The sequence below is a fragment of the Lactuca serriola genome, chromosome 8 (assembly GCF_051521515.1).
Source record: "Lactuca serriola cultivar US96UC23 chromosome 8, Lser_US96UC23_V15, whole genome shotgun sequence".
In the NCBI taxonomy this organism is placed as follows: domain Eukaryota; kingdom Viridiplantae; phylum Streptophyta; class Magnoliopsida; order Asterales; family Asteraceae; genus Lactuca; species Lactuca serriola.
Window position 1 is genome coordinate 76,416,262 of NC_136415.1, and position 72,089 is coordinate 76,488,350.

At 37.3% G+C, this 72,089-nt stretch overlaps 5 protein-coding genes across 10 annotated transcripts; 4 read left to right on the forward strand and 1 right to left on the reverse strand.

Moving 5' to 3' along the window:
* Window positions 1-13,153: 13,153 nt before the first annotated feature.
* On the forward strand, window positions 13,154-29,929 carry LOC145065624 (receptor-like protein EIX2). Of its 5 annotated transcripts, XR_013688496.1 has the most exons (13): window positions 13,154-13,237; window positions 14,311-14,469; window positions 23,917-24,888; window positions 25,233-25,549; window positions 25,633-26,158; window positions 26,277-26,340; window positions 26,454-26,513; window positions 26,913-26,964; window positions 27,542-27,589; window positions 27,897-27,969; window positions 28,737-28,804; window positions 29,094-29,377; window positions 29,499-29,929. XR_013688496.1 is itself a non-coding variant. In XM_079012654.1 (3 exons), the coding sequence occupies exon 3, from the start codon at window positions 17,099-17,101 to the stop codon at window positions 19,217-19,219; it is 2,121 nt and encodes a 706-aa protein (XP_078868780.1). In that variant the 5' UTR covers window positions 13,154-13,237; window positions 14,311-14,469; window positions 16,959-17,098; the 3' UTR covers window positions 19,220-19,422. The 5 variants fall into 5 exon arrangements, 1 of the variants encoding a protein (XP_078868780.1); XR_013688494.1 differs by lacking the exon at window positions 23,917-24,888; XR_013688495.1 differs by lacking the exon at window positions 23,917-24,888 and having other exon boundaries at window positions 25,295-25,549.
* Window positions 29,930-31,672: 1,743 nt separating this feature from the next.
* On the forward strand, window positions 31,673-32,791 carry LOC145067062 (uncharacterized). The gene has a single exon (XM_079014280.1). The coding sequence runs from the start codon at window positions 31,673-31,675 to the stop codon at window positions 32,789-32,791; it is 1,119 nt and encodes a 372-aa protein (XP_078870406.1).
* Window positions 32,792-33,678: 887 nt separating this feature from the next.
* On the forward strand, window positions 33,679-34,551 carry LOC145067063 (uncharacterized). Its single transcript, XM_079014281.1, has one exon. It carries the CDS (start codon window positions 33,679-33,681, stop codon window positions 34,549-34,551), a length of 873 nt encoding a protein of 290 aa, XP_078870407.1.
* An 8,426-nt stretch (window positions 34,552-42,977) lies between these two features.
* Window positions 42,978-45,631, forward strand: LOC145069875 (receptor-like protein EIX2). The gene is made up of 3 exons (XM_079016822.1): window positions 42,978-43,688; window positions 43,770-43,827; window positions 43,985-45,631. The coding sequence occupies exon 3, from the start codon at window positions 44,221-44,223 to the stop codon at window positions 45,628-45,630; it is 1,410 nt and encodes a 469-aa protein (XP_078872948.1). The 5' UTR covers window positions 42,978-43,688; window positions 43,770-43,827; window positions 43,985-44,220; the 3' UTR covers window position 45,631.
* Window positions 45,632-49,142: 3,511 nt separating this feature from the next.
* Window positions 49,143-58,279, reverse strand: LOC145065867 (TMV resistance protein N-like). Of its 2 annotated transcripts, XM_079012969.1 has the most exons (8): window positions 58,119-58,279; window positions 56,093-56,647; window positions 54,586-55,693; window positions 54,236-54,442; window positions 51,109-51,963; window positions 50,453-51,025; window positions 49,528-49,603; window positions 49,143-49,434 (listed from the first exon to the last, which is right to left on the reverse strand). In XM_079012969.1, exons 2-8 carry the CDS (start codon window positions 56,581-56,583, stop codon window positions 49,295-49,297), a joined length of 3,450 nt encoding a protein of 1,149 aa, XP_078869095.1. In that variant the 5' UTR covers window positions 56,584-56,647; window positions 58,119-58,279; the 3' UTR covers window positions 49,143-49,294. The 2 variants fall into 2 exon arrangements, with proteins under 2 accessions (XP_078869095.1, XP_078869096.1); XM_079012970.1 differs by lacking the exon at window positions 58,119-58,279 and having other exon boundaries at window positions 54,586-55,647; window positions 56,093-56,249.
* Between the last annotated feature and the right edge of the window lie 13,810 nt (window positions 58,280-72,089).

A 72,089-nucleotide genomic window follows, 5' to 3' on the forward strand; every position in this document is an offset into this window, starting at 1 on the left:
GCCTAAACTCCTTGATCGTCCTGATGAGTCTGCTATCAGCGGGCACATCGGCATACATCGACTCCGGGATAGAGCCAATGAATGAGAATTTCGAGGCATCGGATACGATGATCTTCTTGGTATGAAACGTACCAATAGAAGACATCGATGCACCATCGGCTGTTGGAACATTGAACTTGTCCATGGCCCATCTTGTGATCAAGATCCAAAACCGGGCCAACGACACCTCAGAGTGTCGGGAAGAGGAAGAGAGGCTCTGAATCAGCTATTGCCAAAGGACAAACCCATAGTCCAGGTTTATCCCATTGTACACCCCATACATTATCGAAAGGAAAAGACGACTTGCACCGTCAGATCCTGAGCTCCTCTCTGACAGTCCCTTGAAGAGAACTGTAAATAACCCATTCCACTGGGGCGGTAGGCAGGACTTCTTAAACTTGGCGACGGAGGTGAGAACCTCAGTGTAGCCCATGTTGTAAAACATGTTGTACAACATCCCAATCGGAATCGTCTCCGGGTGAACTCGCGATGGGTCAGCAACAAACCCTAACATAGTGCAGAAACGAGGGCGAGAAATCAAGGTCTTGTGTTCTGCCACTTCAAAGAATACCCTGTCGACGGTCTTGTCGTAGTAAGCCGTCGCATAGACCTGAGATAAGGCCACCATTGGCACCGTTTCAATCCGAGACAGTGCAGGAGCAAGCTGGGAGTGCTTGAGGCATTCTATGACCGGCGACATGTATGAATCATACGCCAGTGGGTTCAGATCAATGACTAGGAATTGTTGGGGTCGGATGGGAAGAATCTGAGAGGTTGCATGAACAGAAGAAGAGTCAGCCATTGTTGCAGGTTTGGAGAAGAAGATGACCGGGAGAGAGTTTGGAAGTATTTTTGCTTTGGAAATTATGGAGGCAGTAAAGAGGTAAAAGGTGGTGTAGACGGCCTTTTATAGTGGGTGATAGGAGAGAGAAAAATCGTTTCAAATCTCTTATGGAAATACGAAACGGGTTTTTGAGTGACTGATTGGTGACAGTTGGGGCATGTGATGATCACGTAGGAGAGAGAGTGTCAGATTCCTAGGATAACGCCGCCCAATAAGCGCCGGTTCAGAGAGAGGAACCGTTTCCATTTCCACACGCGCCTTTAATGCCAGATTGATGACGCTACAATATCGCACACGCGTCCATAAGTGTCAGAAAAAGCGCGGCCGTTTCAAATTCACGCGCCCTCCTTTTTACCGTCGTTTGAATTTCTATCCATTTAACTCCCGCCGAATCAGCAACTTTTTGTCTTTTCCCCTTTTAAACGGTTGTTTTCAATTAATGACCCACGTGGCTAATTTTTGACCACAACTTCATGAGTAACCATCCAGTAATAATCCAGCCTGTAAAATAATTAGTAACGGAGTTTTTGAAAATCTAGGATTTTCGTGCAAAGAGTGTAAAAGAAAAGGAAATAAAGTAACTCTTTTTAGGATATTCTGTGATGTCAATAATGACACGAAACTGATGATCCCGGGCACGAATCTCTTCCTTCAAGGTCAAGAGAGACCTCAAAGTGTTAGTGTGGAATCCCGTTGAATTACGATCAAACATTTATTAATAAATGTTGAAAGGCTTCTTTTAATAAGGCTAATTAAGGGTGGTTTCGCTTTGATTCAACAATTCAATTCTTGATATAAGAACGAAGGTGAACAAAGTACTTGTGAGACCGGTGTAGTCTGTTGAACAAGTAGGTTGGAGTTGATTTTGTTCTGGCTTGGATTAATATGAAATCTCATATGAAAATTTAAAATTGGATCCCTTGGGAAGAAATGTTATGGTGTGTAACAATTTCATGGGAATCACTCAAAAGGAAAAATGAGATTTCAGGAGGGTACATTCGTCAATTCATTGGTGAAATCTTGATCAAATTAATTGGTCACCGTCAATTCGTTGGTGTTGAATTTTGGGTTTCACTTAGCTCGTAGTGGCACGAAACTAAGATCATAAACACAGATGTTGTGTAACCATAAACCTCAGTGGTAGTTCCTGAGAGTCTCAAGGGTTACATTGATGAAACGAATGTAATGGAGAAGGATAATGGGGATGGTGTAAGAAAACATAGTACCTCTGCTGCGAACATAAGGACCAAGCAGGAAACTCTTAACTCATGTGAGAAAAGAGTGAGGTAGCTCACGATTAGAATAAATATGTTAGCCTTATTGGGAAGACAAGGTTTGTGTTTACCAGGTCATGAAGGCTATTATTCAAAATCTTATGAGGCTTGGGACACATACAGCAGCATGCTTCTAGGGACACTTAAGCAAGTCATCAAATATATCCCCATAAATAAATGAGCACAAACAAAAAAAAATATTTTTGGAGTTTTGATATTTTAATAAAAATAAGATTAAAAAAAATAAGACTTAAAAAAAATAAGACTTAAAAAAAATATAAAGAGTGAAAAGATAAAAATACGATTTAAAAAAAACTTGGAAAAAATGAAAAACCGAACCCGAACGTTCGGTTGGTTTCGGTTGGGAAAAAGTTGAAAAACCGAACCCGAGCGTTCGGTTGGTTTCGGTTCAGGAAAATTTTGAAAAACCGAACCCGAACCTTCGGTTGGTTTCGGTTCAGGAAAATTTTGGAAAACCGAACCCGAACCTTCTGGAGGTTTCGGTTTTGGAAAATTTTAAGAAACCAAGGAGTTTAGATAAGCAATTTGGAAAAACTTTTTACACAAAGAAAAACAAATTTTGTACAAAGAAAATATACAACTCAGAAAAACTACCTTTGAAGTAATGAGCGAGTCAGATGATTGAACCGAACCCGAACGTTCGGTTGGTTTCGCTTCTTACGTTTGAGTTGGAGAGGTAGTGTGAGGTACTGACTCTGATTCCATCATACCTAGCCCTTGCAATATTTTATTGAATGATGCTTCAGGAAGAGCTTTGGTAAAGACGTCAGCCAGTTGATCAGTGGTTCTTACGAAGTGAACTTCGACATTTCCATCTTCCACATGATCTTTGATGAAGTGATACCTCAGTGCTATGTGTTTGGTTTTAGAATGTTGCACTGGGTTATGACAGATCCTAATTGCACTTTCAGAGTCGCAATATAGTGGGATCTTCTTCATATTGAGTCCACAGTCTCGAAGTTGACTCTGGATCCAAATCACTTGGGATGTGCAGGATGCAGCGACAATGTATTCCGCTTCGGCAGTAGACAGCGACACACACATTTGTTTCTTGGATTGCCAGCTGACCAACTTCCCATCAAGAAATTGACAGCCACCAGTTGTGCTTTTACGGTCGAGTCCACATCCTCCAAGGTCAGCATCAGAATAGGCTTGAACGAAGAAGCCTGAATTGGATGGATACCATAGACCTAAGGAGGTGGTTCGCTTGAGATAGCGTAGGATGTTCTTTACTGCCAACATGTGAGGTTCGCGTGGGTTAGCCTGAAATCGAGCACAATAACACACAGAAAACATGATATCAGGCCTGCTAGCAGTTAAATACATCAGTGAGCCTATCATTTGACGATAGAGCGTGATATTGATATTTTATTGAATGATGTGAGGTACTGACTCTGATTCCATCATACCTAGCCCTTGCAATATTTTATTGAATGATGCTTCAGGAAGAGCTTTGGTAAAGACGTCAGCCAGTTGATCAGTGGTTCTTACGAAGTGAACTTCGACATTTCCATCTTCCACATGATCTTTGATGAAGTGATACCTTAGTGCTATGTGTTTGGTTTTAGAATGTTGCACTGGGTTATGACAGATCCTAATTGCACTTTCAGAGTCGCAATATAGTGGGATCTTCTTCATATTGAGTCCATAGTCTCGAAGTTGACTCTGGATCCAAATCACTTGGGATGTGCAGGATGCAGCGGCAATGTATTCCGCTTCGGCAGTAGACAGCGACACACACGTTTGTTTCTTGGATTGCTAGCTGACCAACTTCCCATCAAGAAATTGACAGCCACCAGTTGTGCTTTTACGGTCGAGTCCACATCCTCCAAGGTCAGCATCAGAATAGGCTTGAACAAAGAAGCCTGAATTGGATGGATACCATAGACCTAAGGAGGTGGTTCGCTTGAGATAGCGTAGGATGTTCTTCACTGCCAGCATGTGAGGTTCGCGTGGGTTAGCTTGAAATCGAGCACAATAACACACAGAAAACATGATATCAGGCCTGCTAGCAGTTAAATACATCAGCGAGCCTATCATTTGACGATAGAGCATGATATCGACAGCCGGTTTATCTAGTGAAGGGGTAAGCTTGGTGCCGAATGCCATTGGGACTTTTACTTTTGAGTCTCCCATCATTCCAAACTTCGCTAGGAGAGTCTTCGTGTAAGCTTCCTGATTGATAAAGATGCCTTCGGGTCCCTGTCTTATATTTAAACCAAGGAAAAAAATTAATAGGACCCATTGAGCCCATTTCAAACTTAGTCTCCATCAACTTTCTGAATTCAGTTGTTAAGCTGGGATTCGTAGAGCCAAAGATGATGTCATCGACATAAATTTGAACTATCATCAGGTGGTTACCTTCCTTTTTGCGAAAAAAGGTTGGGTCAACCGAACCTTGTTTGAATTTAGACATCTTTAAAAATTTTGTAAGCGTTTCATACCAGGCTCTCGGAGCTTGTTTGAGGCCGTACACAGCTTTATCCAGAATATAGCAATGATTTGGATACTTTTCGTTCACGAACCCAGGAGGTTGCTCCACATACACAGTTTCTTCGAGTTCTCCATTGAGAAATGCACACTTGACGTCCATTTGGAAAACCTCAAAGTTTTTGTGAGCAGCATAGGCCAGAAATATTCGAACAGATTCTAGCCTAGCTACTGGAGCGAACGTCTCTTCATAATCTATCCCTTCCTCCTGACAGTATCCTTTGACCACCAGACGAGCCTTGTTCCTTATGACATTACCTTCCTTATCCATTTTGTTCCTAAAAACCCATTTGATACCAACAACCGAAGCATCTGGAGGAGTTGGAATGAGGCGCCAGACTTTGTTCCTTTGAAACTCGTTCAGTTCGTCTTGCATTGCTTGAACCCAATCAGAGTGATCGAGGGCAGTGTTCACTGTCTTCGGTTCAACTTTTGATACGAATGAGTTAAACATACAAAACTCAACCTTTGAAAATAAGGATGTCTGTTTTGCCTTCAGTTGAGATCGGGTCAGAACCTTTTCAGACACATCACCAACTATTTGAGAGATGGGATGATCTCTGGTCCATTTGGTAAGAGGAGGGTAATTCGGATCAAAGGTTGGGTCTAATTCAGCGTCGATCATTTCTTCTGGCTCAGATTGGCTATCGTAATCAAGCGTCATATCATCATGCTCCCCCTCAATTGATGAGTCTTGAGAAACATGAGGTTTAGGGGTTTCTTGTGGTGCTGGACTTTCAGGCGTTGAAGCACCTTCGTTTGGAGGGGCATCTTCGGTTGGAGAGGCACCTTCGGTTGGTGAAGGACCTTCGGTTGAAGTCGTAGAGTTTGGCTCCCCCTGGACTGGTGAGCTTGGCTCCCCCTCGACTGAAGCATTGTTGGATGGAGATTCATCAGTGGGCGATTCTCCTTCATGCATTCTTCTTGCAGCATCTTCGACAATCTGCTTCATATGATCAACTTTGTTGTCAGCTGCATTTGCTTCTGAGAGAGAAGCTTTTTCCGGTTCGTCAAAGAGTTCCATAAATTTCTCGTATAAATTGGCGATCGAGACTGTGACTTGGCCAGTTTGAGGAAAGATTTCCCCGGCAGTGTCTTCTATGGCATGTAGCTTCTTGACATAGCTATCGTCAAAGGTCACATAGTATGTCTCTTCAATCCTTCTTGAACGTTTGTTTAGGACCCTGTACGCCTTGGATGTGAGTGAGTAACCCAGAAAGATTCCCTCGTCGGCTTTGACGTCAAACTTGTTGCGGTGTTCTTTAGAGTTAAAGATGAAACACCTTGAGCCAAACACATGGAAAAATTTCACATTGGGTTTTCTGTTATTTATTATCTCATATGGTGTGAGCGTGAATCGCTTATTGAGATAAGACCTGTTCTGTGTATAACAAGCAGCAGAAATAGCGTCAGCCCAAAAATAAAGAGGTAAGGAAGCGAAACTTAGCATAGTTCGGGCAGCTTCACACAGGGATCGGTTTCGTCTTTCGACTATTCCGTTCTGTTGTGGTGTGTAGGGAGCTGAGAAATTGTGACTAATTCCCTTTTCTGCAAGAAACTTTTCAAACTCCCTGTTCTTGAATTCGAGACCATTGTCGCTCCTGATGTTGCGAACGACCTTCTTGAGCTGGACTTCAATTTGCTTGATAAACACTTTCAGCTTTTGAGTCGCTTCAGATTTGAGCTTTAGAAAGAACACCCATGTAAATCGTGAAAAGTCATCAACGATAACAAGAATATACTTGCTACCACCGATGCTTTCGATAGATGAAGGACCACACAAATCGATATGAAGCAATTCGAGTGGTTCAACAACTTTTGTGTTGATTACAGATGGGTGACTTTGACGACTCTGCTTTCCCATTTCGCATGCAGCACACAAATGCTCTCTGTCGAACTTGAGCAATGGAAGACCCCTAACATGACCTCCAGTGACAAGTCGGTTGATATCTTTGAAATTGAGATGTGAGAGCCTTCGGTGCCACAACCAGCTTTCGTCGGATTGAGCTTTTGATAACATACATATGGCTGGGTTTCCTTTGATGGGTTTCATGTTCAGAGGAAACATTTCACCCTTTCGCTCTGACTTTAGAATCACTTTCTTTGTCTTTTTCTCTATGATTTCAGAACCTTCATCATCGAATGAGACTTTGAGACCTGTACCTCCAACAAGCTGAGATACACTGATGAGGTTGTGTTGGAGTCCTTCCACATAAGTCACCTTCCTTATTGTAAAGTCACCATTCGTTATCATCCCGTATCCCTTTATGGTGCCGAAAGAGTTATTTCCAAACTTAACGTTGCCACCATTTGCAAGAGATCTGTATTCCCTGAGCTCCTCTTTCCTCCCTGTCATGTGACGCGAGCAGCCACTATCGATGTACCATTCTTCGTCAAACTGCTCGTCACTTATAACCTGAAAAAATTAAGTAGATTTAGGAACCCAAAGTTTCTTGGGTCCATGTGAGCTTTTCATGGGAACGGGAATAGTAAGAGAGATGTCAACTAGATATGTTCGTTTTATTAGAGTTGTTTCATCTTTCTTTTTAATGGTAAAGACTTTAATTTTGTTAGGATTGGATGTGTTCGTTTTGGACTCTGGTTTGGATTCATCGACCTTCTGCTTTCCCTTCTGTTCAGCTGTTGAATGAGGTTTTTGAGGAGAAGCGGGATTAGCTTTAGAGCAGGATGGAGATGAATTGGTGGAAGTAGAAGAATTAGAAGAACGAGAAGAGTTAGAATGAGAGGTTTTGGATGGAGAGGACTTCTTGGTTGGTGACTCTAGGTGACTCTTTTGCTTTTGATCATTGGAGGGACTGACCTTAGAGTCTTGTTCTCCTTTGACTTCAGAACTGAACCTCTGCGTTTGGTTGGAGTTGTTCTTGGAACCGAACATTTGGTTTCGGTTGAAGTCCTTTTCAGAACCGAACCTTTGCCTTCGGTTGGTATCTTCTTGTGAACCGAACCTTGGCTTTCGGTTGGTATTTTCTTGTGAACCGAACCTTGGCTTTCGGTTGGTATTTTCTTGTGAACCGAACCTTGGCTTTCGGTTGGTATTTTCTTGTGAACCGAACCTTGGTTTTCGGTTGGTATTTTCTTGTGAACCGAACCTTGGCTTTCGGTTGTTGGAACTTTCAGGCTTTCTTACAGGATTGTCTTCATACTTCAGATTCTTGTCTTTGTGTGAATAGTATGCATTCTGGAAGTGCCAGAATTGTTTCCTTTCAGAAAGATTTTTCCTGTATCTTTGGTTCCTTTTTATCTTCTTATCCCTCATTTGCTTAGGTTGATGATGGACGTTCGCTTTCGTTTTTGTTGTCACCTTGGCTGGTTCCTTTTGAACTTTAGGAGTTTTACTTTGAGCCGAGGGAGCAGAGGGAATATCCGAAGAAGATTCAGTTTGCACTGAGGAAGTGGAAGGAATATCTGATGAAGTTTCATTTTGAGCTGTTGGAGTAGAGGGAATGTCTTCTTTTGCCGAACGATCATCCTCTTGAGGAATATCTTTCGTACCACTGGTGCTTGGTTCACTGAAATTATCAGGCTTATTCAAGGGTTCAGGTATGTATCTCCCTTTTCTCATCCAGGAGGTTCTTTCAGATAGGCCAACGGTTTCGTTTCCATTATCTATTGGAGCTTCCCAGAAGTACTCATCACAGCCATCATCATTGTCTTCGTTTACAATATCTGTGAGCTCAGCTGTTTGATGTTCGGTTACTCCAGTCACTTTGTATACTTGATTTGGAGTGGTCCTGACCTTTTGATACACAACTGCTTTTTCTACTAATTTCGGGGACTTTTGTTGGGACAATCTAGCGAATTCCACAGAATTTTCAGAAATAAGATTTTTGTGGTTTTCAGATTCGCTTTTAACAAATTCTGAGCAGTCAACCGTATCCTCTACAGAAATTTCACTCATGTTTTCATCCTCGTTAAGCTCAGATGCATTTTCAACATCGATTTTATTTTCTGAGCTTACGTTGGCGTTTAGAGAGTCAAAATTTTGCATGGTTTCGGTTCTTAGTTTAAGTCTGTCATTTTCGTCCAAAAGATTTTTGAGCATGTCCTTGTAGTCTTTGGATTTGATGAAGGACTCAATTTTGTCCAGTCCATACATATAGGTTGGGTTGACATCATCAGACGATATCACACTCTCATAATTGTAGGCTTCGGCATCGATTTCATCCTCCTTAAACTCTAGGAAGGGCAAAATCATGCGATGGATCTTTTGACCTATCTCACAGTTTAAGTGAAGTTGAGTAATATTGGAATATAAGCGTTTAGCAATTAAACAAAAAACATTTCGTTGTTTTAACAATTTTAAATTGTCTCTCTGCAAATAAATGTTTTCGTCTTTAACTTTAACTAATTCCGACTCTTTTAACTCAATCCACATTCGCAGCTCCTCACTCTTCGACGCCACCCTGCTTAATTGATCAGTCAGGTTAGAATTGGTGACTCGAGTTTGAGTTAAGCTACTATCTAAATGAGAAATTCTTGTATTAACGTTTTTTAGTTCTTTCTCATATGAGGATGGTGGTACTTTAGATGAAATAAAAACAGATTGTACCTTCTTTATCAGTTCATCGAGCTCATTGAACTGCTGGCTGAGTGGTTTGGCCGTAAAGCACATATCCTCCTGTACCTTCGGTCCGTCGCTTCCTCCATCGGTGTTGTATCCCCTCATTTGTGATATGTCAGTCACCATGAAGCATTTTCCTCCACTGCTTTCTTCCTTAGCCACATACGCCTTTCCATGGGTAGGCTTCCTCACTTCTTCATCTTCTGAGTCAGTAGACCAAACTTCTGTGCTACCGAACTCATCGTCATTAACCGAACCCTGCACAATAAGAGCATTAATAGAAGGGTTAGTTGTAGACTTCTTCTTTCTCAACTCATCCAATCTCTTCTGCAGCACGGCTTCCTCATCATTTCCATCGTCCTTTTCAGCCATCTTCTTAAGAACACAGTCCTTAGCATAGTGGTTCTTGCCACCACAGTAGAAACAGCTTACTCCGGAATCGCCATCTGCCTTCGGTTCCTTCTTGGGCTCCTCAGCCTTCGGTTCATTGTTCACTTTTTCAGAGCTGTAACTCCCCTGCCAGTTTCGGTTTTTGTTGCTGGGGAATCTCTTCTTTATGAACCTCTTAGGATTGGACACCATCATGGCATAATCCTCAGACGTGAGATCATATTCCTCCAAGTTAAGCTCTTCATCCTCCATCACAGCTTTACTTTTAGATAGAAGGGCCAACGAACCAAGACTAGAAACAACGTTCTTCTCTTGTACCACAATCTTCTCTTGAGACTTTAGAATGCCCACCAGTTTCGCCAAAGAGTATGATTTAAACTGCTCATGGGCTTTGACTGTGGAAACCACTGTTCTCCACTCAGACCTTAGTCCGTTCAAGAAAGTAACCTTCTGTTCGATAAGCTTTCTTTCAATGCCGTGTTTGATCATCTTGCTGAGAAGATGATTGAAGCGATCAAACGTCTGGGTCACCGTTTCTTCGGCCCCTTGCCTGAATTCTCCAAACTCAGATAGAAGCAAGGTTTGGATAGAATGTTCAAGATCTTCGTCTGTGGAATACAGTTCGCGAAGTCTATCCCATACTTCCTTCGCCGTAGTACATGAGCTGACCAGTCTGAATGTGTCTGACTGAAGGGCGAATCTGATCAACCTTAATGCCTTAATATTACACTGGAATTTGTCTTTCTCGTCTTGTGCAATATCCTTCACGTCCTTAAGCAGATCGTTGTACTCTTTTTGTGTCTTGATGATTCTGGATGTAGCAGAATGAGAAAACGGTCCATTGATGATGGCTTCCCATATGAGATAACCATTGTCCTCCGATCCAATCACATAATCTTCAAAATGATGCGCCCATACTTCATAGTCATGGGTGTATAAGATTGGAATCTTTGTCGTCGAACCGATGCTGTTGGAAATATTAATAGGGTTTGATTGCGTTGCGTCCATAATGATCGTGAAAACCTGTTCAAAGATCAGACTTGTAATAAAGCAGATTAGGGCAAAACAATAAATATTAAGATACGTCAATTAAGATGACGGCTCAATAAATATCGATGATTGCGGAAAACCCTAATGGAAATCTTTTTCACAGAAAAGATGTGTATCGATTACACAGCCTCCTGCTCTGATACCAATTGATGGGATTAAAACAACTTTTAATCTATGAAGATCGATTAGATCTTGAACAAGTATATAAATATGAAACAGTAAAAACGCAATGATAAGAACAAAACAGCTTGAATCAAACGTGTCGAATGATTAAATAAAATCCTCAGAAGAGCTCGATTAAGAACATCAACTGTAGAGGATTAAAAGATTACAAGAACGATTAAAGAAAATATTGTACTCTGTATGAATCGCTATGACGATAATCTCTAAAAACGTTAACCTAATATGCATGCAAGCATTAACTTAAATACTATACATAAAAGGCTCTCGGTTGGACAGGCCCAAACCGGAGAATACAAGGCTAAACTAACGAGCCCAAAAGACGCAACATCAAATAAAACTTCAGCCCTACACAAACGAAAAAACATGCAACATAACACGATCTTTGGTGTTGGGAACTTGATGGCCATGTAAGATCATAAAGTTGGAAACTTTATGGTCAACGACATCATTTTGGACTTAGATTTTGAAATTGGACTTAAGGGCTTAAGGATTAAGCTCTTAATGAGTGGATTGCAGTCAGTTGCGTACGTTGGGCGTACAAGGCGTACGACATGCGTACACAATCAACAAGCACGTGCCTGGTCAACCATCGAGTACGCTGGACATACATATAAGTACGTTGGGCATACTCAGTTGGGTTGACTTAGTTGACTTTTTGGATTTTTGAGTTTTACCTGAATTTGAACAAGTTTGATCTAAGGGTATTTTGGGTATTTTGGATTGTGTTTAAGAATTGGTCATTCAGATGGATAGGTGACCTATAGAGGGGTGTACTCAACTAACCTTGGGCTTTGACTTTTATTGACTCCGTTGACCACCGACTTTTGACCAAGTTTGACTTTAGGTCAAACTTGATGGTTTTAACTGGTGAATAAGATTTTATATGGTTCTGATGTTAATGAATCTGCGGGAGCAAGCAGTGTATCAGGGAGCGTATCACAATGTTCTCGGGTTCCTTCAATTTAGGTGAGTTTCACCTCATTGTACCGTAGGTCGAAGGCACCAATGTCAGCCCACTAATTCTGGTTATATGTTAATAGAAGGATGCCTTACGGACTATATATAGTCATGTAGGATAGACTGAGGACTCTTGGTCTAGGCTCTCTTACATGTTCCTTGTTTCGTTGTGGTTCTAAAGTAGGACCACATGTTTGGGTGGCTATCTTACCTCTGAGTATATATGGTTATCCATTCTTGGTGCGGTAATATTTAGTATGTTGCTATGTTGTAGTGAACTGCTAGATCTGTATCCTTGTATCGAGTATGTTACTATATTGTAGTGATCTGTTAGATCTATATCTTGGTGTGTAGGATGTTATTATGTTGTAGTGATATGTTAGATCTATATCCTAGTATGTAGGATGTTCCTATGCTGAAGTGATCTGTTAAATTGGTATCCAGGTATGTAAGATGCTGCTATGCTATAGTGATCTGTTATATTTGTATCCTGATATATATGATGTCGTTATGTTGAAGTGATCTGCTCGTTTGTTATGCTAAAAGACTATTATTTAAATAGGAAAAAATGGTGAGGTAGGTAAGGTAAGGTGAGGGGGTAGGGTTGGGGGTGTATTTATTTAAGTAAACAAAAAAATCAAGGGCAAAATAGTCTTTTTAGGTAAGACATGGACCAAAAACGTAAAAAAACAAACAGTAGGGACCTTTCGAGCTAAAAAACAAGTTAGGGACCAAACACGCAAATTACCCTAAACCATAGGGACCATTGGTGTAATTTACTCTAAAAATAATTTTCGGTGATTTTCGATTCGATCTTCAACGATAGATGATTTTAGTAGCTTGAGACATTCTGAAAGTAATTATGAATATGATATCTTTAATATACATTATAAACATAAGATTACATACAATTGGTCCTTAATACATAGCGATTCGTGGTGGTTTGACCATCGAACACTAACTAATTTTTACCAATTGTTACAACAGCTGCCACACACTGGCAACCCTTGCCCACGCTGTGGCGGTCCAATAAAATATATGTGCTTTTATTCAATGCCACGCTGTGGGCATCCTTGCACCATGCCGTGCCACAGGTTTTCCCCCAAAACTCCATCTTTACCTCATAAAAATATAAAGCTAAACTAGTCTTGAACACGGGTGTTACAAAGGTCATGATTTCTGATCAATATACTTACACAACACTCATAGATGGGCTATCCAAAGCAAAGAGATTGGAAGATTCAAATATGGTTTTAGAAGATATGTATATTACTTTTTTTGTGGCAGATTTTTGTGATGATTAGGAAATTTGTGGGGCAGTGTTGGTTGTGATCGTGGCAAAAAGAGCAATACGGTGGTGGTGTATGGCTACATGATGGGGATTTGGAGACCCTAAAAGCGTTTCAGGTAGCTTCTATTTAAATAATCAATGAACTAGATAACTGTCTTATTTGAAATAATATTATTTTATGTTCAAATCATGGTTTCTACATGTCTCATACTCAACTATAAATAGAACCTTATACATTGGAATTTTCAAGTACTCTATTTTTAGATACTAGATCCAAAAATTGATCCTCTCTCGCCTCTCTCCTAATCTTTCTACGGTTCTTGTGTTGTGGGTGTGAACCATTAGAGGCTCGCACACAAATAGAGTTTGTTTTCAAAGATAATTCTAGATTGCTTTGTTGGAATCAAAGATTTGTTTACAATAACAAATAAAAGGTATGCAATTTTGTGAATTTTGTTTAGGGTTTAGAAGATTTGATGTTCAATAATATGTTGCTTACATAGTGTTATGCCATAGATCAAAGTAGGCTGCACGTACCCTTAAGAATATAATGATTTTTCATTACATGTAAAACCTATCAATATCTTATATAAGTTAACAATAACAAAAATATGATTAAATTCACCAGATACATTACTCGTTTGATATGGTCCTAAAACATAAGATTTCATGAATATATCATATAATATCCTAAAAGGAAACCTATTATAACTTTTAAGATGGTAAAAGTAATATGATTATTTGTTACATGTTTTTTATTCATTTGGTGATGATATTACTAGCTTATAAAAAAAATCTATTATCACAATGTTTTTTCAATCTTATTCATACAACAAGGAACAATGCCCAAATTATTCATAAATAAATTTCATTAAAGTATATTTCTGGTATACCCGAAAATACCTGACCCGAATCATCAACCCGGATACCCGAACTATAAGACCCGAATTGTAAATAGTTCAGGTTTCGGTTCATATTATTTTATGAAAAAACTCGAACTACCCGAAGCTCGAAAATTTTACCCAATCAACAGACCTAATTAGTAACAGTGATTAGTAGTAGATAATAAGCAATAAAGAAAAGATAAAAGCGCTATTTTGGCAAAACCATAGGGACCAAAAATGTGTTTTACTCTAAAATGAATTAAATATATATTAAATAACGGAAATATGACCAGATCTCGTATCAGATGAAAACGAGGAAGTTCGAGTAAAGCGAAAGACGAAGGAAGGAGAATTCATGAAGTAAATCAGTGAATTGAAAATCATAGTACAGTCGATTTAAGCATATGACTTGTAATATTGAGGAGAAATCATTCTGGGTTGAACTGGGTGCCGATTTAGTCGAGGTATGTTGATTACATTTGTAAAGTTTGCTTAAGTTGTGTTAAATTAATGGTTGTAAGATGTTTAGTTGTTGGGATGTATGCTAAATCAAGACATAGAACTAACTTAGAAGAAAGTTGAGTTGAGATTGTGTTTCCTGACCTAATTTTGTCATTTTCTCGATTAAAATGGGTAATGGTGATTTGAGTGAATTAGGAAATGTTAAGTAATGAAATTGAGAATATTATATATATGCTAAAACTATGGGATGATGTCAACTTAAGTAAAAAAGAATCAACTAAATGATGAGGTGACGTATTGTGTTGCAGGTTTTCCATATCTCGGTTACTTGCAACAATATAATTTCTTCCTTTAATTTGATAACATCAAAAAGATTGGGGTCCCACATTGACACAAGCTCACCAGATCTTTCAATTGCCTCAGCTACTGCATAATTGCATGTTCTTTTTCCCCAGCAAAAGTAACCTGATTTTTAAGCACCATGTTTCTAACCCAAGCTCTCTTAAAATCCTTCTCCACTCCATTTATATTGATAGATAAGCACTCTAACATTGTTTCTTTTTCATTTATATTGGATTCAGAGAGTTTTGATCCCCAGACACTTCAAATACTCTTTCTTTTACTTTCCCTGAAAACATCTCCTGCTTACACTTTTTTCCTTTGAGGTTGTGAATGTTCTTCATTTTGCTTTCCTTATTTTATAAATGTAGTAATGCTTTGTTGACAATCACTTTCTTCGAACCAAACTCCACCACACTATGTGCTCTAGACCAATGGGATAAATGCAAGAAGTAGCAACCTAGTTTCATTTGTTTGTTTATACTTTATAGCATCCCATCTGCTGCTAACTGAAAGTGCTTAATTATGCTTTTTCTAGAGCCAATTAGACAGGTTATTGTAATTACTTTTAAAAACAAGTAAGAAAGCATTGAGTCAATATAAGTAACATAATCAACCATTCAATGTTACATTCCTATAACACTATTAGTTACCAAAATATAAGCATATCTAGTAAGTAAGACAAGAGAATAAAAGAATGGCATCAATTAGTAGAAATGCTATATATAATTATAATGTTTTGCTGGAGATGAGATTGAATTCAATACCTAGACAATGCCTCTGTAGTACATACATGAAGTTTCAATTTGGTTTTAAGAAAGGGAGGGCTTGAATTGAGATACACTTTCAGATGGATTAGTCTTTAGTGGAATGTCTTTGAGCATTCTTTTTGTTATAATTAAGTAGGTTATATTATGGATGGAGCAGCAATTACTGTAGTTTATGCACACATTTTAGCTATCCAAAACATTCTAATTTTGTAGGGTTTTTTTTATCATTATATTTATGTTGGTCCAACCTACAGAATTGAGATACACTTTCAATTTATATTGGATTCAGAGTCTGAATTCCAGTTTTGATCCCCAGACACTTCAAATACTCTTTCTTTTACTTTCCCTGAAAACATCTCCTGCTTACACTTTTTTCCTTTGAGGTTGTGAATGTTCTTCATTTTGCTTTCCTTATTTTATAAATGTAGTAATGCTTTGTTGACAATCACTTTCTTCAAACCAAACTCCACCACACTATGTGCTCTGGACCATTGGGATCACCCTCAAAATTTACAAACTTTTCTGTTTGGACCAACTTTATCTTTTTTGCTCATAATTACCATTTTAACCTCTCTTAAGTATTGGAAACCGAGATAATATAACAGCTTCGTAGCAGAACAAGTGTTGATATAGAACCATAAAGTGCCACTATATATGTTGTTATGCTCAAAAGCGAAAGGGATAAATGCAAGAAGTAGCAACCTACTTTCATTTATTTGTTTATACTTTATAGCATCCTACTTTCATTTCTTTCAAAGAAACATACCAATGTTTGGACCACCCCCATCTGCTGCTAACTGAAAGTGCTTAATTATGCTTTTTCTAGAGCCAATTAGACAGGTTATTGTAATTACTTTTAAAAACAAGTAAGAAAGCATCTGCTGCTAAGGTACATATGTAATTGTAGTGCTACAAGTTGAGAAGCATGACTTTCAAAGTCTTCAAACCAAATGTGTACCGTACAACTCTGGTGTTTGACTTGCGTTGTACTGTGAGTCTACCAAAAACAAAAATTATAGTTGTCATATCCAAAAATGTAAAACAAACAAGAAATTACTAAATATTTAGTGTTTGGGTTATTGAAATTCAATTTTATCCCAACAAAAAAAAGATGGAACAACGTGGGAAATAGGTGGGGAAAACATGTATAGGCATTGCTTGTTAGGTTGGATAACATACATAGTTTTAGTTAATTCTCTCTCTCTCTCTCTCTCTCTCTATATATATATATATATATATATATATATATATATATATATATATATAAAATCAGAAAATGTTAAAAACTTTAGGAACCAATTTTAATTATTTTATTAATGGATTTAATCTTAGTTTGGCATGGAACTTTCCAAAGCTACTAAGCATGATCCCTTCTTTGTCAGAGCTTCATTTGTCAGGTTGTGGGCTGGATAAGACGCATCTATCTTCTCCACATCTTAATTACAGTACACTTTCTAACATCCAGCACCTCGATCTTAGCAATAATCCACTTGGAGGTATATTTCCATCTGTATTGACAAACATGAGCTCCCTAGAAGTCCTTGACCTTTCAGATACCATGCTGAATTCATCGCTTCCTATTATGCCTAAACTTCTAGAGCTTCATCTTTCTGGTAACAAGTTTAAGCAGATTGAGGATGTTGGAATCTGGAGACAGTGCCACCTGAAACAATTGAGTGTGACAAATAATGTGTTCCGTATGGAAATGACTGACCCACCAAAAAACGCATCAGAATGCTCCCAATATTCTTTGGAGTTGCTGGAATTAAGTCGGAGTTTAAAAGGTAGAATTCCAGAAACACTTGGAGGACTGGCAAACTTAAGAGACCTTGATCTATCATACAACAAACTGACTGGTTCAATCCCTGAATCTCTAGGAAGATTAAGATTTTTACAAGTACTTGATCTATCTGAAAACCAATTGAATGGTTCAATTCCAGAATCCCTTGGAAAATTAGCATCTTTAACAAATTTGGATCTAGGATCTAATTTATTAGACGGGACTATTCCAGTTTCGATTGGGCAACTTGCCAAACTCCGTATTCTCTCTATCTATAACAATTCTTTAGAAGGAGCGGTTACCGAAGCCCATTTTGCTAATCTTTCAGTGTTGAAGGTCTTGGATGCTTCTTCTAACACTAAGCTGACATTCAATGTTTCACGTGGGTGGATACCTCCATTCCAGTTGATATCTCTTAGTCTCAGCTCTTGCAATATCGGGAATGGATTTCCGCAGTGGCTTCGACATCAGAGGAAACTTGAAGAGTTAGAGTTGTCCAATGCTACACTTTCAGGGCCGCTGCCCACATGGCTGCGGAAGATGCCCATCATTCCTGTCTTAGATCTCTCTCACAACAAACTCAGCGGATCTTTGAAAAACCTTCCTAATGCAGGAAATGGTGATGCATATTGGCCTTCACCTGTATTACTTCTGGAATATAACCTTTTCAGTGGGTCAATTCCACGGTCATTATGCAGAAGAACAGATTTGGAAGGGCTTGATCTTTCAAGAAACATGTTAAGTGGGAAAATTCCCAACTGTATGGGGAATCTGCAGGGTTTGACTATCATGAGTATAAGCTCAAATCAGCTCTCTGGTGCCATTCCTAGCTCAATTGCTCTTATTTCATCATTATTTTGGTTAAATTTGAACAAAAATAACTTTACTGGTGAAGTTCCTCCAGAATTAGGGAATCTACAAGGTTTGGGAGTCTTAGATTTGGGTGACAATAAATTATATGGAAATATACCCAATTGGATAGGGAAAAAACTTACATCTTTGGTAGTTTTGAGTTTACACAAAAACCACTTCACTGGTAGAATTCCTCAATCTCTTTGCAAAAGTTCAAATCTTCAAATTTTGGATCTTGCATACAACAACTTAACCGGAACCATCCCTCCGTGTGTAGGAAACTTAAATGGCATGGTTGTGGGTCACTTGATGAATATGAATTTTTCAGATATCGATGATGATAAGAATGTGATTCAGGTCATGAAAGGTGTTGATCTTGAATATACAACAACTTGGGATATAGTGTTTAACATGGACCTTTCAAGCAATAAACTTGTGGGAGAAATACCGGTCGAGCTCACTGCACTTAACAAGTTGGTGGGTCTGAATCTGTCTAATAATCATCTGAGTGGGGGTATTCCAGAGAGCATTGGAAACATGATAAAGTTGGAAACTCTTGATTTCTCAAAAAACGAGTTGAGCGGAAGGATCCCTTCAAGCATGGCAGCTCTGAACTTTTTGAGCCATTTGAATTTGTCACACAACAACTTGTCGGGTCAAATTCCAACAGGAAATCAACTGCAGACGCTTATTGATGATCCATCAATTTATGCTGGGAACAAAGGTCTATGTGGACCTCCACTGCCAAACAGTTGCTCAAATCATCAAGATCCCACAACAACAACAAGCAAGAAGAAACACAAAGCAGCTGAGCAGACCAGAGTATGGTTGTTTTACGTGGACATAATGAGTGGTTTTGCAACAGGGTTTTGGGGTGTTATTGGAGTTCTGTTGTTCAAGAAGCATTGGAGACAGAAGCTTTTCATGTTTGCTGAGGAAATGGTAGACAAGATATATGTTGGAGTCATGGTAAGAGTTGCCAAAATCAAGAGAGGAAGAGAAGCTGCATAGATCCTCTGGAATGCAAGTAGTTCTTGAATGTATGTTATTAATAATAGTTTTGCTTTTGAGATATGCTATTGTGCTTAGTCCAATATAATACTATTTTGATTTTGTATTTGTATGGCCTTTGTAATATGAGTGTTGTTTAGAGGTGATAATTTACAAAATTTCTATTGTATTTGGTATTTATACATGATCAAGTTGTAGATTTAGATTACTGTGTATTTGAGTTGTAGGATTTTTTTTTTCTTGTTAATTCTGCTCTCTTGCTCTCGACTTTGACTCATTTGTTTCTTCATTTGTAAATTTTGTAGTTTTTTCTTTTATGTAAAGGGGGGTGTTTTGGTAAAAGGTGGAAATTTTTTGTTGGATTTGATATTTAGATAAAGATTATTGTCTTCTCTCATGAATCTGCAATGGTAGTGGTCTTGGTTGATTATTTGGTTCTGCTCATGAGTCTGCAAGTTATGAGAGACTAGATTAGGGTTAATCAGTATTGACCTGCTTGTGCAGTGAAAAGTGAAAACATACTGGAACATATTTTTTGAGATTATTTGGTCACCTATGTATTGATTTGACAAGTATAGTTGTATTATTACTATTTCCTTGAGTGCTGGAGCCCTTGATGTGTCTTTGAGCAATTTCTTGATGTTCCTTTTTATTTCTTTCAGCTCAAATATGAGTTGATGCATATTCTTCTTTCTTGTATCTGTTTTTCCAATTATTTTTACTTCTAGTCTGAGTTTGTTCAGATCATCGACGCCAATAGCTAACAGTAATTATATGTTTCTTGTACGTCTTCCAAGGTTGATACTTTACATGCTTCTCCAATATTACTTTTTTCTCCTTTAGGCTCTGTTTCTTATGCAGTACATCAACAAAAAAGGTTGTACTATGTTTGGCATCCATTAGATTATATAAAGAATGTAATTCCTTTTTCATGCCAAAAGGTGGGGCTCTCTTCACTTCTTGCCTATGCAATGACAAGAGTTCCAATCTCTTGCAGTTTGGTTTGAATTATGTCCACTCTAACAAGCATAAGAAGTGCAGCCTTAGTACTTTCATGTTTGTGTAGTGTGTACCATTCGATCAAGTTTTGGATTCAAATGGCAAGGGTTAAAGAAAGCACCAGATTGCTCTTTCATATTAACTGAGCCATGAGTCCATGATGAGTATTTGATTGAGAAACTTTTTTAGAGATTATACACATTTAGTTTGTCTATGTCGACAGCCTTCATATCCTTTGTTTTAATTTCTTATAGATTTTAGCAATGAGCCATTGAAGAACGGTCTTTTGCTTGATTTAGTAGCGATATAGTTCATCTCTGAGATCGTGTTTCCTTGTTTCTTTTGAAGCATCTCATCATTTTGCTCAATTTCCTATGTGTAGGTCCCAAAAAGAAGCAAATTAACTTTGTGTTTACAGCGTTTTATCCATATAGATGTCATTACTCATTGAACGACTTTATACATACATGACTTAATAGGAAAAACCAAGCCCTTAAAGTTAGTTAAAAGCACATTAATTAAAGCTATAGTTTCTCTTACAAATTACAAGCATACTTCAGACTTAGGATAGGTTAACTCTTTGAAGCAGGGCTTATGGTAACCAGAACTTGAATCAACAAAAATAACTAATATGAAGGAAATTATATGCATTTGATAGCATGATGGGAAAAAACTTAACTAATTACCAAATTACCTTGTGTTTGGTTATTGGAATGCCACAAGCATAATACACAACAATGACCATTTCTGTATTTTGATTAACATGAATGAAATCCCATTTTTGATATACCTTTAAAAAAGACAAAAAAAAAAAAAACGCAGCACTTATTTTTAGATTATACTAATTTTATTTCCAAGATCAGTATATGTTCTCATCCATTTTTTCTCACGATTTTTTTTTTTTTTCATTTTACAGTTTCGTTTAATAATTGCATAAGATTTCCTTTTAATTGACCGGTATTAAAATCAAATTACTCATGATCTACAAAAGATTACTTGACGTAGTACGAAGATCTATTAAAATAAACTTAAATCTATGATTTCCTCTTCAAGCCACCATTTTCTTCAACTTCAAACGAGATTCCAAAAATCAAAAATCAAAATGAATGGTATTCTTCTTGATGATGAACGAGAGGAGAAGGTAGGACCAGATTTCGTTTCGATATTGTTCCTAAATCTACAAGAGAGAAGAAATTGCCATGATTATTGTTTATTGACATAAACTAAAGAAAGATTTTCAACTTTATTTCCATACATTAAGCCCTCTATTGGCTCCCAGTTGCCTTCACCCTTTCACAGGATCCAATCAACCAAAATAAAAAAACACTCAGATGACCAAAATTGCTATGCACCCTCTTCAGTCACGTTATTTTATATAGGGTTAATTTGGCAAAATTAGCAAAAAAAGAAGATCTTAGTAGTGGAGGGTAATTTAGGTACTTTATCTTATTTTGTTTGTTGCAGCCGAGTATATAAGAGGGTAGTGGGTGTAGGAATTAAATCACTTAATTCTTCGTGAATGAACTTCATACAATAATCAATTCACTTGATTCTAATAGAATATCTCAAGGAAAGAAGGAAATCTGAACACCGATTGACAGGAACATAAAACTTGAGAATCAATTCACTTGATTCTGGAAGAATGAAGCAAAATTTAACAGCGCATGAAAAGAAACATATGAACAGGGTAGAAACGAAACAGGGGAAAACAAAACTTGCTTGGAGGCTAAACAATTACCAACTAAAACGTGTTTTCTGAATAAATTAACAAAGCAACAATTACATCTATATATATACTAAATAAAATAGTATCCTAGTCAAACTCTAAAACTGGAAGAAAATCTATTTAAATAAAAACTTCCGAAAATACCCCTGGGACCAAAACTGTCCCCGTTTCTGAATTAACCCAACATTTTTTTCCTTAATTCAGAAATAGTCACCATTTTCACCTTTTCTGAACATCTCTAGGCCACCGTTCACTTTGTGATTTTTTTTTATCTTTTTCCTCCTCGGCTTCTTCTCTTCAGAGCCTTTTGTTTCAAAACCATCAAACAATCATCATCATCATCTTTGTTCCTATCAGTGAGCTTTCTTTCTTCATCATCATTGTTTTTATCAGGAACATATTCTTGCCAATGAGATCCAGTTCAACTAGGCGGAGACACACTCCAGTTTTCCCCTCCCAGGGTTCCTGGGGGAATGGTATCGGGTTCTATCCGTGTCCAAAGCAGTGAAGCCCCTTAATGGGAAACTGGGTTGCTAAGGATGATGTTGTTATCTCTTCGGGAGGGATGGAACCTAGGTCCGTTGGGTGTTATGGCAAACTGCCCTATCGGAGGTCACTGCCTGTTGCACCAAACCAATGTTCAAACAAAAATTAGGAACATATTCTTCATTTTGGGTATGCCAATTTGCATTGTTTTGAACATCCTCTTGAGATGCTAACTCATACATTTCGTGCCTAGCTTTTCTCCTTAACAACCTCCTATGAGTACTTCAACCAACAACAAGCCTCCTATGAGTACTTCGACTACACTACTAGAAAAACAGCCTTTTACGATGCGCAATCAATGACACGCGCTGATAGAAGACACGCATTTGAGCGTGCCCTGAAAATTGATGTCAGTTTTCCAAAATATGAATAATAGAGGGCACGCATTTTTGAGTGCCCTAAAATTAGTGTCTAATAAAAAATAAAAATAAAAACACGGAGGGCACCTTATATAAAATGTGCGTCGTCTAACCATGTCGCTTTATAAATTTTAATGAAACGCGCGTTTCATCCGAGGGGGAAATGAAATCTAAAAATTAAAAAGCCCGCTTTATTTCCACCGGCTGAAAACCCTAGCTCATCCCCACCGAAAACCCCCTTTCTTTCTTTCTTCTCTCTCGGTTCTCAAACCTCCATTCACCTTCCGTTATCTGCTGCTTCTTCGACCCTTCTGAGTGTCTCCCACCGCCGTCGACTTCCAATGAAAGACGATTGTTCTTCCCCATCACCATCTATCTTCCAAATTACTAGACTAACCTCACCGTCTTTTTTCTTTACAGTTCAGAGCCAAAACCCTCTCACCACCACCGCCCTATAAGAAGCCTCTAGAAACGCAACCCCGACTCCATTATCGTCTACTTCTTCCCAACGCCCATTCATTGGTTAAGTCCTAAATACATTCCACCGCTTACTACTTCGTCTTCTACCTCAATCAAATTGAGAGCCGCCGGTGTTGTAGAAAGAGAATCCTCCACCGCCGGTGTCATCAAACTCAGAGCCGCCGATGTTATAGAAAGAAAATTCACCACCACCAGGTCGCCACTCTAAAAGCTTCTGGTTCGTCTCCATCACCAATTCGGAATCGTGTTCTTAGGTCACTCGAAAAGCACTCATGGTCGATGAAATCATCAATCACGTTCTATCACTACAAGGTCAACTAGAGGTAATTCAATAATTTCAAATTCTTGTAAATAAATCCACCGATTACAGTGGTTTTGATTTATGATACGAGCAGCATGAGTATGTTTACTGTCAATTTCTTTGCGCACAACAACTTTAAAAAATATGAACTGCGATTTTGAAGTTGCTGAACTCATACGACATTATATTTTCTTGCATAGAAACAGTTGTAACAGAAGTTGGATGTGAAGATTACTTTTTTTTTTCTTTCTCTCATGCTTATTTTCTTACTTGCTGTGGATTACAGAAAAGCCATTAATGGACGGATTTCATATAGTTGTGGGTGTTGGGAATGGAGCTGGTGGTTTTTTTGTTGTAAGTTATCTTTTAGCATGTGTAGAATTATAGACGATTTCAGGATGACTCTAAGGTGGCGGAAGTGCTGGTTGTTGGTAAATTAGTTGGTCGGATGAGTGGTTGGAGAGATTTCCTAATCTGTCCATGATCGAGACAAGTTATGCTGATCTGAATGGTATTGGTCGAAGGTTTTCTACAAAGCAAGTTTGAAATGATCTTTAATATGGGCCTGAGATAAAAGTTAATTGGTATAAGATAGTGTGGTTTAAAGAGAATATTCCCAGAAATGCTTTTATTTTATGGATGGCTATTTTGGGTCATTGAAAACATAAGATCGGGTCAAGAGCTGGGAAATAAGGGGAACTCATGAGTGTTCTTTCTGTAGTAAGGATATGGATTCACATAATCATCTTTTCTTTATGTGTGAAGTTCTTTTATTTCTTTGGCACAAAATAAAAAAGAAGGCAGAGATGGGTGATTGCCCTGATAACTGGACTGGAATCATTTAGTGGTTCAGTCATAAGGTATGTAAGGAGTAGGGTGTGGTGAAATTGAAAAACTAGATTGATAATGGGAGTAAGAACCAGGATTTTAATGATGGCTTTGATCATTAGTTTTGGGTATGAGTGTGTTGCTAAGTTTATTGGTAGGGGGACTATTTGGAAAGGAGCCAATAGGAGTATTGAGGGCAGTTGGATGTGGTTGCTTTTGTTGACTATTAGCAGAAGGAAGGGTATAAAAGGAATTGACGGATTGATCCTTATTAATGGGATTTGTTTCTAAATACCCCTTTTGTCCTCTTTGTCCTGAAATTATATGGTAGCTCCATTTCAAATCCTTCCGTAGAACCCAAGGAAAACCAACAAATGCCTTTCTCGTATTAAAGTAACCATAATGGAAAGTTGCCTAGCCTGATTGCCGAGTAAGTGTATCACTGTCCACATTACTTGAGTGTTCCTGCATGATACTTTGTTCTTTTGTTGGTAATAGAAGTATAATCTTTTGCAAAATGCCAAAATTACAATAATCCCCCTTCCCCTCGACCGATATCTGTTTGCCACTCATAAGCACATTGGACTTGTTGATTTTTTAAGAATGAGATTCACGAAGTAGGGTAATTTCTGTGTTACATGTGAGAAGGAATCTAACTTAATTGGAAATTTGGAAAGTAATAGACATGAAGTTGATATCTCCAGTGTTTTCAAGATTGATCATATACTGGATTTGATATGAATGCATAGTTATTGATGTTCTTTCATTAATCAGAATTTTGTAATCAAACTGTTTGGAGATATGGGCTCGCCTCATGAGAATGATCAACAATGCAGATGCGAGACAAGAATCCAACATACCATCCGCACACACATTACATACAAGAGCAAGAACAGGAAGTCATACATGATTTAAGTAATGGGAACATGATTGAGCATGAGGATCCGGATGATATTGGGTCTGATCCAGGAAACCTATCATCAGATAACCATAATGCAATGATGGCACGTGGAAGCATTGAGGATACAAACCAGCTTACACTCTCTTTCTAGGGTCAGGTTTATGTGTTTGATTCAGTCTCTCCTGAAAAGGTATGAACTTTTATGAATCTGTTTGACTTATGAGTTATGAGTGGTTATGTAATAAAAAGAAATGAAGTCGTGTTGTTGATCAGGTTCAAGCTGTTCTTTTACTACTGGGTGGGCGTGAAACATCCTCAAGCATGCCTTACATGTCATTAACCCATTATCAGCAGAGTAACATGGTATATAACTAATATGTATGAGTCAATGATACAGTTTTAGCTTTTATTTTATTGGGCAGAGTGGATGAGACATTTCAGCATGTGCCAGGTTGGCACAGTTACAGGTGTCATTTTTAAAATTTGATATCTTTTTTAATTTCTTGTAACTTTGTGTGACCAAGATGAGAGTAGGTCACTAGTTTCAAGGAACGAAAGTTCATTCCCCAGTCAGCCTCTAAAATTCCTAAAATACCCCTATTAGTTTATAATAACAAATTTTTCTCCAAACAATACATATACATGGTGCTTTGCTGGACTTGGTTTTCTCTCATGGTACACAGCTGGATAATCCAGCTTTTAGATACTGCAATTATAATGGAATTTATGCCCCCCTCCTGGTTGATAACATCAAGGAGTTTCTCAGAGTTTTTTCATGTACCGACTTTGTTGGTTTCAGGTACTTGATTTAATCACAAAACTAGTTTTCAAAGTTGATCAGTTAAAAATATAACACTGTTATTGATTAGGTCTTTCTAATGCATTCATTCATGTATTCTCTTTGATGGAACGAATAGTATTGGACTGCCACATAAGGAATCAGTAGTAGCATGATGTGATGAAGTTGACTCCCTTGCTAAGGTAATAAACTAAGAACCAAGCATAATATAAGCTAAGTGAAATTAAGGCATTTATTTGCAATCAAAATATGAAAAGGTTAAAGCTGATTCAACATATTCTTTTCTGATTATCAGTCAATGGTTACAACACTGATTGTGATGCTTGCATTACCGCAATAGAAGATGCACTGCGAGGTTGGTAGCATTATAACTTATATGCAATGATCATATATTTTATTATTTTTGAATCAGTAATTCATGTTTATTGATGAACAGAGATCGGGTTTCAAATGGGGATGTAGCAAATGTGTCCCCAACTAAACTCATAAATACGGAAAAAAAAAAAAAAAAGAATTCATGTCCTTCCAATTTATACTCTAAATAAATGTATATCAAACATTCAGATCAAAAAAACTTAAATGCCATATAACTTAGGTAGTTGAGAAATTTGTTAAAAGTAATAAATTGGTTTGTTTATCTGATGTGATGGAAGCAGTGTTATGGTGCATGGTATGGATCAGTCCCTGGTTTAATTCAATATATTTTATATGTAATAATTCACTCCATTACAGAGTGTGATTTGATTTGTTGCAGGAATCGTGTGATGCAATTTTAGTATTTGAGTATTATTATTTACACAGTTCAGGTATTGCCTTATCATTTACATGCATGTTTTCTATTTAAAAGCAATGTCTAATTAATTAATTCATTCCATTAAGTGTCGTATTTAGATCTTGGACCATGTCATAATTTATTAATTTATTGTCACATAATATATTAAAAACACAAAAGTATCATATTTTAATTTTCTTTACACTCTGTTGCTTAGAGACTCTACATTCCAACCCATTATTAGATGTCATTTACCAATTTAATGTAACCCATTTATGACCCACTTTAGTCATTCACCAACAATTTTCATTACTTGTCATGTCTTAATAGCTATTAACATAACTTGTCATGTCTTAACAGCTATTAGGCATGAACATTCAATGCATTAATCGTGAACGCCTTGCACGTTTTCAGGCTAGGTTTTTCTACTAATTTTCAGTTCACTGCTTTTTTTTTAACTTATTTATCATATTGGGTAAGTAGAAGAGAATCTGTAAATATATTTTTGAATTTATGCATATTAGAGTATTAGTACAGCAGTCTTTTTGTTGATTTGGGAAGTCCGCCATACTATATCTATTATTCATATCAGTTATTAATCTTTTATGCAGATTTTGAGAGACTTGAAGCATGCTTTTTGTAACAGCCCGGATTTCCAGGTATCTTTTATGCTTATGTTTTTAATGTTTTGTGAGGGGACTCGGCGAGTTGGAGCTCAGACTCGCCGAGTAGGATCGCGGTTCAGGACGCGGGTTCGCGCCCGGACTCGACGAGTCCAAGGGATGGACTCGGCGAGTCCTCGCTGTTTAATGAAACCCTAATTTCCCGGTCTTAAGCCCTATTTAAAGGACCTTATGGCCCTTCATTGTGGCTACCTGGATCTTGAGAGCACCAAAACAGCTGGGGGATTCGTGTGAGTGAGAAAGAGGCCATTGTTCACCAAATTTGTGTGTTTTTGCAAGAAAGGAAGAGGAAGGGCAAGCTAGAAGAGTTGGGGAGCTTGGATCTTCTTTCATTTCATCAGAGGAGGCTTCTTGAGGTATCCTTCAGAGCTTATTTTCGTATTTTGTTGATATGGTCAAATCTAGGGTTTCTTCATGCCTTATTTGCTTTGTATTGGAAGTGTGAGAGGTCCCATGGGGATATGGTGCCTAGATCTGGACCTTAGCAGGTCCAGAGAGTCCCTAATGTCATGCTTTATGTCCTCCCTTTTGGGTTGGAGGCTAGGGTTGCCATTCTAGAAGTCATTCCTCCAAAAAGAGCCTTGTGAGTGTTGTATGGTAACCAAGATATGAACTTTGCGTGATGAATAAGTTTAGGAGGGCCAGATCTGTGAGTGGATGGTGCGGATCTGACCTCAGAAGCTAGTTTGGGTTGATGCATGGCATGGACTTGCTGAGTCTGAAGAACAGACTCGGCGAGTAGCATGAAGATTGTCCTTAACCACTCAGCGAGTGGTCTTGCCGAGTTAAGGGTCGACTCAGTGAGCCAGGGAGAGTTAGAGAGGGTGGACAGTTAGACTGAGTCGAGCTGGGACTCGCCGAGTTGTTCTTGAGACTCGGCGAGTTGAGTCGTGGTGGCCCCGCGATTCATGCCAGGTGGAACCCGTCGAGTCAGGGGAGTACTCGACGTGTCAAAAGAGAATCCTAGAGAGTTGGTGAATACGTATAGACTCGCCGAGTTGCCCTAGTGCACTCGCCGAGTCCGGTCAAAGTTGATCGTTGACCAAAGTTGACCAGAGTTGACTTGATAGGGGTAGTCAACCTTAGTGGTAAAAGTGTTAATCAGAGATGTATGATGTTATAGGAGGATTATAGCTCGGAGGATCGAGCACGAGTGTTTTCCCGGATTCGCGAGTTATCGAGATATACGAGGTGAGTCTTCTCACTATACTTTACCTTGAGTAGGTAATCAGAGTTATGTGTCAGAGTATGTATATTATGTGTATGCTATGTGTTGTACTGCATGATATCTATGTGATTTATGTTGTGCATGTTTATAGAGTTGGAACCGGAAGGTTCCTAGAGTTAGAACCTGAGGGTTCACAGAGCTTGGGTGCACGGACCCATAGAGTTATAGCATCGAGTGGCTAATATATGTTTATGTGGTATTTTGGGGAACTCACTAAGCTTTGTGCTTATAGTGTTAGTGTTGTTGTTTCAGGTACTAGCGATGACCGTGGGAAGGCGCCGGCTTGATCTGTACACACGCATGGGATTTTGATATACATATGATCTTGGGATTTTGTATAATGTGAATTGGGATTTAAACTTAACGTTTTTTATGAAAAGTTAATGAGAAATGTTTTTATAATTTTTGAAAAATTATTTTGAAATTCTCGGTGTTACACTTTTTTGGCCTTTTCAAGTTGACCAAAGTAAAAGCCCATTTCGAAGATTAGCAGAAGCTGCTAACTGCTCTGATAGATCTGCATATATTGAAAAAAGGTCCCTTTTAACTCCTATTACTCTTTCTCTTAGATAATAGATGGACAAAAATTTTCATCATGAATCCTGAACTGTGTTTTTATATTTATTTATTTATTTTGGGTGTATATATAATTTACAGTGGATCGGAGGTGTCTAAAAGCTGAAAACTCTTACATGCTTCTTGTTTTAATATTTTATACAAGTATGGGCTATATTGAAGCCTGGATGAAAGTGGAAATCCCTCAAGATACAGAGCTTGTGGAGCCGCTAGATGAAGCTTGTATATGGCGCCAAACAAGAGGCGCCGCCATTGAAACTTTAGGAGCCGAGAACAAAGCTGAATCCACAGAGAAGGTTCAATTACAATTTACAAATTTGGCCTTCTGTTTTCTTAAATATTATCATATTTGTGAATCTTAACAGTAGTTGTTGGTCTTCCTCTTGGTGATCCATCAATGAAATGGCCAACTTGCATCATGCAATAACATTTTAGGCGAAGATGTAGGTATATGTTTTTTGTAATGAATAATGTAATCATATGTATGAATATGAAATAAAGTTTGTTATTTAGTATGCGATAATCATGTATAGGGAGAAAACTTCTATTGATTTGTTTTATCTTTCCATGGATCGATTATTTGTATGACATTAAATTTTATGCAATGGATTGTATTTTCTGTATATGGTATTTTATTTTTTGTTATGAGACATTAAATGCAAATTTAATTTGAAAATTAGTAAATCTATAAATAATATGTTTTTTAAACATTTAAAATTACGATACGCAAAAAGGTGTGTCATCCTCATTTATGACATGGCCTTTCTTGACAGGAGCTTCCTTGATACGCATTGCGTGTCATAAACACGTGCGTCGTAAGGTTACGACATGCAAGTGCGTGTTGTCTATCTTTATGACAGGGCCTTCCTAGATACGCATTGCGCGTCATAACCGCGCGTCGTAAATGCGTGTCGTAAATGCGCGTCGTCTCTCGTTATGACAGGGCCTTCCTTGACGCGCATTTGCGCATCGTCTGAGCGTTTTACGACGCGCAATGAGCATCGTAAAAGGCCTTTTTTCTAGTAGTGCTAACAACAGGGAGCCAATCATCAATCTCATCGGCCACATATAGGATCTTATTAGCATCATTCCCTTCAGTGTTTTTAAAAACTTGTTCTTATCCCATGTGTTTTTGCATAGATGACCATTAACATCATCAACAATTTCATTACTCTTTATCAACACAAGAGGATCAATAGTGGATTCATTCTCGAGATTCACTTGATCTTTAACAGCTCTAACATCAATATCTCCTGTTATTGCAAAACCATTAACATACCCTTAGATTCCAACACTAACGGATCAACGGGTAGTTCCTTTTTTTTTCTAAACTTAGCTTTTCATTTTGACATTGGTCAACTTCATTAGCTGAATCAGATTTCGGAGAGTTGTTTCCAGCTTGTGTGCGTAGTTCCATGTGAACTATCTTTTCTGCCAAGCATCCTTCATACAAGCTTTTGGTGACATCAATCTTTGTTTTTTCACAAAACAATCCTTCTTCGGACATTTGATTGAGTATAGGTTCTTCAACTTCTTAATAATGTGTAAATATTGTATCTATATATATATATATATATATATATATATATATATATATATATATATATATTCCGATGTAGATGTAATACAAGGAAACGTGATCACGTTTCGTTGTATTACATTGGAAAAAATATATAGATACAATATTTACACATTGCTACCATAGTTTACATAATTGATTTGCTAGTCTAATGTTTATTATAGCAGCATCCTTCAAAGAATCCAGCCTATACACATAGTGAAAAGAGAAAGATAATAATTTGTAACATAGAAACAACTAAAGTCATCACATAAGAGAGGAGTCATAATCATCTTATACAAAACAGCACTGACAATGTCATCTTCTTCGTCTGTTGGCGAGAGCTTAGTAGATCAGATTTGTTGTGTAAATTCTATCTAGTCCTAGATTAATGGTTGTATCCTGTATTGTAGGTGATTTCTTAGCTCCTATATTGTATATATATATATACATGTACCATCCAATGAATAAATAATATACCGGGAAATTACTCCACATCTGTTCCTGATCTCATAGTTTTTCATGGTATCAGAGCAGAATAGATCCTAAATCATCGAATCATCAGATTACTAAAGGACCATGGGAAACGAAGGCGACTCTTCAGGACCATCCAACTCATTTGTGATTGTGCAGATAATTCATGATGCCCTATTCCCTACTGGAGTATGAGACAAACTACAAATTGTGGTCTCAATTGATGGAGATGCGTATCGGAGCTCGGAGCAAATCGGGGCTCCTTACCGGTACATCGACGAAACCAACAACGAATGAAAAGGCGATCGAAACTTGGATCACTGATAACAATAGGGTCAAGAGTTGGCTCGTTGACTCAATGAATCCAACCCTAATGCGCCGATTTATTCATCTCCAAACAGTAGCTGAAATTTGGGAAGCAGTGAAAAAAACCTTCTATGATGGGTCCGATGAAACCCAGTTGTTTGAACTGAACATAAGGTCCTTCAATACTCGTCAGAGTGGGAGATCCTTACCAACTTACTACAACGAGTTGGTAAGTATCTTCCAAGAGATTGATGCTCGATTAACCCCTGAAGAGGACACTGTGGAGTCTACGGTAGCATCAAGCAAAACTCTATCAAGATTTCGAGTCCACATTTTCCTAGCAGGTCTGGATCAGGAGTTTAACCAGGCTAGGAGCGAAATCCTAAGGAAGGATCCACCCCTCGATCTTGAATCATCGTATGCCTACATTCGCAAAGACCATAGTCAAAGACAATCAATGGAGGAACCCAAGCCAGAACCTGACAGCATGGTGCATTTGGCCTCACGAAATCGAACTCAGAACACCAAAGGAAGAAATAACAAGGGAAATATGCTTATGTGTACTCACTGTGGCGAAGATGGACAATCAAAAACCAAATGCTATGAACTTATTGGCTACCCGGAGTGGTGGGATTTCACAAAGAAACCTAGAAAAAAGATTGGCCAAGCTGCTACTGTCAAGTCTTCACAAACTGAGGAAACGACTATTCCTATAGCAGCTCACACTTCTACAAACACGGGTATGTCCATTAGTAACCAAAACAATCAAAATAACAGGTGTATAATTGATACAGGTGCAAAAGATCATATGACGAATGATCCAGCAAAATTAATTAAGTATCATACTCCAAAACAAGCAAATGTTAAAACCGCAAATGGGGAAATGGCACATGTAGTTGGTGAAGGAACTGTAAAAGTAACAAACTCTATGGATCTTGATTGTGTTCTTGTAGTTCCCTCACTATCTTCAAATTTACTATCCGTCAGCCAAATTACAGAAGCACTAAACTGTTATGTAATTTTTTGGAAAAAATGATTGTGTCTTTCAGGATATGGAAACTCATCAGACTCTTGGCTATGGTACTAGGCGTGGCAGGTTGTATTATCTTGAAGAAAATCATCAAAGTCAAGCATATCATGAAGGAGTAGTGGAAATAAATAAGTGTGGCAATGTTATAGCATCGTAGGCTAGGACATTTATCTTTTGGTTATCTTAGGAAGCTTAAACCTAATTTACTTTCAAATGTAACGGATAGTGATTTCAAGTGTGGTATTTGTGAGTTAGCAAAAAACACAAAATTTTCATATGGTTCTAGCGATAATAAAACTTTCGTTCCATTTATGAAAATTCACTCGGATGTATGGGGTCCTGCTCTTATACCCACTCCTGATGGTGCAAAGTACTTTGTAACCTTTATTGAAGAAAGTACTCGTATGGTATGGGTACCACTCCTTAAACACAAAGGGGAGGTATTCAATGCTTTTGAAGAACTATACAATACTATAAAAACTATGTACAGGAGGGAAGTCCAAATACTCCAGTCCGATAATGGGGGGAGTATATAAACAATCAAATGAAGAATTTTTGTAAGGCAAACTTGATTCACCACCAAAATTCATGTGCTCGGTCATCCCAACAAAACGGACTAGCTGCGGGGAGAAACAGACAACTCCTCGAAATAGTTCGAGCCTCTCTCTTTGATATGGAAGTACCTCGAAAAATTTTGGGGTGAGGCATTACGATCATCTGCGTATCTCTTAAACCGAACACGATCAAAGGTACTAGGTTTTAAACCTCCACTACAAAAGCTTTGTGACCTTACAGGAATACAAACAAGTGATGGTCTTGAACCACGCATATTTGGGTGTACCACATATGTTCACCAAAATGTGGGAAATTTGGAGCCAAGGTCAGTTCGATGCATGTTTCTTGGGTATGCAGATGCAAAGAAAGGGTATATATGTTTTGATCTTATCCAAAATAAGGTTCATGTCACGCGTGATGTTGCATTTCATGAAACAATTCCATACTTTGGTCATGAATGTTCCCTTCAGGGGGAGAAAAACGAAGAAGTGAAAACACATGACTTTCATGAACTATCCATGTTTTTTGATGAAGAAGAAGGTGAATGTGGGAATTACGAAATTCAAATTGATGTCGATACGCCTAGTACCAATAGTGAGCCAGAGCCTAGTACAAACGGAAACCATGAAAACCATGAGCTGGAGTCGGAACAACCTAATACCACTAACACTCCAGATGTTACTAATATCCCAGATGTCAATTCTGGGAATTCTGATGTTGTCTTGCAGGATATGAATGAAGAAGGAAGCGAAAGGCGTTACCCAGTGAGGATCAATCGAGGCCAACCAAAGAGACAATATGTACCTGACTTAAAAGCAAAAGCAAAATACCCCATCGGGAACTTTGTATCACACCACAGGCTTTCAGATACTCATGCTCTAAGGGTAGAAAAAATGTCATCTGTTACTATTCCAAGAGATGTACAAGAAGCTCTAAAAGATGTAAAGTGGAAAAAGGCAATGAATGAAGAAATGGAGGCGCTGCAAAAGAATGAGACATGGGAGCTTGTGAATCTTCCTAAAGGCAAGAAAACAGTAGGATGTAGGTGGATTTATAACATCAAACTCGATGAAAAGGGAAACATAGACCGGTATAAAGCTAGACTCGTAGCAAAGGGATATACACAAAAATATGGCATAGACTATGGAGATACATTTGCTCGTAGCAAAGATGAATACGATCAGAATTTTGATATCCATTGCAGCGAGTAGAGACTGGCCCTTGAAACAATTTGATGTAAATAACGCTTTCTTGAATGGATACCAGGAGGAAGAGGTATATATGGATCCACCACCAGGAACAAACAGCAACGAAAGAGTTTGCAAGTTAAAGAAGGCATTATATGGGTTAAAGCAATCTCCTCGTGCGTGGTTTGGGAGGTTTTCAACCTTTATGAAGAAAATTGGATACAAACAGAGTGATGCTGACCATACGCTCTTCGTCAAAGGAGGAAAAGATAAGGTTACAGCTCTCATAGTTTATGTAGATGACATGGTGGTAACTAGAAACGATCATGAGGAAATAACCAAGTTACAAAAGGTTCTTGCTACAGAGTTTGAGTTAAAGGATCTAGGTCACCTAAAGTACTTCTTAGGCATTGAAGTATCTAGGTCAAGAGCAGGAATCAACCTTTGCCAGCGAAAATACGTATTGGATCTACTGGCTGAAACTGGAATGCTAGATTGCAAACTGGTTAATACTCCTATTGAAACTAATCACTCATTGTCAATCAGTGAGAACCAAGTTCTAGCAAACAAAGAAAGGTATCAAAAATTGGTGGGAAAACTTATATATTTGGCTCATACACGACCAGACATTGCGTATGCTGTGAGCGTGGTTAGTCATTTTATGCATGCTCTAGGAGAAGAACACATGAATGTTGTTAACTGAATACTAAGTTACCTTAAGTCATCTCCTGGAAAAGGCTTATTTTTTGGAAGGAACACAGATCGCAACAAGGAACTAGAAGTAAGAGGTTACACAGACGCTGATTGGGGTAGTGATCGAATGGATGGCAATTCTACCTCTGGATACTTCACATTTGTGGGAGGAAATTTAGTGACATGGAGGAGTAAAAAGCAAAAAGTAGTGTCTCGATCAAGTGCGGAGGCCGAGTTTCGGGGAATGGTACATGGAATATGTGAACTACTATGGATAAGAAGAATTCTCATGGATTTGGGAATAGTATTGATTACACCCATGCTATTATATTGTGATAATGAATCTGTTGTGAAAATTGCTAACAATCCTATACAACATGATCGAACAAAGCATGTGGAGATTGACCGGCATTTCATTAAGGACCACTTTGAGAAAAGAACCGTGGAGTTACCACATGTTGCATCGAAAGAGCAGTTGGTTGATATGCTAACTAAGGCTGTGTGTGGAAGAATATTTGAAAGCTCTCTTGACAAGCTGGGAATGGTTGATATCCACTCACCACCTTGAGGGGGAATGTTGGTGAGAGCTTAGTAGATCAGATTTGTTGTGTAATTTCTATCTAGTCCTAACACTCCGCTGTCTGGGAGATTCGGGCCCCGCCCACACTCCGCTACTAACATGCATACAAGTATCACACTAATAACAAACATATCTATCAAACAGTCACATAACTATACTCAAATAATACTACAAGATTCGGGCCCTGCCCACACTCAAATACTAACATATCACATATACGGGCTGGCCTTGGTGCCTTAGACCTGTTCCTACTGAATGATAACTCACCTCTCAAGCTGGATGCTGATATTTCAAGTGAGGAAATCTCCGATGGCTGCTCCAACGACTCCCCGACTATAAATTCACAAGGAAAACTTAGTCAAAAACTAAGAATCCTTTGAAGGGGAAAATGACCATTTTTCCTTCTGAGCTAATTTGGACCATAACCTGGGCCCAATCCCTTTTAACTTTTCTAAGCCTGCTAATGGCCAACTAAAGACCCACTAATGGCCTAATCTTCTAAATTGGGCCCAATTCCTCAAATGGGCCTTTCCTTAATCCCAACCATGTCCTTGGTCCATTATCTAATTTTTGATGGGCCATTTCGGCCCAATAACTGCTAAGCCTAAAGATCGGCTCAAACCGAGGACCAAAAGTCGTAAGCCTAAAATCGGAGAGTACGATGAGCGTACTCCTCTATACACTACACATACTTCTTGAATGGCTTGTAAGATGCGCTTGTTGGCGTGTACACCCAGCGTGCTACTCTGTTAAGCCATCTTCTTCAAAACTTCTTAATCCTTAAAGACACTAAGTCCAAATTACAGATCTGAGTCCAATAACGTCTTAGCCCATAAAGTCGACTACTTGGTGGCTTGCAACCCACCAAGTGATCCCAAACTTAGAATATAGCAATTAACTTCATGAAATGGCTAGATCTCATGCATGGTTATCAATAGGCCCTAAAGATTGAAACTTTACTGCTTATGGGACACATTTAGCTCTAAGGGTGGCAACCCTAAGCCTAAATACGAAGTTGCACCATAAAAATCTGTTCTTTGGACCTAAAAAGGTCCAAAGCTCCATAAAACTAGATCTAAGCATTTATGAGGAAAGTTGGAAGCTTTATACCTCCTATTAGTGCCAAAAGGTGAGGTAATCTCAGATCCTTGAGCTCAGGATACAAAAGTTCATCTTCTCCAACTTCTCTTCTCTTCTAATTCCAAGCTCTACTTCACCAAAACAAGCTTCAAAAGTCCAAACACACACACACACAAGAATGGAGTAAGAGAGGGTTTCTAGGGTTTCTAAGGATGAGGGGATGTAAGGAGGCTAGGGTTTGAGCCATAATGTGGTATTTATATGGCTTAAGCCCTTAACCGATAAATCCACTATTGATGAAAAACGTGTTTTTGATCAGTGGGAGTGATCAAACCGCATGTCTCTAATGATCATTAGAAGCTCCATATCATCTGTTATCTGTGGTGCAATTCCTGATTCTAAAACAGCCACCGGATATATTAAGTCGGTTGAGGAGCAATTCAAGGGTACCTCTAAAGGCCATGCTAGTACTCTTATCCTTAAAATGCTCACAACTAAATATGAAGGATCTGGTGGTGTCCGAGAACACATAATGGTAATGAATGACATGGCCAACAAACTTAAAAGTATGGAAATGGAAATTTCTGAAGGTTTTTTAGTTCACTTTATTATGATATTTTAATATTGTAGTTTAGCTAATTTATGATTATAATTTAGTTTTTGCATTACTTTAACATTATTAACCAATTTATAATAATTATTAGAAAGAAATTGAAAAGTCATGGAGGTTTCAAATGAATGCGGTGCAATGTGTTGCACAAAAACATCTATATAGTTGAAATGTTTACAAATATATTTTTTTTAAAATATAAGAATAACGTTGTTGTTAAATTTTATATACTAATTCGTATACTAAGTTGATATAATATATTGATTATTTTGAATTATATGATAATATATATATATATATATATATATATATATATATATATATATATATATAACTGCATAACAATTAATAAAATTAAATATAATATATGGTTTAATGTTATTTATAGTTGTTGTTTTTGTTAATTAATTTTTTTTAAAATTTATTTGCTTAACATTTTAATTTCTATCATTATAATTATTTAAAACATCAAACATTGTTTTTTTAATTTTAAAAGTAACAATATAATCATTTATGTAAGGTTATTTTTAACTATTGTTATTGTAAGTTTTTATAAGCTATTTATTTTAAAACTTTTAACGATTATAAAAATATCTTTAGGAAATATTGTAATTAAACTGATATTACAATTTAGTTTTTGCATTTAGCGCTACAACTTATTACTTTTAACTAAAATATTCTTTGGGTTTTTTAAGTGGAACTTGAATTTATATTTAGGTTCACACTGTAATGTTATATTTAAATTAACAATTTAAGTATTTTGTCCAAACAGTTCAAAAATTGTAGCTTTAAACTGATAATGATTTACATACAACAACATATTAAATATAATAAATTAAGTATAATATATTAAATGTTAATGACATAACTTTCTAAATAAAAGTAAAGATATTATGTTAATATTGAAATTTAATTTATTTGTGGTTACGCTATATGTTTGATATTTATTTAACCTTATTAACCAACTTATAATCATTATTAGAAAGATACTACAATTTATCACTTTTAACTATTTAAAAAAGATTCTTTGGATTGTTTAAGTTAAACTGAGATTTATATTTAAGTTGACCATGTAATATTATATTTAAATTAATTATTTAAGTATTTTATACAAATTGTTCAAAATTTGTAGCTTTAAAATGATAACGGTTTATATCCAACAATATATTAAAACTAATAAATTAAATATAATATGTTAAAAGTTAAAAAAACATAACTTTATAAGTAGAAGTAAATATGTTCTTTTATTATTGAAATTTAGTTTATATATGATTATACTTTATGTTTGATATTTATTTAACCTTATGAACCAACTTATAATCATTATTATAAATAAATTAAAAGGTTATGGGAATTTCAAATAAATGTGATGAAGGAATCGTGCATGAGAGTTTCAAATGAATGTGGTGAAAGGAAAAATGTTTCATTTATAAGTTTACTAGACGAATTCACGTACGTTGCACAACATATATATTGTTAAAATATTGAAAAATATATGTTTAAAATGGTTATGTTGTTAACATTAACTTTGACATAATATTTTGAACAATATTATTCATTGACATCAACCCACATTCCTCATTAATAAAATTAAATACAATTACCAATTTAATATTATTTTTAACAACTGTTATGATTGGTTAATTTAAATTTTTTACTTAAGTGATTATTTTCTAATTTAAATAATGATGTTCATTTAAAATACAATTTATTTGTTGTTAACGTTATGTAATTTATAAATTGATGTTATTATCATTTAAAATTATTGTTCTTTAGTTTTAAACCACTTATTACTATTATTAAGTTAAAGAATATTTTTAAGAAACACTTAATACTACTATTAAAATGTTAAACACACACTAAATAATAAATTAATAAGATAGACAATTTGCATTCAAAAGAGACCTACATGGATAATATGACATATCCATGATTTTTATAATTTGATTTTATTATTTATAATTATTGTTATTAGTTTTAAAACCACTTATTATTAATAATAAATAAAAGAAAACTTTTAAAAGACACTTATTATTATAATTAAAATGTTAAACATGTACTAAAATATAAAGTAATAAGATAGACAATTTGCATTTTAAAAGAGACTTACATGGATACTATGGATAATATTGCATATCCACGATTTTTAATTAATTATTACTTTGAAACAACACAAACATACAAACATATATACAATATTTAATTAAATATTATCTATATAACTTTCTATAACATATGATCGATAACATGAATCTAATCTAATTTACATTAAAGTTTCAACCACAACATGACTGTTTTAAAAGAATACTTAAACCAAGAAAAATATAAAATAAGAATTAACATATAACAAACTTACAAACTAAATCTTTAAAATAATAACATGGCTCGAAAAATGGTCCAAAGCCTTGAAACCAACACAAAACCTTTAAACTTATTTTCTTTGTAAATTATGCATGTGATTTGTATTTGTGTGTCTACTCAAATAGAATGACATTTTTATAGTAGACTGTATCTCATAGGTTTAACTGTGATGATAGTGGTCCGGTCGATTTATTTTATGTTTTCTTTCATCCATTGTTTAGACTTTATTGGGTCTATAGGATTTTCTGAGCAAACTTTTTTAAGTAAACTTTCAATTTTTGAAAAAATTTCTTGGTTAAGTAAAAAATTTGAACTCTTCCTCATTCTCCCACATTTTAAAAGACAAGGTTTCTTCAATTTTTCTTTGAGAGATGTTGACAGGTTCTGGTTTTTTAAATTTTGTATTATTTTTCATTGATTCTAAAAATCCATGTTTTCCACTTCTATAAGCGTTTGTGATTTTATCAACAATGATTTGAACACCATTGTTGTGGAAAGTAACTGTTTTGAAATTTTGTACAAATGGTCTATACAAAAGCATAAGTTATTTCCTAGGATGAAATTTATTCCACATTCTTGTTGGTATATAGAGGGGATATGGAATATTTCTCCAACAAGTCTTATCTGTAAATCAACACATTTTTTGTTGATAATTACAGTTTCTTTTGCTATAGAAACCTTTATAGGTTTTGGAGTGTTAATCCAATGTTCTTTTGGAATAACATATTTACTTGCGATACAAAGACTGGCTCCTATATCAATATAACAATTTAAATCAATTTGTTTGTATCCGACGAATCTAAATTGTAACGACGTAAATTTTCAAAACAATTTTTCATTTTTCAAACAACATAATTATCATTTAAACATTCTCAAATCTCATGTTCAACAATTGTCATCAAATAAAAACATATCCCACGATCACAAATAAGGTCTTCTGTCTGTGTGTACGGATCATGTCGGCGCCTTCCTGCGATCGTCACTAGTACCTGAAACACATAACACATAACACTGTAAGCATAAATGCTTAGTGAGTTCCCCAAAATACCACATATAACACATATTAGCCAGTCGAGGCTATAACTCTGTTTGACCCCCTGGTCAATATGTCTCAGTGGGACCCTCCAGTCCTATAACTCAGTGGGCCCTCTGGCCCTAACTTTGTGGACCTTCTGGTCCTAACTCTGTAAACTCTGGATCATACATAACACAAATCACATAAAATCATATCATATAGATAGCATACAAGATACTCTGTCACATAGCTCTAATTACCACTCTAGGTAAAGTACAGTGAGAAGACTCACCTCAGGTAACTCGGTAAATCTCGAACTCGGTAATACTGGTAGCCTCCCCCTAATTACATGGAATCATTACTCTAATCAATACAACTCTCAAGGCTAGACTAATCCCTCTCTAAGTTCTCCCAGAAGGTTAAAAGACCATTTTACCCCTCTCATGGCTCAAAGACCCAAACATTGACTAAACCCTAAAAGTCAACAAAAGTCAACTCTCCGGGTTACGCTGCGCGTGCCAAACCTGTAAGCTGGGTGTACCCGGCCACCTCACAGAATCGGGGTACGTGACCCCCTACGTTGCGCATACTGGGATTACGCCCCGCGTAAGTCCCAGTTTCATACTCCTTTGATTTTGGGTCTTAAACGGTTAAGACACACGTCTAACTTTCAGATCTGACTGTCCCTAAGCCTCTTAATCCATAAAGTCGGTGACTTTAAGCCTTTCCATGGCTGTAAAAGTCACCAACACCCAAATCATTCCATTTCCAATACTTTAAAGCCCATAACTCAAGCATGACTCCATAATGACGACCAAGTTGGGATTTTTATGGATCTGCAACACATATATCACTGAAATGGGACAGATCTAGGTCCATGAAGTCCCTTTTGCTCATAAAGTCTCCACCTTTGGAACTTAAACCCTAATAGATAAAGATATAGATATAGATATTAATATAGATACTTATTTTGATTAAGAGAAAATTAAAAAGGAACAAAGACCAAAAGAATACACGATCGTTGATACAAATTGTCCATTGACTTCCATGTTGACTTTAAAGTCATGCGAGGCATACAAAGAAACTACTTGGATCTCTTATGTATCATTTTCCTGTGAACAAATTCACGAGTTCTGTGTATCATTTCCGACTTAAATCTATTAAAATAATAATATATCTTTTCTAAATTCATACAGGTTTATGCATTTCAATATATAAAAATAATACTATAGTTTTTAAATAATGTGATTCAAGAGATTATTGCAAGTATTAGATTACGATATAGTTTTTTCATCCACATGAAAAGAAAAATAGCCAATGGCCAAAAAAAAAAATTAATTTTGTGGATACAAATCAAACGTCAACTTCCATGTATATTACGTTTGTCATTGGAAAAATAAATATAGATAAAGGCCAAATGCATATGGATACAAAATTCCCATTGACTTTCAAGTCTCCCATCACAATGTTTGATTGATGTACTCATTAGTTTGTAACTTGTAACTTTAGTATGATAAATTAAAATTATTGTTTTCATATTATAAAATAAGACAAATAAAATAACCAAATGAGACAAATAAACAAAGTGAATGTTGCATGTGATTTGGAGAGACTGATGTCTCAAATGTGAGGTCTACGTTGAACATCTTGGTTAAATATCTTGAACAATTTTTTAGAGTAAATTACAAAAATGGTCACTGCTATTTTTTAATCAACTACAGTGTTTTCAATTGTAACCAACCGCCGTTATGATTTGATTTGGTTTTGGTTAGGCTATGCTCCCTAACAAATATTATATGATTAAATTGTCCGTAACATATTATTAATTTTTTTTCTAAATTATTCTTTTTATTTTTTATTTTAGGGTAAATTACAGAAATAGTACCTGTGGTTATACAATAATTTTGGATTGGGTCCTTGAAAGATTTGTATTGCTGATTTGATCCCTAGGGTTTTAATTTATTTTGAATCAAGTCCCAATCATTAACATTGTTTATTTTCTTCCGTTAAATACTTTTAAATTACTATTTCACCCTTGATGTCCGCCCACCAGCCCTTTTAGATCTCTTGTCGTCTGTTTCTCATACCCATCACATTGTCCGTCACTACAACATCGACCCTCTGTCGTCACTCGCCACCCCACTCAACCCCTAACCTAAGCACCCTTACCAGGTAGTTCTATTCCTTCTGTTCCCTCTCGTTCTTCTCTATTTGCGGATATCTGGAGGTAGAAGACGAACGCGTCGAAGCCATTAAAGTTGTTGTGGTTTTTTGTAAATCAATTTATGATTATTTTTTTTTTTTGGTTTCTTGTTCATTGATATCTAGGGTGCGCAATCGATTTCTGGATTTCTTGTTCAGGAATTATTTTTTTTTTTGGTTAAACGAGTGTACTTGCGTTTTTTATTCATCGATTTGCACAGCCCAAAAACCCCATTCCCCAATCCAGGTTCTAAAATTTCGACCACAGCGGATGGTGCGCCAAAGCTCGTATCAGGAAGGAACAAAAAACAAGGGTATTCATTTATTTGGAATTTTTGTTCATGAAATGCATATGGGTCTTTTGTTAATTAATGGTTTGTATTAGAAAGTAACACAAAAAGAGTGACGCCGGAACCTTTTGAAGATTTATGGACTGCATGTAAGATGAATATTGATGGATTTCCTGGAGAAGATGAAGTTGTGGTCTTGTGGGTGGTTTCCCGGAGAAGAAGATGGTGAGGGGTGGGTTGGGTAGAGGAGTAATGGGGTTAATATTTGGTTTATAGAATCGATTTGAAGGTTGTCATGAATGTGCAGGTTTTTGAAAGGCTAATATGTAGGTCTGATGCTTGGCAATTGGTATCAATTTGCATATTTTATAAGGGATATTATTGAGCTTTTCATTTGGAATTGATTTGCAGGTCCAATGCTTGGGATCGATTTGCATTCATCCGGTGGATATGAAGATGTGGAGGAGAGGTAAGGCTATATAAGTAAATTCACATACTTTTAACATTTATGAACTAAACGGTGTTAATAATAGGTGACTTAACTCAAAATGAATTGAAAACCTAGGAATGAAATCAGCACTAAAAATCTTTTAGGGACCTAATCCAAAATTTTCATATAACTGCAGGGACGATTTCTGTAATTTATCCTTTATTTTAAAAAGAGTTGGCCGGCCAAATTTTCATTTGAGTTGTGGATACAGATTCTCCATTGACTCAGTCTTCCAATATTGCAACAAGTTATTCTTCATTTATGTCTTTATAAATGTACTCGTTACTTGATCATAATATTCCATTCTTACATCATCACAATTCATCTTTCAGTTTAAACTTTCTTCTAAACTAAAATTGAGTTAGGTTCATAATGGAAAAGTGGAGGGGTTTGGGGCTCCATCTCATTTTCGTATGTGTTTTTTTGTTTGCAGCCACATATACTTGTTTGGGGCTTGGAAATGTTAGTGTCATCTGCTCTGAGCACGAGCGACTTGCTCTTCTCAACTTCAAACACAGTATCCAAGATCCTTTTGAAATGTTGTCCTCATGGGTTGGAAATGAGTGTTGCATGTGGGAAGGAATCCAGTGTGATGCTGTCACTGGAAATGTTCAACGCCTTAAACTTAATGCAGATTCCTACTACGACTTCTTTACTCGTAATAAGGTGAGCTCTTCTTTGGCAGAGTTGAGGCATCTCAAATACCTCGACTTGAGTGGGAATGGTTTTTTTCTAGGAAGTCAGATCCCTGAGTTCATTGGATCCTTTAAACAGCTGACCTACCTCAATCTATTTGATGCTGGTTTTGAAGGTATTATTCCTCCTCAAATTGGAAATCTTTCTAATTTAAAGGTTCTTAATCTCGGTTCAAACTTTTTAAAGGCGGATGAAATTGCATGGATTTCTCGCCTTCTGTCACTCGAGCTTCTCGACTTGAGTTCAGTGGATCTTAGTGGAGCACAAAACTGGGATCAAACTTTGCTTCACATGACTCCCTTGTTGAAAGAGTTAAGTTTGTCGAATTGTCTACTTTCCAATGTTGACCTTGGTGCTTTTCTTAATTTGAGTAGAATACTTCCCAACATCAAACACCTCGATCTTGGCTTCAATTCTTTCGAAGGTCCACTCCCTACCTTTTTTCAAAACATGACCTCCCTCACATTCCTCGATCTTTCCGTCTTTAATCTTAGTTTGGCATGGAACTTTCCAGACCTACTAAGCATGATCCCTTCTCTATCAGAGCTGCATTTGTTTGATTGTGGGCTCAATAGGACACATCTATCTTCCCTTCGTCTTAATTTCAGTACACTTTCTAACATCCAACACCTCGATCTTAGCTTTAATCCACTTGGAGGCATATTTCTGTCCTTTTTGACTAACATGAGCTCCCTAAGAGTCCTTGACCTTTTGGATACCATGTTGAATTCATCCCTTCCTATTATGCCTAAACTTCTAGAGCTTCATCTTTCTTATAACAAGTTTAAGCAGATTGAGCATGTTGGAATCTGGAGACAGTGCCACCTGCAACAGTTGAGAGTGACAAATAATGAATTTGGTATGGAAATGATTGACTCACCAAAAAACGCATCAGAATGCTCCCAGGATTCTTTGGCGAATTTAAGAGTTCTTGATCTATCGTACAACAGACTGGTTGGTTCAATCCCTGAATCTCTGAGTAGATTAAGATTTTTAGAAGTGCTAGATCTATCTCAAAATCACTTGACTGGTCCTGTTCCAGAGTTCCCTGGTAACCTTACCAAACTTGACCTTTCTTCTAACTAATTGACTGGTTCAATTCCAAAGTCCCTTGGAACATTAGCAGCTTTAACAGATTTGAATCTAAGTTCTAATTTGTTAAATGGGTCTATTCCACTTTCAATAGGGAAACTTGCCAAACTCCGTTCTCTCGTTCTCTCCAACAATTCTTTAGAAGGAGTAGTTACCGAAGCCTATTTTGCCAACCTTTCCATGTTGAAGGACTTGGATGCTTCTTCTAACACTAAGTTGACATTCAATGTTTCACGTGGGTGGATACCTCCATTCCAATTAAAATCTCTTAATCTCAGTTCTTGCAATATCAGTAATGGATTCCCGCAGTGGCTTCGAAAACAACAGAAGCTTCAAATCTTAGTGTTGTCAAATGCTACACTTTCAGGACCTCTGCCCACATGGTTGCGGAAGATGCCCATCATTCCTGTCTTAGATCTCTCTCACAACAAATTCAGCGGACCTCTGACAAACCTTCCCAATGGTGGAAATGATAAAGTGTATACATATTCTCCTGAGCCCGCATTACTTCTGGAATATAACCTTTTCAATGGGTCGATTCCAAGGTCATTGTGCAGAAGAACATATTTAGTAGGACTTGATCTTTCCAAAAATATGTTAAGTGGGAAAATTCCCAACTGTTTGGGGAATCTGAAGGATTTGACTAACATGATATTAAGCTCAAATTGGCTCTCTGGTGTCATTCCAAGTTCAATAGCTCTTAATTCATCATTATTTTGGTTAAGTTTGAATGACAATAACTTTATTGGTGAACTTCCACGAGAATTGGCAAATCTACAACTTTTGCAAGTCTTAGATTTGGGTGATAATAAGTTCTCTGGAAATATACCAAAATGGATTGGAGAAAAATTTATAGATTTGGTAGTTTTGAGGTTACACAAAAACAACTTCACCGGTAGAATTCCTCGATCTCTGTGCAAAATTTCAACTCTTCAAATTTTGGATCTTGCATACAACAAATTAACAGGGACCATCCCCCGTTGTGTAGGAAAGTTAAATGGCATGGTTGAGAGTCACTCAATACCTTTGTATCATTCCGCTTCCGATTATGATAAGAATGTGATTCAGGGCATGAAAGGTGTTGATCTTGAATATACAACAATTTGGGGTATGGTTTATAACATGGATCTTTCAAGCAATAAGCTTGTGGGAGAAATACCGGTCGAGCTAACTGCACTTTCTAAGTTAGTGGGTCTCAATTTGTCTAATAATCATCTCAGTGGGGAGATTCCACACAACATTGGAAAGATGACAGAGTTATTTTCTCTTCAAGCATGGCAGCTTTGCACTTTTTGAGCCATTTGAATTTGTCATACAACAACTTGTCGGGTCAAATTCCAACAGGAAATCAACTGCAAACGCTTAATGATCCTTCAATATATGCTGGGAACGAACATCTATGTGGGCCTCCATTGCCAAACACTTGCTCAAATCATCACGATCCAACAACAACAAGAAGCAAGAAGAAACACAAAGCAACTGATGAGTGGATGAAGGTATGGTTGTTTTACGGGGACATAATGAGTGGTTTTGTAACAGGGTTTTGGGGTGTTATTGGAGTTGTGTTGTTCAAGAAGCAGTGGAGACAGAAGCTTTTCATGTTTGCTGAGGTAATGGTAGACAAGATATATGTTGCAGTCATGCTAAGAGTTTCCAAAATCAAGAAAGGAAGAGAAGCTGCATAGATCCTCTGGAATGCAAGTAGGTCTCCAGTATATATTATCAATGATTGTTTTTCTTTTTAGAAATGCTATTGTGCTTATTATTATTATATAATAGTTTTTTGTATTTTGAATTTGTATGACTTTTGTAATATATATGGGTGTTGTTTAGAGGTGGCAATTTACAAAATTTATACTGTATTGGGTATTTATACATGATCAAGTTGTAGATTAGACTACTATGGATTTGAGTTGTAGGATTTTTTTTTTCTTTTTAATTCTGCTATCTTGCTTCCGACTTTCTGTTGCTGCTCTCGCCCCTGACATGCTGTTGATCCATCAACTTTCATCCACATTGGTCCAGATAAGTAAGAACCAAGTAATCTACTCATTATTTATTTCTTCATTTGTAAATTTTCTAGTTCTAGTGAAGAAGGATGTGTGGGTGAAAGGTGGAAATTTTTTGTTGGATTTGGTATTTATAAAAGATTAAGGTCTGCTTGTATGAATACGCAATGGTAGTGGTCTTGGTTGATTATTTGGTTCTACTGCTCTCATGAGTTTGCATGAAAGTTATGAGATTAGATGAAAGGTTAATCAGTATGTAAAATGTCATCCTTTTTTTGTTTGTATGCATCTAGCTCTTTTTCCTTACAAATTTTCCATGTATCTGTAATTTCTGATTTTTAACATCATTGTAATATTTCATCTCTTTTTTTTTTTTGTCCTACATGATTGATACGAACATGTAGGAGTTTGTGCATGAACGATTCTTAAGAAAGAAGAGGTAGATTTTATAACATTTAGTCAAATATATTTCCGCAAATATCCTTGTACATTTCCTCTGAATTTAAATTGTCTGTGCAGTGAAAACAAACCCGAACATATTGCTTGAGTTTTTTTTTCATCACGTATTTTTTTGATTTGACAAAGATAGTTGTGTTATTACCATTTCATCGGGTGTTCAAGCCCTTGATGTGTATTTGAGCAATTTCTTGATGTTCCTTTTTAGTTTGTCAATGTGCATAGATTGACATGACTCATGAGTCCATGTCAATGATATAATGAATATTTGATTGAAAACTTGTTTTATTAGAGAATGGACATTTAGTTTGTCAATGTACACAGGCTTCATATCCTTTTTGTTCACTTCTTTTAGATGTAAGTAATGAGTCATTGAAGCATGCATAGTCTTTTGTTTGATAGAGTTGTTCATCTCTACTATCTTGCTTCCTTGTTTCTTTTGAACCATCTCATCATTTTACTCAATTTTCTCGTCACTTATGATGCATATTTATCATCTTTTGAGGCATAAAGTGAGTTACTTTTGAATGCTCCCCCTTTAATCATCCTTCTTCCTTGTAAACAGTTTCTGTTCAAAATTTTACAAAGACAATTGCTTCTTCAATAGTAGCAAATTTGTATTGTCCTGTAAAGATCTTAATGCTACTCACTACTAGTTTTCAAGAATCAATATCATGAAAAGTGTTGATCAAGAAAATGGAAGAAGTTGGTATATAGTTTGAACATGTACCTTTCAAGCAATAAACTTGTGGGAGAAATATTGGTTGAGCTAACTGTACTTTCTATGTTTATAATATAGCTTAAGATAACATTTTATATTATCTTTTTATTAATTTATTATCGAGGGAACCAAGCTATTTGTCAAAATTTGCATTTTTTAAAATAAATAAAGTTGTAGCGTTTTTTTTTCGTAAATGGAATAAACATACAATTATTGAAGTAAATATAGAAACATGTTATATATATATATATATATATATATATATATATATATATATATATATATATATATATATATATATATATATTAAGAAACATGAATGTTGTAATATTATCTTGGAAAAAATAAATCGACCGGTAGTCTTAATTACAAGATGAGGGTGAAAGTGGGAGATATGCATACGGAAATGTCATTTAATGATAAACACAATCATTGTGTACGATTTCAGGATTGAAGGTCCTGCTGAAAGCTTCTACCAACCTTTGGCTGTTCCAATGGTCACTATCTCTGTGCGGCAATACTTTTTCAGTTTTCCAACGATGAAAACTGGATCAGTGTCCCCAGTGACAGTCAGTGTCTTGTCTCTCACGCCGAAAGTTATGGACTCAACCCCTGTATGTATATATTTCAAAACCAGCTTTAGTCAAACATATGGTTTCACATGAAAATAGAAGGAAAACAAAACAAACATAATATATTATTAACCTGAAAGGCTGGAAACTGCCTTCATAACTTTCCGTTTTCCTTTATCATCGTGTACATCCACTTTGACAACCACTTTCTGCAATTGAATACAAAGTAATAACAACCAACCATGAAAGTCAATCTCCAGAATGAATTTAAACGAGGCTAAAAAGAGTAAGTTTGGTTTTATTTTTGCAGCATGGTTTTAGGCTTTCTTCTGCAGATATAGACAACATATCCATGTTCTCATCTGTAATAGCTAGCTAGGTTCAGCAGCAATTTTATTTTATCTTTCCTAATTTCTTACTTCATTTTTTGGACCATAGGTATATATATGATTCCACGAGTCAACAATCTTTTCAATGAAATATCCCATTGAAAATGTAGAGAATTAATTCACAAAAGTATTATATATGCTGGAATGATATTTTACAAGAATCATTTCTTTTATTTATTTATTTATTTTTAAGTATTTATGCAGTTTCTGTAAAAAAAATCAATTTTCAGGAAAGTTATTTAACAATTTTTATAATTATCTAAAATGATTAATGAAACAGATAAGATAATTACTTATGCAGTTCCTGTGACAAATTCAGAATCCCACAACCGAAACTCCCCCTAAAGAGGTAAATGACGGTACGTAGAAGAAACTGCCGACAGGAAATTAATAAGCCTTAAAACAAAAATAGCAAAACAATCATACAAAGAGAAAAAACCACTACAGTAGAAGGCAAAGTAGGGGGAAATTCCATAATGGTGAAGTAAGGGAATACTGAGAGTAATAATCACATTTACCTAATCATAATGGTAGAATCAGGAGGAAAGTGGGAGACAGATGGAAATACTATTTTGTAGACTTTGGTTTTCAAAAACACACATTACCACTGACTATCAAATGAGAACATGCAAAAGAAGAAGTTTCAGAAAGTGAGTTAAGTCCACAGACCTGTGTGTAGTAAGGCCGCCATAAGATCTCAATCGAAGACTTTGAATCATGTTGTCGGATTGTAAATGTGTTTGAACCATCTTCATTTTCCTTGTCCCAAAATAATTCCGAGCAATCTGTTGTTTTCACCTCATCACCTTTACTTCCCCAAGGAACAAGCTCACCTCCAACATAACTGTTAGCTGCTAAACCACTCAGATGCCCTCCGTCTATGGAAAATGATATCATATTGTATGAAGAATTTAACAATGATGTGTGCCTCAGTGAACTAAAGGAAACGTATCCTATGATTGACACACTTCCATCATATTTAGGATCTGCTGGTGCTTCACTAGACCCTTGCCAAAGCACGGAGAGAATATCTTCATCCACCTCCTGCCTGATGATTATATTTACTCGCGGATGTCTTGCTTTGGTAACAATGCATATTAAGAGCCCAGAAAAGTCATTGTACCAATCATATGGAAGACGCAATGTAAATTTTGTTCCCTTAAACAGCCTACTAACATACCCCCTTGGAATCATCTGATATCCAAGATTGACACTGATAAAGCGATCTTCAAGAGCATTTCCCTGCCATGGAAAACACGTTCAATTATTCTGCTTTTTGGGTTTTATATAAAGAGTGAAATTCCAAACGTAAAGGTAAAGTAAACCTGGAGCATGGAGTCTAGTAATATGTCACCAACAAGTGGACCAAGTTTGTTGCCCCCACACAATGAGACTTTCCACAACCACTTACAGTTTGAAATATCTCCGAAGCTTTCAAGTGAGAAACAATAATCCGCTATAACAACAGCTATACTTGATGGCAGCTCCCACAATTCTACAAGTAATTGGCACCATGACACGTCCAGCCATTTGAGCTGAGGAAGTCGCCATCGACTAAAACTTAGTCGTGAAAAATGATTTCCTTTTAGATTGAGTTCTTCCAAGTTGGGAAACTCCCAAACAGCAGACTCAATGTCTTTATCTCCCAGATTGCAGTACCGGAGATTTAACTTTCTTAACCCTCTGGGAAAAAACCGTAACACTGTATTGTTGTTGCGAGGTAAACAAGGCTCCTCTAAACAACATTCTTCTACATCAATCAGGTCCTCTACTGGGTTTCTAATTTTTGTGTCACCACTCGTCCAACAAGTAACGACAAAGTTTGAAGAATACTTTTTGTAGGATCCAACTTCTTTCCCACTAATATTCGAATGAAGATGCAGTAAATCGTTCATTCTCTGTTGGATCCCCGAGAGCTTAAAAAGTTTGGGGCAATCTGATAATGAAAGGGTCTCGAGTTTCTTTAGTCGCTTAATCGGTGGAAATATCTTAAGACCAGAACAAAACTCTATAGATAGGAAAATGAGCCTTTCCAAGTTTCCAATCGATGGATGAATCTTTTTTAAACGCTGGCATCCACGAAGAATGAGTCTTTCAAGATTTGGAATTCTATCAAAATCTGGTGTCATGATTAGGTTACTCAATCTAACAAGTTCCAAGATCTTCAGATTTGGAAGATGCTGTTCCATACAAGTGCAAACAAGTCAAAGTATATCAAGGTAATAAGAGCTTAAAGTAAATTAAAAATATATACACGTGAAACAAGTCAAAACATATGAATTATATACGAAAAAATTTATACTATTTGCAAAAGTTTGGGCTTCAGACGGCCCCTATTAAAAATGGGTACCGATTCGTACACAACAAAAAATTTTCATACAAAAACATTCGACAACTCCATAAAACATAAATTATTGTGTATGGAGAAAAATTGTTGTGTACGAATCACTTCCTATTAAAAATATATAAAAATGCGACTAAAACATTCGACAACACAATCCAAATAACCAGTTTAACAAATGAACTGGACAGGTTATAGTTGACCTGAATCATGAACACCTCTAACTTGACGAAGGGAGATTCCTACCTTACATGATGTGGATCTTTTTTAACAAGCCTTTGATACTTTTTGGTCGTGTTTATCACCACCACAAATGAAGAGGGTTATCTTTTATATTTAATTAAGATTAGTATTTCCTTAATACTTATCTTTTAATTTTGGTAAGTAGGGTTCAACAAACATTATAAGTATGACCTTAGAATCAATTTTATGAACGTTTTGAGTCTTAGACTTTTGGAGACCCCTGTTTCTCGAGTTACGTTGAGGTTCAGATCATGGGACGGATTGAAGTATCGATTATTGGAATGCTTCCAACCATTTAATGACGGAACTATGATACAACTGGTCGTTTCGGTCATGTTTATCAGCTCCCAAATAAATAGGGTTATCTTTTACATATGTACTCCCTCCGTCTCATATTAATAGTTCATGTTTCCTTTTTGGTTTGTCTTAAAATAATAACTTACTTTTAAAAATAAATGTCCCTTTTACCAAAATACCTCTTATTATTAGTTAATCTACCATAGAATTAAATACAACAAAAGGTTGGAATTAAATGCACCAAAAAGGTATAATTGTCATTTCATTTAATAAAGTTAGAGCTAATTAATGTTTTATTAATTTGTGTATTTTTTTGTCTATGGACAATAATTTTGGGATGGAGGAGGAATATATATATATATATATATATATATATATATATATATATATATATATATATATATATATATGAGACGGTTCACTTGAGATTAAAAAAAAAAACTAAGATCTTGAGATTCAGCCTCAGCCACATATTTCTCATTTACCGCTCTAACGCTCCAGTGTACCACCGACATAAATGATTATATGGCAGAGAGGTATAATCATATATGATTATACATGTTTATACGTATATGTCTAATCATTTATACATATATGTCTGTTAGCAGATTGAGTAATCATATATGATTATGACAGTTGGTGGCAGAAGAGGTGGTGGTGGCAGAGGTGATGGTGGTATAAATGACGAAGGTGGCAGTGGTGGGGTCGGCTTGTGTCAAAGATGGTAGTATTAGTGGTGGCGGTGGCGGTTGTGGAGGTGGGGATGGTGGCGGAGGAGAAAGGAACAAGCGGCTATATAATCATTTATGATTATAACAGATCTGTTGCGCCGGTACGCCGGAAGGTTAGAACGGCACGCCGGTTATGAAATATGTAGCTAAGGTTGAATCTCAAGATCTCTATTTTTTTTAATCTCAACGGAACCTATATATATATATATATATATATATATATATATATATATATATATATATATATATATATATATAAGATTAGTATTTTCTTAACAGTTATCTTTTTATTTCGGTAAGTAAGGCTTGACAAACATTACAATTATGACCTTAGGATTGTTTTTATGATTATGGAATAAACATTATGGGTCTTAGACTTTTAGCTAGAGACCCCTGTTTCTTGAATTACAGGAACAGTTTTTGTTTTTCTTTGCATCTTATTTCTGATTTGTATCAGCGTTATGTTTAAGATCAGATTGTTTGATTGTTTAATTGTTTGATTGAGCATGGAATGTGATGTGGAGCTTACAATTCAATCATCACACTTATTCCTAACAATTTAATATTTATCGTAAAAAAAGAAGATAATCCCATATATAAAAATTCGGCATCAATAAAACTAAAAAATAGAACCAGGTTAAAAACCAGAAAACACGAATATAAAATAAAAATAGAGGTTTACTACAAGTGATATTGCTTAATGACACCAATGACCATTGACATAACTATGTGCTCATAGGCATATAACTAATAATTTCCTCTCTGAATTAGGCAAGTCAGGTCTATAATTCTTCATCCACTTTGTTTTAATTTGTTATTTAGATAGAGTATATGAATTACCTTACAACCCCTCCAAAGTCGTTTCTTCGAGATGTCATCCAATATCAGACAACAAAGGTTCTCTGGTGGAAAGTTGGTAGGAAATGGACTTGCAAGATCACCTCTCCAATCAATCCACCGGAGGTTTTTCAGGTTTGCAACCGAAGGAAGTTCTACTAGATCATAGCTATTGCATTGAAATCTTATTGCTTTAATCATGTCAAGTTCCTGTAATAGATGCAAAATGATATCAGGATTCTAGAACATCTTCCTTCTTCCAAACTATATATATATATATATATATATATATATATATATATATATATATATATATATATATATATAACATGCAAAGATAGCTTAATCATTACCTTCGTCGCATCCATAGCACAAATTTTTAGAACATCTTCCTCCTTCCAAATTCTACTATGTTTTTCTGGATTCTCAGGGTGTTCCCCTCTAACAATGTAGCGTCCCATTTCTTGCAACAGATCATGCATATCAAACCTTCCATCTGAAATTGTTATGAGCGCCTTTTCTAACAACACCTTTATGCCTATAACAGGGTAAAAACCACAAGCATCAAGCATTGCCATTATCCTTCCATTTTTATACCAACCTCTGAAGAAGCATGCAATATCAAGAAACAACTCTTTCTCAACCGGTGTAAGTCCATCAAAGCTGATTTTTAGCTTTTCCACAATATTTGTATCTGGGATGTCTTTCAATCTGGCTATTGCACTCCTCCACTCATTAGTGTCTTTGCCACATAGAAAACAACCAAGAACTGTAAGTGCTAATGGGAGTCCACCAGCATAAGAAACCACACTTTTTGAAAGCAGCTCATAATCTTCTTTATGTTTGTGACCACATGGTGCATGCTTGCAAAAGAGCTCCATAGCCTCATCATCGTTTAACAAGCTAATATTGTGTATCTCATCTACTCTGGGCGCAGTAGTTGATATTACATGTACATCTCTTGTTGTGATTATTATTCGGCTTCCTTCACCGAACCAATCATGTGATCCAGCTAAAGCTTTTAATTGGTCAAGCTGATCGACATCATCAAGAACAATCAGCACCTTTCTACGGCATAACCTATGTTTTATCATGTGTTTTCCTTCCTCAACTCTCTCTACCTGCACTATCTTGTCTCTCAAAACACCATAAAGAATTTTTTGTTGCAATTCTTCTAACCCTTTCTTACTTGATTTCTCCCGGATATTTTCTAGAAAGCAACAACCATCAAACTTTCTAGATATTTCCTCATAAACAGAAGATGCAAGAGTAGTCTTACCACCACCTCCAACCCCCCATATTCCAATCATCCGCACACCACCTGAACCGATTTGTAACTTCGTTTTCAAACTTTGCACACGAGACGCTATTCCAATAAGGTTGGCATTTGCGCTTGGACTTACTAGCTGCAACCTCTGTGAAATTTTTTCAACAATTTCTATGATAACCTTTGATTCATGCCTTCATGTTGAAATTTGGACATACAACAATAATTAAAACATGCTCACATTACAATAGAGGTAAATTTGGTTTATGCTCCATGCTCCATTAAAATGAAGAAAAGGAGTATTAATCACCCTTTATATTTCTTAGAAGTTGTAAAGTCAATAGCACAAGTAGTTTGTAACTATTTTCTTAGGAAAAGCAAATGATATCAAATAGTTAAAATTAAAGCAAGATGGCTTTGTTGTTGTAAATTGAAGCAAGGGATTAAATACAGAATTAAAATTAGAATTAGAACTCAATTAAGTCTATAACAGTTCAGGTAGACCAGGATATGCTGGAGTTTTGGTTGAGGTTGCTGCTGATAGAGCACACATGATTTAAGCATAAACAGTGCAGAAAGAGAAAGAAGATTACCCGTTGGCAATGTGCTTTGGTTCCCATCCAGAAATGTTACTTGCATCTACAAGTGCTTTTCTCCATGATTCAACCTTGGTTTTGTTCTCCAACTCATGCTTAACAAATGCTTCTCCATATTTTTGTTTCTGTTTTCGAACTTCAGATGGATCAACGCCATAAAATATGGGTATAACTATTTGGCCTCTCGTATCTTTGCATTTCATGATATGTGCAAGTTCATCTAAGCACCATGAAGAATCTGCATAGTTTTCAGAGAATATGATGACGCCAATCTGTGACTCTTCTATAGCCTTCATAAGAGATGGATTGATCAATTCGCCCCGAGGAAGTGTCTCGTCGTCTTTGTAAGTGTATATCCCTTTTTGTACAAGAGTTGTGTAGAGATGATCCACAAACGTCTTGCGAGTATCCTCTCCTCTAAAACTTATGAAAACATCATGATTCCATGATTGAGAAGAAAAGGCTGGAGATGATGATGAAGATGCCATTGGTATGTTGATTTGTTGTGAGAGAATGTATGCAGTTCCAGCACCTCAATGAAACAAACTATCTCTGTAGAGAGAGAGAGAGAGAGAGAGAGAGAGAGAGAGAGATGAGTTTCCAAGAAATTTCCAATTAATGAAAGCTCAAGAAATATCTCACCACTTGACATGTTGACTTGTTGAGATAGCTACAATACACACACATACACACATATATGGAGAGAGAGAGAGAGAGAGAGAGAGAGAGAGAGAGATTTGAGTATCCAAAAGAATTCCAATTTCCGAAAAGCTTAAAAAAAGATGAATCGAGTTGATTTCAGATTGATGATCTGCCAATATAAGCAAGGCACTTTATTGATTATCCACATTAGCAAAAACTAACATTTTATTCACCAAAATTACCCAATTTGTAATCTAAAACCTTATAAGATGATATTTGGCCCAAGTTGTTGTCATTTCATCCTCCACATCATTTTCTAAGTATACAAAACATGATGAGGAACAAAGTTCTACAATTCAAATTATCTTAAAGTGATGAGCATTATTATTGTTATTATGACTAATAATAAAAGGGTTAGATACTTATTTATGCAACGATGTTTTATCTTTTTTGGAGCTCTTGCAACATTGTTCATTTTAATACAAAATAGACAATAAAGTTTCATGTTAGTGCCAAAACATGTATTATGACCTTCTAAACCGCTCACTCATAATTTTTTGGCTCGTAAAAGAAATCCACCTCTCTATCTCTCTATCAAGGAAAATGGTGCCATAAAAGTGACCTTAAATTTAGTAGGAGGATTCATGGACTCAACCAATGAAATTGGAAAGTATGGTGGGGAAACAAATAGGTGGTGGTACTAATTGATAGTGGGGCATCCCATACCATAACATCAAATAGATGATAATTGAGGAGGTGGTGACACTTGGTTTAGGCCTGAAGAGTGCAAGAGAGTGTCAATTTGAAACACCGTATCATTCAACATATGTCCACAACAATCTATCATGTGCCTATGGTTTAGGTATTATTTATGTTTTTGAAATAAGACTTGCATCATATCCCAATCAAAAAAAGAGTATCTTCGATCTGATTACAATGTTATGCACTAATGATAAATACCCCAATTACCTGGTGCTTAATCGTAGCAATACACAATTTTAAAATACACAGCAGATGGACCAATCCCCAGTCAAAGGATAGTTTAAACTTTAAATGCCCCCATCCCCTATTCGATTTTCCTTTTTGTATCCACAACACATATACACATCATAAGACTCATCCCCTCCAATTACATACCCTTATAACATACAAATCAGCATATTAACTTCACAAATTGTTTAATTTAATCATCTAACAATAGAAATTAAAAACTTCACAACGTTTGACTAATTTGGGCCAAAATACGATTCTCAAATTCCAGATCGACTTTTTTTTAACTCGTTGATAAAGCTTAATTAAAAACTCATATAAATTTCATTAACACTTCAATGTCATTATCGATGACTTAAATTTCATCAAGTTATCAGCTTGAGGAACGTACCTCAAATTCTCAGCAATACCTAGTAGACTCCTTTTCTGCAGTCAACTTATTGGCAAGCTTATACTTCAATTTTCATAGCGTTCTTCCTCTAGTTTCTTTCAGCGTGGAACGATACCTTTCCTCTAGCGTTGACTTCTTTCTCTCAATTCTCTAGATCAGTTATCGAGGGGGTTAAATTAATGAGAAAGTAGGTATAATTTCTCTTTTGTATTTACTCAAGTTATGGAGTTTCAATATCTAGTCCCTAGATTTCTGTATTCAACGTTCTCGCCACCAGAACCTTAAAATTTGATAATATATCCTTAAAATTTTGTTTTGCCCTATCTATTATGCTAATTTGTAAAATTATTTATCTTTATATTTACACCTCCAAATTTCATTATTTACTCCGGCTCCGAATTTTATAAAAACCAGTATAATTTGGAACCTTTTTTATTTAACCAGGAAAATTTTATGTTTTAGTTATCAGATGAGACTTAATTTGTTTTATATAAAAATTTTATTTTTTTTATATCGTGCTTGATGTAAAATATAGTTTTGGTTCCTTTTGTTTACCAAAATTCTAAATTTTGATCCCAGTATTGGCTTTTTTGCTATTAATGGTTCAGGATTTTTGGTAACACTAGCACGGCCGTTCCAATAACTTTTCCAAGCATCGTTTGGCATGAAGCTCGTTTATGAACAAACAAGGGCGGAGATTTATAGGGGGGGGGGGGGGGGGGGCTGTGGCCCCCCGTGAATTTTTGTTATATATAGTCCTTCTACTTTAATTTTGTACATATTAGGCCCAAAAATATACAAATTTTGGCCATGGCCCCCCCTGTTCATCGATTTTTATACATATTATACTTTCGCTACCCCCAAATCAAATGTTGAAGCTCCGCCCCTACAAAAAAACAATTGAACATGTATGCACATAAAAGAAACTTAAATGAACGAGCATAAATGAAAATAAACGAACAACACAAATGAACGTTTATGAATATAATTAAACGAACGAGACCATTGTTCATGTTCGTTCGTTTAACTAAACAAACGATAATTTTTGTTCAAATTATTGTTTGTTTAGTTAAACGAACGAACATGAACAATTGTCTCGTTCGTTTAATTATATTCATAAACGTTCATTTGTGTTGTTCGTTTATTTTCATTTATGCTCGTTCATTTAAGTTTCTTTTATGTGCATACATGTTCAATTGTTTTTTATTACATTACTCTATTATATGTTTGTTTATGTTCATATATGTTCAATTATGTTTGTTTGTTTCTGTTTGGTTATGTTTGTTTAGTATGTTCACAAACATGAACAAGAAAACATGTTCGTTTGTTCGGCTAACTTAAATGAACATGACCATGAACAAACCCTCATTTGTATTTGTTCAATTCGTTTACAGTACTAAACACCGTTGGTGACCGTTGAGACTATTACCATCCGTTAAGCTTAATTACTAACATTATGAAAGGATTAAAATGCCCTCAAGCTATATTATGGAAGAAGGTAGATATTGTTTTCTTCTTCCTAACAACATACATTCACACCTCTCAACACCACCATAGGCTTTGATTATTTCCTTTATTATCCACCTCTCTCTTAAGCTCCACTAAAGGCATGTCGACATCACCACTAACACGCCAACCTCTTTCGTCGATATCAACAACAGTCACTGCTACGCCATCTCTGACTCAACATGGTCTTCACCAAAACCAAACTTGTCGATCCTAATCACCTTCTCCATGTTTTCAATCGATCGATTCATCAAATTGATACTACTCAAACCCTAAAATCTTTCTTTATTCTCACTACGCTTCTCTGTAACTCCAGTTAGTCAAGACATGATAGTATTATGTTGTGGAAAATAATTAGAACCAAGGTTCTAAAAGGCATGAGGTGTGGCGTGGCGGCAAGGCCGAGCCTCAAGCTTAACGAGTTATGGCGAGCCATGGCGTTTTTCAAGCTGTGATGTAAGGCGGCGAGTTTGTATTAATTTATAATTATATTACCACATATATATATATATATATATAGAGAGAGAGAGAGAGAGAGAGAGAGATTTATATCAAATATAACAAGTTTTTAGAAGTGTTACATCAACAAATAATAACCAAAAGTTAACAAAAACACAATACTTGTATGTCCGATTAGAAAATGTATAAAAAAAAGAGCAAAAAAAGTGTCTCAAACGAAAAAACATGCGACATAACACGATCTTTGGTGTTGGGCACTTGATGGCCATGTAAGATCATAAAATTGGAAACTTTATGGTCAACGACATCATTTTGGACTTAGATTTTGAAATTGGACTTAAGGGCTTAAGGATTAAGCTCTTAATGAGTGGATTGGCAGTCAGTTGCGTACGTTGGGCGTACAAGGCGTACGACGTGCGTACACAATCAACAAGCATGTGCCTGGTCAACCATTGAGTATGTTGGACATACAGATGAGTACGCTGGGCATACTCAGTTGGGTTGACTTAGTTGACTTTTTGGAATTTTGAGTTTTACCTGAATTTGAACAAGTTTGATCTAAGGGTATTTTGGGTATTTTGGATTGTGTTTAAGAATTGGTCATTCGGATGGATAGGTGACCTATAGAGGGGTGTTCTCAACCAACCTTGGGCTTTGACTTTTGTTGACTCCGTTGACCGCCGACTTTTGACCAAGTTTGACTTGAGGGTTTTAACTGGTGAATAAGATTTTATATGGTTCTGATGTTAGTGGATCTGCGGGAGCAAGCAGTGTATCAGGGAGCGTATCATAATGTTCTCCGGTTCCTTCATTTCAGGTGAGCTTCACCTCATTATACCGTAGGTCGAAGGCACCAATGTCAACCCACTAGTTCTGGTTACATGTTAATAGAAGGATGCCTTACGGACTGTATATAGTCATGTAGGATAGACTGAGGACTCTTGGTCTAGGCTCTCTCACATGTTCCTTGTTTCGTTGTGGTTCTAGAGTAGGACCACATGTTCGGGTGGCTATCTTACCTCTGAGTATATATGGTTATCTATTCTTGGTGCGGTAATATTTAGTATGTTGCTATGTTGTAGTGACCTGCTAAATTTGTATCCTTGTATCGAGTATGTTACTATACTGTAGTGATCTGTTAGATCTATATCTTGGTGTGTAGGATGTTGTTATGTTGTAGTGATATGTTAGATCTGTATCCTAGTATGTAGGATGTTCCTATGCTGAAGTGATCTGTTAAATTGGTATCCTGGTATGTAAGATGCTGCTATGCTATAGTGATCTGTTAGATCTGTATCCTGATATATATATATATATATATATATATATATATATATATATATATGATGTTGTTATGCTGAAGTGATATGCTCGTTTGCTATGCTAAAAGACATTATTTAAATAGGAAAAAATGGTGAGGTAGGTAAGGTAAGGTGAGGGGTGGGGTGGGGTTGGGGTGTATTTATTTAAGTAAATAAAAAAATCAAGGGCAAAATAGTCTTTTTAGGTAAGACATGGATCAAACACGTAAAAAAAACAAACAGTAGGGACCTTTCGAGCTACAAAACAAGTTAGGGACCAAACACGCAAATTACCCTAAACCATAGGGACCATTGGTGTAATTTACACTAAAATTAATTTTTTGTGATTTTCGATTCGATCTTCAACGATAGATGATTTTAGTAGCTTGAGACATTCTGAAAGTAATTATGAATATGATATCTTTAATATACATTATAAACATAAGATTATACACAATTGGTCCTTAATACATAGCGGTTCGTGGTGGTTTGACCATCGAACACTGACTAGGCATTTTCGTTGATGTGTGATTTCGGAGAGTGACATGTTGAGTCGCTATCCACATTTGTTTGTTGATGTGTGATTTCGGGGACGGAATCATCCTAAGGGGGAGAGAATTGTAACGTCCGCGTTTCCAGGCTAGGCATTTTCGTTGATGTAATAGTCTAGGTTAACCTTTGTAACCCAATTTGAAATAATAAAAATGTATTATTTGTGAATTATGTGATTTATGTGTTTATTTATTGATTATTATAATTTAATGAATTAAGAATAAAATAGGCAACAAAATTAAAATGTGAGATAAGCCCGATATCTTTGTATAAAGTTGTAGTGGCCGAAACAAGGATTCCGAAGATATAAAGAATGCCGAAATCCGAGTTATAACGAAGAAGTTATGACCTGTCGAAGTTTCGCGACAGAACCGGCACGACGCCGAGTGACGTAAAATATGAATTTAAGATAGAGCGATATTTAGCCTTAGCAATCTAAACGAAAGTCGTATATTTCGTTAAACCGAGAGCATGCATAAAAAGAACGCTGAAATCTGACTTCGTATGAGGAAGTTATGATTTTTCTAAGTTTCGACTTAGCAGTATGCAGCCCGAATACTCGATTTGAGATCGAGCGGTTTTTAGCCAAAACAATCTAAATGAGAATCGAAGATCTCATTGTTAGTAGCGAAGCGATGAAAATATAGGCGAAAACGGACGTCGGACGAAGAAGTTATGATTTTATAACGAAGTTTTCCTGTCCGGGCCTACTAAAAATAAATAATAAAAAAAATAAAGTCAAAATTAGCCGACGGAGTCTAAACGAAAGTTGTAGAGCGTAGTCTCACCTACGCGTGGATATAAAGAATGTCGAAAACGGAGCTCGTATGCGAAATTTACGGAATTTAGAAGTTTGACGAGTCAAATTACGCCCAACGTAATTTGAGTACGCCCAGCATACTCAGAAGGTTGCAACTTGTCTGACCAGTACTCGAGTGCCACCCGTCGACGCACGCAGTGACGTCAAAGTACGCCCAGCGTAACCTTAGTACGCCCAGCGTAATTTGAGATTACGCCTAGCGTAATCCCATACTCCTAGCTTATAAATAGAAACCGAAATCAGCCATTTTCTCTTGTTCAAACTCTTTCTTCTCTCTAGTTTTTGCCTCGATTTGCGTGCCAATCATATCCCGAAGACCCGGTATCATTCCCGAGCCCCGAAGCAAGATCCGAAGCCCCGAGGATCCCGAAGAGCGTTATTCCCGAGCCGAAGCCCTGCCCGCGAGGAGCCCGATTTTTGTGAAGATCTTCCAGATCTACGGAGAAACATTACTTCTATAAGCCATAGTGCTGTCGGATCATCTTCTGATCATGTGAGTGTGTAGTTACTTTCATTCCAACACATTATTATGAAGTATTTTATATAAAATATGTGCTATGTGTATATATTTTGTTGTTATGTGTGTGAATGTATACTCACTCTCTTCTATCTCATAGATCGGAGTTATTATCTATGAAATACGTGTTATGTGTGTGTGCCTTATCTGTTATGTGGAATATGTATTGATTAAAGCATGCTATACATGTTTTTAAACTATGTATAAAAATGTATATTTTTATCTACCAATATGTTGGGTAGAGCATGGGTAGATAGTTGGTGTGTAATAAACAGATGAGAGGCCTCGATGTTGTTTTGATTTAGTCATCTAGCGGAGTTTAGATGACGACCACAGACTTTTCTAGACAGTCCTGTGGAACACTAGCAGGCTCGCCACCTGTAGGTGTTAATGAACTTGGGTGTTCATTCGCTGTACTCCATCCCCCCATGGTTGCCTTATTTGACATATATTGCCGGGAAACCCCCGAATGCATGTGTTGTCGCCCCGATGAAATATTCTTAGACTAAGTCCCTTGTGTTAGTTATTTTAGGGACATAAAGTAAGAATAACGGGAATGGGTAATTGGGTTATCGTTGGTTGATGAAAATTAATTTAATTATTTATTGTGGGTTGAAAACCCTATATGCTCACCAGGTTCCCAAGCCTGACCCACTCAGTTTCTTTGTATTACAGGAAGTGGTGCGAGGGCATAAGATGGATAATCATCAAGTTGTTTTTGTTCACAAGTCTGCATATGTATATATTTGTTGAATGACTTGTAATGTTTATCGTTTATGATTTATGATCTGTATCAGAACATGACATCCTGAGTATTGATTATATAATGAAAATACATTTCTTTATGAAATACTTTGGTAAATATTATTTTATCATACTTTGTTTTTGGGAACAAATTCCGCATCTCTTTCAAAATCAAAAAGATTTACTCTGAAAATGTTTAAAAAGCATAAATGAAACCGGTCTTTCATGGCCGAGATTTTGGGGATGTCACAGTTGGTATCAGAGCATTAGTTTAAGCGAACTAGGAATTTGTAGGATTTCTAGACTTAAACTTAAAATGCTAAGTGAAATTTTGAGATGCGTGTCTGTGATATTTTAGACACGAGCACTAGTTTATTTTAGGAAAATTGCCTAAAATGCTTTTATGTGCTAAATGTTATATGTTTGTCATATATGATATTATTTGTTCGGATCTATGGTCTGTTGCCGACCGGATCTGGAAACCTTATGTGTGTAGGATTCTAAGCGTACATCTACGATATTAGAACTAGCATGTAAACGTTTCGGAGTGATAAGGATGATTTGGATATCTATCGTGAATAAGGATCTAATTTCACCTTATTCGGTGTGTAGATCAAAAATGGTGAGAACAAGAAGTGGAGTTGGAAATGCTGATGAAAACAGGAATTAACCACCAGTGATTGAGCAAATACCTGTCGTAGCAGCAGCACCTGAGCCGATAACAATGGCTGGTGTACAAATGATGATTCAAGCAATGTTGGATCGTCAAATGGAGGAGACTAGGCGGTTGCTTCAACAAAATCGTGAAGAACTGTCGATTCAAGTAGAAGAGCCAGAATTAAATGAAGGACACTCGGAAGGTGGAAACTTCAGTGGGTCTATTGGTCAAGCCAACCCACCGATAGTTAGGCAAAACAACCATGACGGAAGGAATGATGGAATGGGATGCAAGTACAAGGACTTTCTAACTTGCAAACCATCGACCTTCAATGGAAAAGAGGACCTGATCGGAGTGATGGATTGGATCTCCGAAATGGAGTTGGCCTTCATGACTTGTGGCTGCAGAGGCAAGTTGCAAACTATCTATGCAGTGCATCAGTTCCGAGGTGGAGCCGTTCGTTGGTGGAACACTCTAGGGAAGACTTTAAGCCCAAATGAGCCACTACAATTGACATGGGCAAAATTCTTGGTGCAGTTCAAGCGCAAGTTCTGCTCAGCTCAAAATCTGTTGGAGTTGGAGAACAAGTTTCTGGCATTGACGAAAGGCAGCATGTCAGTTGATGAATACACAAACGCTTTTACCGATAAGATGGAGTTTGCTTTGCGCATCGTCCCAGATGAGCTGACAAAGGTTGAACGATACGCAAAAGGACTCCCATGGGAGTATGAGGTGCTAGTACGTCAGGCACATACTCTGGAGGCAGCTATCTGGGCTGCCAAGTCTGTTGAGAACATGATCAAGGGAAGAACCGCCGACAAGGTTGAAGTTGGCGGAAAGAGAAAATTTGAAGGAACTTCAGGTTCCAACAAGAAAATAAAATTTTCGAAGGCTGATTCGAAAAACTTTGGAGGAAAAGGAGGAGAAGCGAAGTGGTGTGATAAGTGCAAGAAGAAGCACTTTGGGAAATGTAGTGAGGATGTAACATGCTACAAGTGTGGAAAAATTGGACATTTTGCCAATGAGTGTCCGTCCAACAAAAGGATGTGTTTTGGTTGTAATGAAGAGGGGCATATTTTGAAAGACTGTCCGAAGAAGAAGGAGGCAGCGAAGCCCAACATTCCACCAAAGCCGAAGCCGAGAGCCTTCCAGATGACACTTGAGGCTGCGAAAGATGAAGCTGATGTCGCTTCAGGTACCTTTCTTGTTAATGAACTACCTGCTCAAATTTTGTTTGATTCTGGAGCCAACTACTCCTTTATTTCGCATGAGTTTGATAGAAAACTAGCTTTGCCTGTTGATAGACTAGATAATGCTTTATTAGTCGAAGTTGCTAGTGGCAAGTTTGTACCTGTTAGTCATCGTATGAAAAACATCTTAATCGACCTTAATGAGAATAAGTTTCACGAGGAATTATTTCCTATCAAACTTAATGGTTTCGACATCGTTTTGGGAATGGATTGGCTTAGCGCCAATGATGCCGAAATATTGTGCAGAAAGAAGATAGTAAAAGTAAACCCGCCAGGGAAGGAATCATTTATGGTGTACGGGGAAAAACGACGAGTAAATTCTGGAATCATTTCCCTAATGAAAGCCAGAAAGTGTTTGACCAAGGGCTGTACATCATATTTTGCATTCGTGATCGATGCTAAGAAGAAAAAGAAGGTGATGCAGAGTATACCAGTGGTGTGTGATTATCCGGAAGTATTTCCCGAAGATCTTCCTGGATTACCGCCTGATCGACAAGTGGAATTCCGTATTGACTTGTTACCAGGAACCATGCCAATAGCAAAAGCACCTTACCGATTAGCACCGACGGAGATGAAGGAGTTGATGATGCAACTTCAGGAGTTGTTGGACAAAGGTTTCATTAGACCTAGTTCATCACCCTGGGGAGCTCCGGTGTTATTCGTAAAGAAGAAAGATGGAAGCATGAGAATGTGCATTGATTACAGAGAGCTGAATAAGGCAACAATAAAGAATAGATACCCGTTGCCAAGGATTGATGACCTATTTGATCAATTACAAGGTTCGAGCTATTTCTCGAAGATCGATCTTAGGTCAGGATATCATCAGCTAAAATTAAGAGAGCAAGATCTCGAGAAGACTGCGTTCAGGACTAGATATGGACACTACGAGTTCTTGTTATGTCGTTTGGACTAACCAATGCTCCAACAGCATTCATAGATTTAATGAATAGGGTTTGTAATCCGTTCCTTGATAAATCCGTGATAGTGTTCATAGATGACATTCAGATTTACTCAAAAAGCCAAGAGGGGCATGGCAGACACTTGCGAGAAGTGTTGGAAGTCTTGAAAAAGGAGAAGTTGTATGCGAAGTTCTCCAAATGTGATTTTTGGATTCGAGAAGTCCAATTCTTGGGTCATGTGGTCAACCAAGAAGGGATAATGGCTGATCCAGCGAAGATTGAAGCTGTAATGAAGTGGGAACAACCGAAAAGTCCCATGGAGATCCGAAGCTTTTTAGGATTAGCCGGATATTACCAAAGGTTTATCCAAGGTTTTTCTTCGATCGCTAGTCCATTAACAGCTTTGACCCACAAAGGAGCTACTTATGCTTGGAGTGATAAGCATAAATAAGCATTCGAGAAGCTAAAGAAGAGGCTATGTGAGGCACCGATTCTATCTCTACCCGATGGAGTTGAAGACTTCGCTGTTTATAGCGATGCGTATGGGGTTGGATTGGGTTGTGTTTTGACCCAAAGAGAAAAGGTGATAGCATATGCGTCTCGACAGCTGAAGGAGCATGAAAAGAATTACCCGACTCATGATTTGGAGTTGGCAGCGGTAGTTTTTGCTCTAAAAATATGGAGGCATTACCTCTATGGCACGAAGTGCAAACTTTTCACTGACCATAAGAGTCTCCAATATCTCTTTAGTCAGAAAGAATTGAATATGAGGCAACGATGCTGGCTAGAATTACTTAAGGACTACGACTGTGAGATACTTTACCACCCCGGTAAAGCTAATGTTGTTGCTGATGCTCTCAGTCGGAAAGTCAATCTTGAAGGAAAAAGGCCAAGAGCGTTGAGAATAGAAGTTGTCTCGACAATTGTGGAGACTATAAAGAAAGCTCAAGAGGAAGCTTCTGAGAAAAATGATCGAAAGGAGGAACGTTTGGGCAAAACGTTGGTGTTTGATACAAACGGTCATGGACTAAAGGTGTTCCAAGGTCGTATTTGGGTACCCAAGTCCGGAGGAATAAGAGATCTTCTGATGGAAGAAGCTCACAAGACCATGTACTCAATTCATCCTGGTAGCACTAAAATGTATAGGGACCTAAAACCCTACTACTGGTGGCCAACGATGAAGTTGGATGTTGCAAAGTATGTGGCCGAGTGTGTGACTTGTGCGAGAGTCAAGACACAACATCAGAAACCATATGGGAGTTTAGAACCTTTACATGTGCCTATGGGTAAATGGGAAGACATTGTGATGGATTTTGTCACTAAACTACCCAGAACAAAAAGTGGTCACGACATGATTTGGGTGGTCGTTGATCGATTCACTAAGAGTGCGCATTTCATAGCAGCCAATGAGAAATGGTCTATGGAAAAGCTTGCAAATTCTTACGTGAAGGAAATTCTGAGGCTTCACGGTGTTCCGTTAACGATTGTGTCAGATCGTGACAGCCGTTTCACCTCACGATTTTGGAAAAGTCTACAAGAGGAAATGGGTACCAAGTTGTGTTTAAGTACAGCTTACCATCCGCAGATTGATGGTCAGAGTGAAAGAACATTACAAACACTTGAGGATATGCTGAGAGCATGTACCCTGGAATTCCTAGGCAACTGGGATGAACACTTACCTTTGCTGAGAGCATGTACCCTGAAATCATATTATTAATTAGAAATTAATCTGAGATTAATTTTGGGATTAAAGGAACTGATTAATAATGGAGGGGATGTTTTGCAAATCATTGATAGTTATGAAACTAGGCTATTGGACTCCTTATGATGGAGTGGAAAAAAGTTATAAGAGGCCCTATGAGATTTTCGTCCAAGGCCTCATATGAGGAGTCCATGAGGTGCTTAAGCCCCAAGCAGGAAATTAGGGTTTCCACCTGAAAACCCTAGTAACCAAAAGTATATAAGGAGTGTTCCTCTTGGATTTTCGGCCAACCTGACCCTTGGAAGAACCCTAGCCGAATTCTAAGTGAATCTCCTCCTCTCTCCTCTCATCCTCTTACATAGAGTGTTTATGAGCCATTAGAGGTGCAACATTTGGGGCACTAATTAAGCTTTCAAGAGTTAAGGATCTTCAAGATTGTCTTGTTATTACTACATAACAAGTAAGGTAATCTTCTAACCCTAATTTATACATGAATTCCGATTTGTATGCTAGTTTCTAGGTGTAACGACCGAAAAACACAACAAATTTTAAATTTTTCAAAAACATCTCAATCCCAATAATTCTTTACAAAAAGGTTTTCAATTCAAAATATTTATCGTATTCCCAGAATCATCACACCATAAAATTACGAGGAGCGGTACGATCACGCCTTCGCCTTGCCACGATCTCCTGAAGAACCTGAAAAACATGAAACCACAACTGTAAGCCCGAAAGCTTAGTGAGATACCCCCAAAATACCAACCACAAATACCATACACGCATAACATGCCATAACATATCCGATCATAGAACAGCCATGCTCTCCGGGTCTACTGTGTGACTGGTCCGCCGCACCGGCCAACAGTCCACCTGGTCCACCCTCTGAGTCAATCCGCATACATCGAGTCTGCAGTGTGATTGGTCCGCCCGTTCCCGGGCCTTCAATCCACCTGGTCCACTCTCTGAGTCTACAGTATGACTGGTCCGCCCGCACCGGGCCTTCAGTCTGTCTGGTCCACTCTCCGAGCCTTCGGCACGTCTGGTCCGCCCCTACCGGGACCTACAGCCTATCCGGACCGCTCGCTGGGCCTACGGGACAACCGGTCCGCCCTGGGTATCTTGGCCTACTGCACACAGCAGGACCCGCCTCAACCCAACTCCAGTCCATACATCCATGTGCACATATACATACAATCATCTAAAAATTCACAGATAACAAGCAGATCAACAAATCACATAACATGCCACTATCCTCGCCAGGATACCGACCTAACAGGTCACTAACATAGCATTTCTCTAACTCTTGGATACCGATCTCAATCAGGTCTCTAGCATATACCATCCTAACTCACAGGATGCAAACATGATAAAACAACAACATAAAAACAACTACCCGGATCTCAATCCGATAAGGGTCGGCCTTGGTGCCTTAGACCCCGTTGATATAGTGAGGATAACTCACCTCGAAGCTGCCGACTGAACAGATAATCCGAGCTACTCCGATCACTGATACGATCTCCACCACTGGTCAACCACCAATGCGCTGAACTCAAAACAACAAACAATAATTACCAAAATGCCCCTGGACACCATTGGTCAACCCTTGGACAAAGGCAAGGTCAAAGTCAACTCCTGACTGACCCTACTCGCCGAGTCAACCCTATGACTCGTCGAGTTCCCATACTCAGACTTCACTCCATCCGCGACCTAACTCGCCGAGTCACCCCAAGACTCGCCGAGTCCAACAACTCAGAGACCACTCGCACACAACTCACCGAGTCATCCCTTGACTCACCGATTCTCGACTCAACCAAAGAATATCGGAACTCTTCGACAAGACTCGCCGAGTCCAAGAACAGACTCGCCGAGTCCAAGGCTATCTTCATCCGACTCGCCGAGTTGTTCTTCCAACTCGTCGAGTCCCAGCTCATCTTCAAGCAACTCGTCGAGTTCACCCATGTGACTCGCCGAGTACCACCAATCTGAATCCATTCAGAAGCATTCCAGGCCATGCAAATGATCCAAAACATAGATCCAACCTCCTACAACTCATCCATCACGTAAAGTGGCAATCTTTACGTGAATCCATAGAGATCTAGGCCATATTCACTCATAACTAGGGTTTGGGACTTGCAAGCCTCACTAAACACTCCAACACAGGGACTTTCATGCTCTCTGATTCTCCTCCCTTCCAGATCTGAGGTAGCAACCTCAGATCTACCCTCTAGACATCCATTTACACCCTTAAACATGATCCCACAAACCCCAAAATGAAGAAACAACATACAATCGGACCAAGAACGAGATATTACCTCCAATGGACGCCCCCAACTGAAATGAAGTTGATTCCAAGCAAAGCCCCTTGCCCCAAGCCTTCAATTCCCACAAATTCCTTCAAAGATTACTTCTCCAAGCTTCAATCCACTCAACAATGGATCTCCTCTGCGATTTAGGGTTTCTAGCACTCAAGAGGGAAGTAAAGAGGCTGGGGAAGGAACATAATGTTCCTTATATAGGGCTCAACCCCGAGAATTAGGGTTTTCTCCACCCAGCGCCTACTCGCCGAGTCCAACTCATCGACTCGCCGAGTCGGCTACTTAACACGCGGTCAAGCCGCGACTCTACTCGCCGAGTCCATCCATGGACTCGCCGAGTCACTCTTTCCCAATTAACACTTTTGGCCCTTCAACTCTACTCTCGTTATTTCGGGATGTTACAATTCTCCCCCACTTATATTAGGCTTCGCCCTCGAAGCCTACAGCAGCTCAACTCCAAGGATACTCCCACAATGCTCCACCTGGCCTCAACCAGACCAGGTCCCACAAGGCATACCCAAACGAACTCGAATACACTTTCCTTCCCTCACGGTGTCCTGACCACCGTCTCCAATAGGGGACCGGATTCACCCCCTAATATCTTCGCTTAACCCCTGCGAATTACCCATACTGAAACACTGCTCCAAATCACAACCATCACTCGACTCATAAAGGCTAGAAAACCATGAACCATCGGATCCCCGATCCGAATCCCACTCTGTCCATTCCGTGACGACGGAAACCCATTCTCTATCTCAGAGCACTCCCACGAGTCCTCCTCTTACAAACACTTACACATGCTGAACTAGCTCCAGCATCCTCAGGTTTGGAAAACCCGACACACTGATGACACCCTCAAACATCCCCCAGGATGAACCACTACTACATAACCAATACCCTGAACAGAATCATACCGAGATCCCAGGACTCTCCCCCTGCATCCTTTCCAAGCCTCAGGGCTCTACACCTGCGGAATTCCTTCCACAACCTCAGCAGACATCCCAAACCGGATGAGCTCCTACTTCACTGCCGTGAACACGATGCTCAAAACCATACTCGAAATACTCTAATCATAATTCTGCTCTGCAGCTTTCACTTTCGCGAACTTGCACTCCCCTCTCGGAGTTACACACCTTTCTCTCTTCCTTTTCCAAGGAATCCACTTGGCCACATAGCCACTCCAACACGTGCCACGGTGCTCGCCCAACGCGACACCACCCTTTTTGCGTAACCGCGAATCACATACTC

Excerpts from the sequence above, each read along its gene's own strand:
- LOC145065624 (XM_079012654.1), top strand. The coding sequence starts at position 17,099 with ATGAGCTCCCTAGAAGTCCTTGACCTTTCAGATACCATGCTGAATTCA.
- LOC145067062 (XM_079014280.1), top strand. The coding sequence starts at position 31,673 with ATGGAGATGCGTATCGGAGCTCGGAGCAAATCGGGGCTCCTTACCGGT.
- LOC145067063 (XM_079014281.1), top strand. The coding sequence starts at position 33,679 with ATGTTTCTTGGGTATGCAGATGCAAAGAAAGGGTATATATGTTTTGAT.
- LOC145069875 (XM_079016822.1), top strand. The coding sequence starts at position 44,221 with ATGGAAAAGTGGAGGGGTTTGGGGCTCCATCTCATTTTCGTATGTGTT.
- LOC145065867 (XM_079012969.1), bottom strand. The coding sequence starts at position 56,583 with ATGGCATCTTCATCATCATCTCCAGCCTTTTCTTCTCAATCATGGAAT. Across the intron at positions 49,604-50,452 it reads GGCGGCCTTACTACACACAG|AAAGTGGTTGTCAAAGTGGA; the intron begins GTCTGTGGACTT and ends ATTCAATTGCAG. Across the intron at positions 49,435-49,527 it reads GGCAGTTTCCAGCCTTTCAG|GGGTTGAGTCCATAACTTTC; the intron begins GTTAATAATATA and ends ATATACATACAG.